This window comes from Gopherus flavomarginatus, chromosome 4 (genome assembly GCF_025201925.1).
Source record: "Gopherus flavomarginatus isolate rGopFla2 chromosome 4, rGopFla2.mat.asm, whole genome shotgun sequence".
Classification (NCBI taxonomy): domain Eukaryota; kingdom Metazoa; phylum Chordata; order Testudines; family Testudinidae; genus Gopherus; species Gopherus flavomarginatus.
Genome location: NC_066620.1, coordinates 46,810,302 through 46,882,390, shown reverse-complemented (window position 1 = coordinate 46,882,390; position 72,089 = coordinate 46,810,302). Strand labels below are relative to the sequence as shown.

Here is a 72,089-nt window from a genome sequence, read left to right as displayed (position 1 = left end):
AGATTGATTACTAACCTTTAACTTGCCTTGTTGACTGTATATTACCTAATCTCACCAACCTCTGCCTCCTTTGTCATGCCTTCTTTTGTCCCCACATTCCACTCCGCTACTCTTCCTCCCACTACAGTCAGATCCCCTCTACCATTCTCATGCACCCAACACAACAATCTTCTTCCACCCCCAGCTCTGCCTTCGCCATCCACTATTAACCTCCTCTTCAACTCTCTTGACAATAAGGAGAGAGAAAAAAAACTTTAATTTTGCACTAAGCCATATTAATTTGTTAAACAATATGTGGAAATATCAAGATGCATGCAAAAGATAACAAAGGATTATCATTTGTAATCCTTGGTCTCCCTTCCCCCAAACCTCCTCCAATGTCATTACTTATGCTGTTTCTCAATGTAGACTGTAAGCCTGTTAAGCAGTATCCTGTAATTCTGCATTTGTATGTAAAGATCCAGGTACTCCTGAGGCCCTGTATAAATCTGATCACCCTGGACTTTATAGCTGTCACTATATAGCATACCTCAATTACTCAGAACTTCACTGCAAGAGTACAAATAGAAGTTCGATCCTCCTGCTCCAATATCGTAGGCCCTTATTATATGGGCTAAAAGGGAATCGCAATAAGTTGTTAAAAATATAGGACCTATGACACATACTTGAGCAGTTCTGTTGTTACCTAGTAGAGAGCAATGGTACATATACACACTAGCCAGCCCATTACAAAAACATGTCATATTAGACTCTGCATATGATCCATAAGCGCCTGCCATGCCCCCCATCCCACAATGTGCTTGCCTTCACTGCAAAATTTTAACTCGAGTATTGCCCCATCCAGACATACAGACCCTTAGTATGAGGGCTGTAGTGCTTTTAATACTTATGGGCCAACCTGCCCAGTGACACAGACCAAATCTCAAGCCAGCACAACACATCAGCTCCTAACAACCATTCTGTAATGTGGATGCAGGCTAACACCTTTTTCATCTGCTTTAGTCACTTCTCTGACCAGGAGGTGTGGTTCCCTCATCTTCACTATAAATTACACATCCTCGTAAAACAGGTCTTGGATCTTGTATACATATAAGCTGGAAGCGTGTGTGTTGATTGGGGGGAACAGAGTGCAGGCGATATCTCCATATAACAAAAGATCATACCAATGCAATTCATATGTGCAACAGGGAAGACTTGTGTTTCTTTCATGTGGCAAGAAGTGAGTTCTTCCACTGGTAAGGAACAGAGTTAAGGTTGAGTTGGAGCTTTAACTGAAAGTGTCCAGACTGTCAGATGTTTGTCGTTGTAACTGCAGTGTTCTAATGTCCTGGCATGCACAAATTGGTTTCTTTTATCACTGTCTCCTCCTTTGTTTCCCAACAATGTTTTTAGTCTGAGAGTGGTGACCATACTCCCCATTTGGAGACAGCTGATTAGACAGCTCCAGTGTGCGATGACACTTGGGCTCCTTTGACATGAAAAGTTTTTAATATCTAGGAGAGAGATGGGAGAGTTGGCATCAAACTGCTCCAGACACAGCAGGAGTGTGGCTAGTTTCTGGTGGGGGGTGTAGTAACAACAACAAAACAACTCCACCCATCTCCGCAGGGGGCAGTGCCCTCTGCCCACGCAGCAGCGACCTTCCCCCACCTGACCATGCCCCCAGGGGCCGGCGCCCCCCGTACCTCCTGCCCGCTGTATCTGGCCAGCTCGGACTCGCTGAAGAGCCGTACGGGGGTGGGGGCCGGGGCCGGCTTGAAGCGCAGCTGCTGCTGCTCCGCCAGAGCGGCCACGGCGGCCAGGCAGCCCAGCGCCAGAGCAAGCAGCCGCGCGGGCCCACCGGCCATGGTGCAGCGCAGGCAGCTCGGGGCGGGGCCAGGGCCTGCGAGGCGGGATCCTCCCAGGCTGTGGGCGGCATCAGCCCCTTTGGGGAAAGACCCTCCGTCCGGCCCGCCCCTTCAGCTGCGCTTGGCCCTGCCCAGCTCCGCCTGCTCGCCCCACGGCTCTGCAGCTTTGCTGCCCAGTCCCCCGCACCGCAACACCCCCGGCTCCCTGCCAACCAGCCACCTCCTCCCGTCCCATCCCCCGCACCGCAACACCCCCGGCTCCCTGCAAACCAGCCACCTCCCGTCCCCCGCACCGCAACACCCCCGGCTCCCTGCAAACCAGCCACCTCCCGTCCCCCGCACCGCAACACCCCCGGCTCCCTGCAAACCAGCCACTTCTCCCATCCCCCGCACCGCAACACCCCCGGCTCCCTGCAAACCAGCCACTTCTCCCATCCCCCGCACCGCAACACCCCCGGCTCCCTGCAAACCAGCCACCTCCCGTCTCCCGCACCGCAACACCCCCGGCTCCCTGCAAACCAGCCACCTCCTCCCGTCCCATCCCCCGCACGGCAACACCCCCGGCTCCCTGCAAACCAGCCACCTCCCGTCCCCCGCACCGCAACACCCGCAGCTCCCTGCCAACCAGCCACCTCCTCCCGTCCCATCCCCCGCACCGCAACACCCCCGGCTCCCTGCAAACCAGCCACCTCCCGTCCCCCGCACCGCAACACCCCCGGCTCCCTGCAAACCAGCCACCTCCCGTCTCCCGCACCGCAACACCCCCGCCTCCCTGCAAACCAGCCACCTCCCGTCTCCCGCACCGCAACACCCCCGGCTCCCTGCCAACCAGCCACTTCCCGTCTCCCGCACCGCAACACCCCCGGCTCCCTGCCAACCAGCCACCTCCCGTCTCCCGCACCGCAACACCCCGGCTCCCTGCCAACCAGCCACCTCCTCCCGTCCCATCCCCCGCACCGCAACACCCCCGGCTGCCTGCCAACCAGCCACTTCCCGTCTCCCGCACCGCAACACCCCCGGCTCCCTGCCAACCAGCCACCTCCTCCCGTCCCATCCCCCGCACCGCAACACCCCCGCCTCCCTGCAAACCAGCCACCTCCTCCCGTCCCATCCCCCGCACCGCAACACCCCCGCCTCCCTGCAAACCAGCCACCTCCTCCCGTCCCATCCCCCGCACCGCAACACCCCCGGCTCCCGCCAAACCAGCCACCCCCTCCCATCCCCTGCACTGCAACACCCCTTTCACCTGCCCCAGCTCCCCCCAATCACCCCTCACCTCCCCTACACCAGCCCTGCAGCTCCCCCAACCACCTCATCCCCCTCTGCCCCACACCACCCCATCCCCTCAAATCCCCTGCCCCACACCACCCCCACCTCTCCCCAATCCTTTGCCTCCTGCAGCCCCAAACCACCTCATCCCCTCACCTCCACTGCCCCACACCCCCCCAACTCCCTCCAAACCAACCCCTCCACCCCTTCATCTCCCCTACCCCTACCCCTTTCACCTGCCCCAGCTCCCCCCAAACCACCCCCACCCCTCATCTCACCCTGCCCCACACCTTCCCCTACTACACAGCACCCCCAAGTCCTCCCACACCAGCCCTGTAGTTCCCCTAACTCCCTCACCTACCCCTATTCCACACCATCTGGGCAGCTCCCCCCAACTCAAAACCCCACACCTCCCCTTTACCCACACCAGCCTTGCAGTATCCTTCAAGTCCCAATCCCTACATCCCCCCACACCCACCTTGCATCTCCCCAACTTCAAATCCCTTACCTATACCTACCCCACAATAACCCTGCTTCTCCCTTCAAACCACTCTCCTAACTCCAATTCTTCGCCTTCATTCCAATTCCTACCTCTCATCAGCCCTGCATCTTGCCTCAGGCCACTCTCCTAACTCCTGTTCACTCCCAGCCCCTACCTCTGCCCAGTCTTGAATCTTCTCCTAATTCCAACCCTTCATATTCCCTCCAAACTGCTGTCCCTCATTGCCACCAACCACCACCCCCTCGGCAGTCCTGCTTCTCCCCAACTCCAGCCCATCACCTTCTCAACTCCAGCCATCCAATCCTATACCTTTCCCACTAACCACACACCCCCATCCTGACACCTTCATCCCTGATTTAGAGCTCAATCCATTGCCTGGACCCTAAACCAACCCTATCTTCCTCCTAAAGCACAATCTAATCTCAGCTCCACTGTTTTCCTTAACCTAATTTCAGCCTCTGACTTTTCTTCTAACCTCCCCCTACCATCTCTCCAACACAAAACCCCCTAACACAACTAATCCTCCCTCTCCTGGTGAGGCCTAATCTTAGCTGTTTGTCATTTCTTTTACACCTTACCCTAGTGTCATAAACAGATAGCTAAGGGTTAATGTCTCTTTCACCTGAAGCACCTGACCAGAGGACCAATCAGGAAACCGGATTTTTTCAACTTTGGGTGGAGGGAATTGAGTGTCTTTGTCTTTGTTGTCTGCCTGCCTGCTTTCTCTGAGCTTTGGAGAAGTAGTTTCTACCTTCTAGTCTTCTGTTTCTAAGTGTAAGGACAAAGAGATCAGATAGTAAGTTCTATGGTTTCTTTTCTTTGGTATTTGCATGAATATAAGTGCTGGAGTGCTTTGATTTGTATTCTTTTTGAATAAGGCTGTTTATTCAATATTCTTTTAAGCAATTGACCCTGTGTTGTATCATCTTAATACAGAGAGAACATTTGTACTTATTTTTCTTTCTTTTTATATAAAGCTTTCTTTTAAGACCTGTTGGAGTTTTTCTTTACTTCAGGGAAATTGAGTCTGTACTCACCAGGGAATTGGTGGGAGGAAGAAATCAAGGGGAGATTTGTGTGTTGGATCGCTAGCCTGATTTTGCATTCCCTCTGGGGGAATAGGAAAGTACTTTTTGTTTCCAGGATTGGGAACGGAGAGGGGGAGTCCCTCTGTGTAGTTTCACAGAGCTTGTGTCGGTGTATCTCTCCAGGAGCACCTGGAGGGGGGAAGGGAAAAAGGATTATTTCCCTTGGTTGTGAGACTCAAGGGATTTGGGTCTTGGGGTCCCCAGGGAAGGTTTTTCAGAGGGACCAGAGTGCCCCAAAACACTCTAATTTTTTGGGTGGTGGCAGCAGGTACCAGGTCCAAGCTGGTAACTAAGCTTGGAGGTTTTCATGCTAACCCCCATATTTTGGACGCTAAGGTCCAAATCTGGGACTAAGGTTATTACATGAGTGGCAGCTGGTGGGAGATAGACAGAATCCAGAAGCCAGTAGAAATATTATATTTTTCTTTTCTCTGCTAAGGGCTTTTTAGCAGAGAGAAACAGTTGGTTTTAAAAGGGAACCAGAGAGAATTTTTTTTTTCTGCTCTCTCTGGCAGTTTGTGGCTTGCATGTTAAGGGTCTTTTGTCATGCAATAGCCCTCCCATTAGGAGGCAAGTACCAGCACTTATAGGCATGCAAATAAAGTGGTTTTTCTGGTTTCCCTTCATTGAACATTAGCTAGAGAGAGAAAAGGAAAAAAGCACTGTTGCTAGGCAGACTCCAGGAGGGAACAGAGCCTGCAGTTCAGAAGATAAACACCGGAGGGCACCCCAACACAAGAAAACAGGAACCATGATTTCTAAGGCAAAAATTGAGGCCGAAGAACAAATCAAAGAAGCTGAACACAGGCGACAACTGGAAATAAAACAAAAAGAGATGGAGATGAAAGAAAGAGAAGAACAGATCAAAGAGGCAGCCTACCAAAGAGAACAGGCAGCCTACCAAAGAGAACAGGCAGCCAAAGAGGCAGCCAAGGAGGCAGCACACAAAAGAAAACTAGAAGAAGAAGAGGTGGCCTACCGAAGGAAACAAGCAGAAGAAGAGGCGGCCCACCGCCGAGACATGGAAAAACACCAAAAAGAAATGGAAAAACAACAAAAAGAAATGGAAAAACAACAAAAAGAGAATGAAGAGAAGGAAAAACAGAGAAAACATGAACTGGAGATGGCAAAAGCTGGGCTGCCTGTGCCAGCCAACCCTAACAACCCGGCGCCAAATATTGCTCCACAGCACAGAAAATTTCCCACCTACAAGGCAGGTGATGACACCGAGGCCTTCTTGGAAAATTTTGAAAGAGCCTGTCTTGGGTACAAGATTCCCGAAGACCAGTACATGGTAGAATTGAGGTCACAGCTCAGTGGACCTTTAGCAGAGGTGGCAGCTGAAATGCCTAAGCAGCAAATGAATGACTATAAACTTTTTCAAACCAAGGCCAGATACAGGATGGGGATAACCCCAGATCATGCCCGTCGGCGCTTCAGAACCCAAAAGTGGAAACCAGAGGTGTCATTTCCCAAACACGCCTACTACATTGCAAAAAACTATGAGGCCTGGCTAACAGGAAACAACATTGAAACCTTGGAAGAACTGAACCTCCTCATACAAATGGAGCAGTTCTTGGATGGTGTTCCTGAAGACATCACACGGTACATACAAGATGGAAACCCCAAAAATATCGCTGAGGCGGGGGAGATTGGAGCCAAATGGATGGAACTGGCAGAAAGCAAGAAAGCTACTGTCAAGGGGAACGATTACCCCAGGGGGCACACAGACCATAAACCCTACAACCGAGGACAGCCAAAGACCCCACATACCACCCAAGTAAAGCCACAGATACCCTACCCTTCAACCTCACCAGTCTCCAGTAACTCACCTCGGCCCAGTGACCCATCAGATGGAAGATGCTTTAAGTGTAATGAACTGGGACATATCAAGGCCAACTGTCCCAAGAACACCATGCGAGTGCAATTCATTACACCACCATCACACCAAAGATCCCCAGGCCCGGATGCCTCTCAAATACCCTTGGAGCGAAGGGAAAATTTGAGAGTGGGCGGAAAGAAGGTTACTGCGTGGAGAGACACGGGGGCACAAGTGTCAGCTATCCACCAATCCTTCGTTGACCCCAAATTCATCAACCCAAAGGCCAAAGTGACAATTTACCCCTTCATGTCACAAGCTGTAGACTTGCCTACAGCTCAACTGCCTGTCCAGTACAAAGGCTGGTCAGGAATGTGGACTTTTGCAGTCTATGACAATTATCCTATCCCCATGCTACTGGGGAAGACTTGGCCAACCAGGTGAGGCGGGCCAAGAGAGTGGGAATGGTTACACGTAGCCAAACCAGGCAAGCTTCCAGACCCATTCCTGTTCCTGAGCCGTCCACAGAGGCCCCGTCTGTGTTACCAGAGACCCAGACAGAGGTAGTGGACCCGGATTCCATGCCTACCACTGAAACAGCCGCAGCATCTCCAGTCCCAGGCCCGGAACTGGAACAACAACCAGCACCAGCAAGTGCAACTACATCTTCAAACTCAACGCCAGAGGGCGCCAGCGAGCCAAAACTGGCAGAAGCAACAGACAGCCATACCCAAAAGGCTCAGCCAGAGCCTGAAATACCCTCAGGTGCACCAGCGGAAAGCGGTTCACCAGCAACGGAAACAACCCCATCACCTACATCGCTTCCAGAGGGACCAAGCCCAAGTCCACAGTCTGAGGAAGAACTGGTGACCCCAGCCTCAAGGAAACAGTTCCAGACTGAGCAGGAAGCAGATGACAGCCTTCAGAAAGCTTGGGCGGCGGCACGGAGCACCCCACCGCCTCTCAGCTCTTCTAATCGATCCCGGTTTGTTATAGACCAAGGACTTTTGTACAAGGAAATTCTTTCTGGTGGACACCGGGAAGAATGGCAGCCGCAAAAACAGTTGGTGGTTCCAACTAAGTACCGGGGGAAGCTCTTAAGCTTAGCCCATGATCATCCCAGTGGCCATGCTGGGGTGAACAGAACCAAGGACCGGTTGGGGAAGTCCTTCCACTGGGAGGGGATGGGCAAGGACGTTGCCAAGTATGTCCGGTCTTGTGAGGTATGCCAAAGAGTGGGTAAGCCTCAAGACCAGGTCAAGGCCCCTCTCCAGCCACTCCCCATAATTGAGGTCCCATTTCAGCGAGTAGCTGTGGATATTCTGGGCCCTTTCCCAAAAAAGACGCCCAGAGGAAAGCAGTACGTACTAACTTTAGTGGACTTTGCTACCCGATGGCCAGAAGCAGTAGCTCTAGGCAACACCAGGGCTAACACTGTGTGCCTGGCCCTAACAGACATCTTTGCCAGGGTAGGTTGGCCCTTTGACATCCTTACAGATTCAGGGTCTAATTTCCTGGCAGGGACCATGGAAAAACTGTGGAAAACTCATGGGGTGAATCACTTGGTTGCCACCCCGTACCACCATCAAACCAATGGCCTGGTTGAAAGGTTCAATGGAACTTTGGGGGCCATGATACGAAAATTCATCAACGAATTCTCCAATAATTGGGACCTAGTGTTGCAGCAGTTGCTGTTTGCCTACAGGGCTGTACCACATCCCAGTTTAGGGTTTTCACCATTTGAACTTGTGTATGGTCACGAGGTTAAGGGGCCATTACAGTTGGTGAAGCAGCAATGGGAGGGGTTTACGCCTTCTCCAGGAACTAACATTCTGGACTTTGTAAGCAACCTACAAAGCACCCTCCGACACTCTTTAGCCCTTGCTAGAGAGAACCTAAAGGATGCTCAAGAAGAGCAAAAGGCCTGGTATGACAGACATGCCAGAGAACGTTCCTTCAAGGTAGGAGACCAGGTTATGGTCTTGAAGGCGCAACAGGCCCATAAAATGGAAGCATCATGGGAAGGGCCATTCACGGTCCAAGAGCGCCTGGGAGCTGTAAACTACCTCATAGCATTTCCCAATTCCTCACTAAAGCCTAAAGTGTACCATGTTAATTCTCTCTAGCCTTTCTATTCCAGAGACTTACAGGTTTGTCAGTTTACAGTCCAGGGAGAGGATGCTGAGTGGCCTGACGGTGTCTACTACGACGGGAAAAAAGACGGTGGCGTGGAAGAGGTGAACCTCTCAACCACCCTGGAACGTCTGCAGCGGCAACAAATCAAGGAGCTGTGCACTAGCTTCGCCCCATTGTTCTCAACCACCCCAGGACGGACTGAACGGGCATACCACTCCATTAATACAGGTAATGCTCACCCAATCAGAACCCCACCCTACCGAGTGTCTCCTCATGCCCAAGCTGCTATAGAACAGGAGATCCAGAACATGCTACAGATGGGTATAATCCGCTCATCTACCAGTGCATGGGCATCTCCAGTGGTTCTGGTACCCAAACCAGATGGAGAAATACGCTTTTGCGTGGACTACCGTAAGCTAAATGCTGTAACTCGTCCGGACAACTATCCAATGCCACGTACCGATGAGCTATTGGAAAAGTTGGGACGTGCCCAGTTCATCTCTACAATAGACTTAACCAAGGGGTACTGGCAAGTACCGCTAGATGAACCTGCCAAGGAGAGGTCAGCATTCGTCACCCATGCGGGGGTGTATGAATTCAATGTCCTTCCTTTCGGCCTTCGAAATGCACCCGCCACCTTCCAGAGGCTGGTAGATGGTCTACTAGCTGGACTGGGAAAATTTGCAGTTGCCTACCTCGATGATGTGGCCATTTTTTCAGACTCCTGGCCCGAACACCTACTACACCTGGAAAAGGTCTTTGAGCACATCAGGCAGGCAGGACTAACTGTTAAGGCCAAAAAGTGTCAAATAGGCCAAAACAGAGTGACTTACCTGGGGCACCAGGTGGGTCGAGGAACCATAAACCCCCTACAGGCCAAGGTGGATGCTATCCAAAAGTGGCCTGTCCCACGGTCCAAGAAGCAGGTCCAATCTTTCTTAGGCTTGGCCGAATACTACAGGCGATTTGTACCCCACTACAGCCAAATCGCTGCCCCACTGACCGACCTGACCAAAAAGACCCAGCCAAATGCAGTTAAGTGGACTGATAAGTGTCAAAAGGCCTTTACCCAACTTAAGGCAACGCTCATGTCTGACCCTGTGCTCAGGGCCCCGGATTTTGACAAGCCATTCCTAGTAACCACCGATGCATCTGAGCGTGGTATAGGAGCAGTGCTCATGCAGAAAGCAACAGATCACAACTTCCATCCTGTCGTGTTTCTCAGCAAGAAACTGTCTGAGAGGGAAAGTCACTGGTCAGTCAGTGAAAAGGAATGCTATGCCATTGTGTACGCCCTGGAAAAGCTACGCCCATATGTTTGGGGACGGCGGTTCCAACTACAAACTGACCATGCTGCACTAAAGTGGCTTCATACTGCCAAGGGGAACAACAAGAAACTTCTTCGTTGGAGTTTAGCTCTCCAAGATTTTGATTTTAAAATTCAACACATCACAGGAGCTTATAACAAAGTAGCTGATGCACTCTCCCGTGAGAGTTTCCCAAAATTCAGTAGTTAAAAAGTGTTCTTAAAATGTAAAAGTCTGTTAGTTATATACTTAGTAGTATATATAAAGGTGCATGTGTTGTATTAATCTGTTTATTTTCAAGTTCTAGAAGGAAATCGCCGCCAGTGAGCTTCCCCACTGTCTGCAATTTGGGGGGCATGTCATAAACAGATAGCTAAGGGTTAATGTCTCTTTCACCTGAAGCACCTGACCAGAGGACCAATCAGGAAACCGGATTTTTTCAACTTTGGGTGGAGGGAATTGAGTGTCTTTGTCTTTGTTGTCTGCCTGCCTGCTTTCTCTGAGCTTTGGAGAAGTAGTTTCTACCTTCTAGTCTTCTGTTTCTAAGTGTAAGGACAAAGAGATCAGATAGTAAGTTCTATGGTTTCTTTTCTTTGGTATTTGCATGAATATAAGTGCTGGAGTGCTTTGATTTGTATTCTTTTTGAATAAGGCTGTTTATTCAATATTCTTTTAAGCAATTGACCCTGTGTTGTATCATCTTAATACAGAGAGAACATTTGTACTTATTTTTCTTTCTTTTTATATAAAGCTTTCTTTTAAGATCTGTTGGAGTTTTTCTTTACTTCAGGGAAATTGAGTCTGTACTCACCAGGGAATTGGTGGGAGGAAGAAATCAAGGGGAGATTTGTGTGTTGGATCGCTAGCCTGATTTTGCATTCCCTCTGGGGGAATAGGAAAGTACTTTTTGTTTCCAGGATTGGGAACGGAGAGGGGGAGTCCCTCTGTGTAGTTTCACAGAGCTTGTGTCGGTGTATCTCTCCAGGAGCACCTGGAGGGGGGAAGGGAAAAAGGATTATTTCCCTTGGTTGTGAGACTCAAGGGATTTGGGTCTTGGGGTCCCCAGGGAAGGTTTTTCAGAGGGACCAGAGTGCCCCAAAACACTCTAATTTTTTGGGTGGTGGCAGCAGGTACCAGGTCCAAGCTGGTAACTAAGCTTGGAGGTTTTCATGCTAACCCCCATATTTTGGACGCTAAGGTCCAAATCTGGGACTAAGGTTATTACACCTAGTTCAACTCCCTCTTTTTCCCTATGAGGTATATGAATTAGATAAGGATGTGGACAAATTGGAAAGAATTCAGAGAAGAGCAACAAAAATGAGTAAAGGTTTAGAAAACCTGATCTCTGAGGAAAGGTTAAAAAAACTGGGCATGTTTAGTCTTGGGAAAAGAAGGCTGAGGGGCAACCTGGTAAGTCTTCCAATGTGTTTTTATAAAGGGCTTTTATAAAGAGGAGGGTGATCAATTGTCCTCCAGGTCCACTGAAGATAGTACAAGAAGTAATGGGCTTAATCTGCAGCAAGGGAGATTGTGGTTAGGTATGAGGAAAAGCTTTCTAACTTTAAGTGTAGTTAAGCTCTGGAATTGGCTTCCAAGGGAGGTCATTGGAGTCCCCATCATTAGAAGTGTTTAAAAAGAAGTTGGACAAACACCTGTCAGGGATGGTCTGGGTTTATTTGGTTCTGCCACAGTGCAGGGGGCTGGACTTGATGATCTCTGCAGCCCTACATTTCTGTGATTCTGTGAGTACTGCAGGTATTTATACGTAGCAGTCTGACAGCGTGTTTGATATTCCTGTTTAAACTAGCTGATGTTTTTTTTTTTTTGCAAAATTACAGGGGAAGAGTTTAAGCAAATGCATATATGCATAAAAAATGAAACAAGGATCTGTAAAATGCCTGTTATTACTCAGAGGAAGAATAATTAGTGGTTCACAACTGTAATTGGTAGAGTGGTATTCCTTGAGGTACAAGCAGCCAGAATTGTAACCTACAATAGCTAATAAAAGATTCTTTCGTTTCATCCTCTGAAGTTTCTCTGCTTGCTGTCTCAGATGATTATGCAGAAAACTGGGGAAAATAAGGAAGGTTCAATCTTTGCAACTTAAAAATCCTAACATTTTCAAGCTAAGGAGCAAGTGGAAAAATATGAATGGAGATAGAGTCCAATTCTCAAATAATATGATTTCTCCCTGCTAGAAAGTAGATTGTAGGGAAACATCTTGCACTGAAAAGGGGATTGACAAAAATAGATGATCTAATGTCTGTGATTCTGTGTAGAATGAAAATCAGGTTAAACTGTTCTTTTCAATTCAGGTTCTGGTATCCCCCTCATCAACGTAGAATCTGAGTGCCTTCAGTAGTAGCAGTGTGTCTAACATCAGTTATGTGGGCTGTTTTTATGGAACACAATCTGATCTATCATAAGGTATTCTTGTAATTACTGATCCTACTAGAGTCATACTGTGAAACGCAGAGTTTTCAATAAATATATGTGCAAAAACCTAAAAGGCATTTTCAATACCATTTTATGTGTACTTGAAAGTTTTTTAAATATGGTCCAAAGCTTGCTAAAACCAAGTGTGTTTCATATTGGATTTTTATACAATTTTCCCTTATCCTGTGAAAACTGTATGTTTCTTGTTTAAACCATGTTCATTATTAAAATTTTTGAATAGTCTTGGGCTGAGAACTTTGGTACCACGCTAGAAAACCCTTTATAATTGGTAATTCCCTGTTAACAGGAAATTTGATCATATTTGATACTGGGGAAATGAATGGAGAGAGAATTATTTTTCCTCGTGAATTTTTCAAGAATCTCATAATATATTGGAATTTATTAGTAGACCATTGAAAACGTAACATAAATTTTCTGAGAAATTAGCTCTCTGGAAAGGTTAATATAAAATTGATTCTGAATATCAACATCTGAGAAGAGTGGGCCTGACCCTGAAGTTATATCTTCACTGCAGGGTTTACTTGGGTCTAGACCATTTATTTCTATCCTTTGTTTCCTATCTTTTAACCAGTTACTAATCTATGAGAGGACCTTCTCTCTTATCCCATGACTTCTTATTTTGATTAAGACCCTTTGGTGAGGGACCTTGTCAATGGCTTTCTGAAAGTCCAGCTACCCAATATCAACTGGATCACACATGTCCACGTTTGTTCACCTTTCCCCCAAAGAATTCCAATAGATTGGTGAGGCCTGATTTCACTTTACAAAAGCTGTGTTGACTCTTTCCCCAACATAACATGTTCTACTATGTGTCTTTTAATTCTATTCTTGACTACAGTTTCAACCAATTTGCCCATACCGTAGTTAGGCTTACTGGCTTGTAATGACCAGGATTATCTATGTAGCCTTCTTAAAAAATAGGCATTTCATTAGCTACTCTGCAGTCATTGGGTATGCAGGCTGATTTAAGAGAGAGGTTACATACTACAGTTCTGCACTTTAATATTTGAGTTCCTTCAGAACCCTTGGGTGAATACCATCTGATCCTGGTGACTTATTACTATTTAATTCAGGGGTTCTCAAACTGGGGATCAGGATCCCTGAGGGGGTCACCAGGTTATTACATGGGAGGTTATAAGCTTTCAACCTCCACCCCAAACCCCACTTTTCTTTCAGCATTTATAATGGTGTTAGATATATAAAAAAGTGTTTTTAATTTACAAGGTGGGGGTCACACTCAGAGACTTGCTATGTGAAAAGGGTCACCAGTACAAAATTTTGAGAACCATTGGTTTAATTTATCCATTTAGACTCAGAAACTGTAAGGTCGGAAGGGACCATCGTGATCCTCTCATCTAACCTCCGTGCGCATTGGAAGCCACAGAACCTCATCCACCCCCTCCTGTAATAGACCCCTTAACCTCTGGCTGAGTTATTGAAGTCTCCTCAAATCTTGATTTAAAGACTTCAAGTTACAGAGAATCCACAATTGACACTAGTTTAAACCAGCAAATAATCCATGTCCCATGCTGCAGAGGAATGCGAAAAAACCCAAGGCCCATCTGACCTGGGGGGAAAATCCTTCCTGACCTCAAATATGGCAATCAGTTAGACCCTAAGCATGTGGGCAAAACCACCCAGCCACAGGGCAGCCCAGAGGATTCAGGGGGCCTGGGGCAAAGTGGCGGAGCTGCAGCGCTTGTACTCACCTGGCGGCAGTCCAGGTCTTCGGCGGCATTTCGGCGGCGGGGGGCGCTTCAGTCGCTCTGCGTCTTCGGCAGACTGAAGCTTCCCCCCCCCCCGGCTGCTGAAATGCTGCTGAAGATCCGGAGCGACTGAAGGGCCCCTCCCGCTGCCGAAGACCCGGACCACCGCTGGTCTAGGGCTTGCGGGGCCCCTGGGGCAAATTGCCCCTTTGCCCCCCCCCCCGGGTGGCCCTGCCCAGCCAGACACCTGGGAAAGAATTCTTGGTAATAACTCAGAGCCCTCCTCATCTAGTGTCCAATCACCGGCCACTGGAGATATTTGCTGCTAGCAGTCACAGCTTGGCTACATGCTATTGTAGGCAGTCTTATCATACCATCCCCTCTATAAACTTATCAAGCTAATTCTTGAAGCCACTTGGGTTTTTTGTCCCCACTGCTCCCCTTGGAAGGCTGTTCCAGAACTTCACTCCTCTGATGGTTAGAAACCTTAGTCAAGCCTAAACTTGTTGATGGCCAGTTTATATCTATTTGTTCTTGTGTCCGCATTGGTGCTTAACTTAAATAACTCCTCTCCTTCCCTGGTATTTATCCCTCTGAGATATCTATAGAGAGCAATCATATCTCCCCTGAGACTTCTTTTAGTCAGGCTAAACTTGTCAAGCTCTTTGAGTATCCTCTCATAAAGTAGGTGTCCCATTCTTCAGATCACCCTAGTAGCCCTTCTCTGCACCTGTTCCAGTTTGCATTAATCTTTTTCCCGTGTGGGACTATATCAATGCCTTCCTGAAATGTAGGTAGACTAAATCTGCTGCATTCCCTTTGTTTAAAAAAATCTTTTATCTTCTCAAAAAAAGAGATCAGGTTGGTCTGACATGATCTAGCTTTTGTAAACCCATGTTGCATTTTATCATAATTACCATTCACTTCTACGTCCTTAACTATTTTCTCTTTCAAAATTTGTTCCAAGACCTTGGATACAATTGAGGTCAAACTAAAAAGCCTGTAGTTTCCAAGATCACATTTTTTCCCTTTCTTAAAAATAGGAACTATATCAGGAATTCTCCAGTTATTGGATATGACCTCCAAGTCTACAGATTAATTAAAAATCCTTGCTATTGGGCTTGCAGTTTCATATGCTGAAATCTCCCATTATTATTGTATTTTCTGTCTTTGCAGCTTCCCTAATCTGCCTGAGCATTTCACAGTAACTGTCACAATCCTGGTCAGGTAGTTGGTAGCCTATTCCTACTGCTATACTCTTATTGTTCAAGTATGGAATTTCTATCCATAGAATTTGGATACAGTTTGGTTCATTTAAGATTTTTACTTTATTTGACTCTATGCTTTCTTTCACATATAGTGCCACTCCCCCACCAGTGCAACATATCTTGTCATTCCTATATATTTTGTATCCTGGTATTACTGTGTCCCAGTACTTATCCACCTTCCTCCAAGTTTCCATGATGCCTGTAATGTCAATATCCTCATTTAATGCCAGGCACTCTAGTTCGCCCATCTTAGTATTTAGACTTCTAGCATTTGTATATAAGCACTTGTACATTTTGTCAATATTCAGCTGCTTCTCTTCATGTGTTATATTTAAGTGGGACTTTTTTACATTTGACTGCTCCTCGCTAGCTCCTACCTGTACTTTACCACTTCTTTCCTTCCTCTTTACTGGACTATAGAGTTCATCCTTTTAATAAATTCATCCCTAAAGGGATGTCTCTGTCCAAACCTTGTGCTGCTCCACACCTGTAGCCTTTACCTGAGCCCTTAGTTTAAAAAAACCTTTACAATCTTTTTAACTTTAAATGTCAGCAGCCTGGTTCCATTTTGATCTGGGTGGGGCCCATTCTTTCTGTATAGGCTCCTCCTGTTCCCAAAGGTTCCCCAGTTCTTATTATACTTAAAACCCTCCCCCTCACACCATTGTCTTATCCACACATTGATGCCCTGCAGTTCTGCCTGTCTTACTGGCCCTGTGTGAGAAATCAGAAATATTTCAAAGAAAGTTACCATGGAGATCCTGGACTTTAATTTCTTACCTAGCAGCCTAAATATGGTGTCCAGGACCTCTCCTACCTTTTCCTATGGCATTGGTACCCACTGGCCCCTCCCTAGTACTGCACATAAATCTGTCATAAGTCTGTCAGGCAGTTTACCATGTGGTCATCAGAAACCCAACTAACCATATTTTTACTAATTGAATGGTATTTTAGGTGGCCATAACTTCTGCCCACAGGTTGGGGAACTGGAGACATTAATGGTAGATTACTATACAGTTTTCTTTAAGGAAAAGTCTTCTTATGACCACATCCTAATTTTTTACCCAAACTTTTCTACATCAATCAGGTTATAATTCTTCATGCTTTAGAATCTAAGAATCTATAAGGCAATTAAGGACCAAGTTTAGATCCCATACAGGGAAAACTTCTTTAACTGTGGTTATATATTAATCAAAACCTTTAATAAACCTTGTCTTTGTGAGGTGGGCAAATACTGAAAATTCCTCCACAGGTGAATCATAGAATCATAGGAACATAGAACTTGAGAGGTCATCTAGTCCAGTCCCCTGCGCTCAAGGCAGGAAGAAGTATTATCTAGACCATCCCTGACAGGTGTTTGTCCAACTTGCTCTTAAAAAGCCCCAGTGATGGAGATTCCACCACATCCCTAGGCAATTTATTCCAGTGCTTAACTACTGTGACAGGAAGTTTTTCCTAATGTCCATCCTAAACCGCCCTTGCTGCAATTTAAGCCCATTGCTGCTTGTTCTATCCTCAGAGGTTAAGAAGAACATTTTTTCTCTTTCCTCCTTGTAACAACCTTTTATGTACTTGAAACTGTTCTCATGTCCCCGCTCAGTCTTCTCTTCTTCAGTTTAAACAAACCCAATTTTTTCAGTCTTCCCTCAATGGAAGGGTGTGATAGCAGCTAAATGAACTTTAACCAAACTCCTAGAAAGACCTGACATTTTAACTCCAACAGGTAATCAAGAACAGCACAGAGAGAATGAACTGGTGAAAACATTGGTCACATCAGTGGTGAAATCTCTTCCTTTTTGAAGATAAACAGTTCTAATAGAAACCTTTCTGCTATTTAATAGGACCTGTTGTTCTTCTGATAAGCAGGAAACCTCTATTCTGAGAATCATTGAGAGACCAGGCTCTGCGTCGAAAAATTCCCAGATTGGTGGGGGGAAATCCACCTGGAGTTCTGAGATAACAGGTGAAGAATGGATCAGCAGCGAGGCGAATCAGGTAAGGATATCATACTTGTCTTGGCTAAATTGGAGCAACTAGAATGACCTTTGCTCTACGTGGAAACACATCAAAAAGACTGTTTCTCCAAGAGGTGAGAAATGTGCCCCCTAGAGACTGGTGACCCAGCCCCCGTCTCGACTAGCACTAGAATTTCTAGCACTTACTGTTAGTGGGAATTACAGAGATATCCACTTCTGAAAAACTTCAAATTAGAAACATGTGTTTGAGAATCGAGGTCCCATTTGTAATCTTGGGACAAGCGCCTACTCAGATTATTGGTGATGGTGTGTGGAATGCCTGGAAGGTAAAAGTCTGAAATAAGGATGTGTTTGGCTGTACAGTTTCACTGCTTTAGCACAGAAGGATAGGGATCACTCTTTCCTGCTCCCCAGATGATTTATGTAAAACATGGAGGATATATTGTCTGTCATGACTTTTATGGATTGGCTCCTGATGAAGGGGAGAAAGTATATGTAAGGATTCCTGACTGCTCTGGATTCCAGTAGGTTGATGTGAAGATGAGACTCTTGGGTAGATCATTTACCCTGAATGATGTGTGCCCCTAGATGTGCTCCGTACCCCACGAGGATGCATCTGAACTTATGGTGAGTGTTGGAGGAGGCTGGTTGAAAGGAACTTCTGCACACACTTTAGGTGGGTCTTTCCACCAATTGAGTGAGTCCAGAACCCATTAAGGGATATTTTATTTAGACTGTGTTTGTTTGGAGTGTAAACTTTTTTGACCCATCCCTGGAAGCATTACAGGTATAACCTGCCCATGTTGGGTTATAAATTGCCATATGTCTTAATAGTTGGAGACAATTTCTTGTCAACATCTGTGGGGTTATTTAAATCTTCGAAATTAGGTTTTTAATGTCTGTGGGAAGGTAAGCCCTAGCTGTTAGGGTGTTCAAAGAAGGCCTTATAAAGAATATCTATTGTACTGTGCTCAAAGTGGACTTAATGTTGACTTGGAGGCCTAGCCTGTGGAACAGGGATATGGCTGTCTGTACTGCAGAGAATGTCATTGTATGACTGGCCCTTGAGCAGCTCGTCATCAAAATAGGGGAAGTCTATTATCCCCGGCCACCGTAGGTAAGCAGCTATCCCTGCTATGATCTTTAGGAATACCCTTGAGACAGAGGAGAGGTCAAAGGGAAACACTCAATCCTGGAAGTGACCCTGACTGCTTGTAAAACAAAGAACCTTTTGTGAGAGGGGATAATTGTGACATGAAAATATATGTCCTGTAGGTTGAGGGCCATGAACCAATTCCTGGAATCTAACTATGGAATAATATCTGTGAGTCACCATCCTCAATTTCTGTGATTCCACAAAGGTGTTTATCAGTGTGAGATCTAATATTGGTCTCTCCATCCTCTGTTTTTTTAGGGTACCAGGAAATACTTGGAGTAGAATCCCTTCCCTCTCTGCTGGAATGCAACTGTTTCTATGGATCCTATGCATAGAAGAGAGATGACTTCTTGTCTCAGTAACTGTTCATGAGATGAACAGGCTCGGTAAAGAGGGTGGGGTGGGGGATGGAGGTGAAATAGATTGAGAAACCTGATTTTATGGCCTCCAACACCCATCTGTCAGATGTAATCTGTCCCCAAGCAGGTTGAAAATGGGAGAATCATCTCCAAAGGGAGGGAGGTGAGTGCAACTGAACATTCATGAGGTGGGGATGTTCCAAGCCCTCAACCAAACCATCCAAATTGATGGTTGGATGAAGAGGACAGTTGTGTGGTGTTAGCAGTCACCATAGGTAGTCTCTTCTTTTGATACCTAGGCCTGCCTTTGGGTGGTTCAGAACTGATGGTAATAGAGAGTCCATGGGTCTTAAGAAGGGCATTGAGGGGGTCCATAAGGTAGAAGTTGAAGCATCCACTGCTGGTCATACCAGTGAGGCAGGGCTCATGATAGTTTCTCCCTTGGAATTTCCCTTTTAGGGTAGGTAACAGGGAAGAAGTCTCTTCTATGGAAGGTAGGAGATCCCTGAACAGAGATCCAGGAGTCAGAGGACTCCTGCTCAGAATAGTCCAAAGGTGGGGTGAACACTGAAGGTGAAGATAGTTGTCCACCTGGTGTGATATGTACTGGAGAGCTGGTCACTGGGGTTGGGTCCAAGAGATACAGGGAAGTAAAGGATGCTTTGTACACCCACATATCCTTGCTTTCTGCTGGGAAATGCACGGAGCAATGTGATGCTGTAGTGTTGTAGTGTGCATCTGAATTTATCTATTTGCTATAATTATGAGAATTTGGTTTAAACTTCCTGCCTACTCTTTGTTTTCCAAGTACTAAGACCCCAATGAATTGTACAACGAAGTACTTTATTTAAAACAAATGCAAGTGTTCCAACTGCCAATACTAGAGAGTGTAATTGTTAATAAAAGTGAAAAGTGCAATGTACAATGAAAACCAACAGTGACGCCAATCTGTGCAATGCCACTGGAATTGGAATTGCCACCACCAGTGTAGCTGTTCTCTACTGTGGCTGGACGGGGACAGAGTGAACAGGGTACATCTAATCATACACACTTCCATTCCAGGAGTTCATCAGCTGAATCTTTGCCTACCCTGCCCCCCGCAATTGTACAGTGGCTACATTGGCTGCAAGATGTGGAGTGTGGAGGAGGCTTCTCTGGGGATGGTGTTGATGCAGGTATTAGGGTCTGTTGCTTGCTGACCATCACAGTGAACAGTCATTCAAACATTTACCTCTGCTGCTCCCAGTCTTGGTCAATGAGTTCTCTGTGCTGCTGTCAGCTCCTGCTCCATTCTCACGCTGTCATGCTCAAAGTACTCTGCCACCAGCCTCTCCTCCCTCTCCCAGTTCGTTACCTCCCTTTTCCTCTTCTGCTTCATCATTTGCTGCTGGAATTTCAGCTGTTGGTTCAACCTGTGGTCAGAATCCCTCTGCATGTCCTGCAGCAGGTCATCCCTACCCTTTGTCTTTTCTCCCTTTGGTTCATTGTCCTTGCTCAAAGAGGCTAGGTGGCTGCCTTGGTCCGGCAGAGATAGAAGGCCCTGCCAAGGCAATGAAAGAGGATATTACATTTTTGTCCAGGAAAAGAAAAAAAAGTTCCTTCCCTTTTCATGTTCCACATCAAAATAAGGCCACAAGTTAATACTTTTATCTACCTGGTAGCATGCCTTTATTCCATCTGCCCACATTTGCCTGTTCAGAAGCAGCTGCATTTCAGGTCACCAGCCCATGAAGTAAATCTTTATATTTATTTTATTTAAAAAATCAATACATGTTTTTGGCCTAGAGAGGAGGGTCTTGGGACCCACAGGCCAAGGACCTTTTACCAGTAGTGGTCTTAATACTATTTCAGGCAGTGATATGTAGGAGACAGACCTCAATATTAAGTCAAAAATAGTTATCAGTAAAACTATTATAATTTATTCTTATAATATTAAGTCATTACAAACTTGCTTGCACCTTTATGAATTTTAAATATACTCAATATTTATACAGGATTCTTAGAAAAATAATAACACAGTCTTATGCTATCAGTTGCTTATTTAATTGTATGAAATGTTCAAGTTAAAGAAATCTGCCTTCTGTCAACTACTGACAAATTACCGAAGTGTCGAAGGAAGATAACCACCCCACCACCATAATATCTCTGTGTTTACTCGGAAATGCAGCTTTTATAAGTTCTATTGTGCCTTAACTTTCTATATTGTTATGTTTTGAAAGATGTACGTAAACTTCGGTTGTTAAGTTTTATATTTTCTATAGAATGTTTTAGTGAAGTTTTTAATTGCAAGTTGTAAATGTACTGCAAATGGCAGATTTTAAATCTAAGGGTCATTTTGGACAAAGGACCAAAGCACATCTGGTATGAGATGCAAGTCTACTATAGAGATGAGTTTTATCTCAAGCAAAGAACGTTGTAGGAAAGTTTAGGGGTGTATTGTGTTATCAAGAGCCATAAAAGTAGGCCTTTTACAACCCCACTCTCTTTGCAAGAAAAAAATGTTGGTTTCAAACACACAGAAAGTATGCTTGAAAAGATCCTGTTAAAATTAACCCCTTTTATAAACTCTCTAAAGACTTAATTCTTCAAATATTATGGAAAACATTTATGGATGGGGAATGTTTTGTAGCAGATCTTTGTAACTTCTAAATTCATGTTCCACTTGAAGTTGAAAAACCTATGCCTGTCACTTAAATGCTTAAGAATTCATCAGCTTCTTTTGAGATGTATATTTGCAAGTGCTTTGTCTCTAACTGCAAACCTTCTAATGTAATAACTTCCTTATATCATTGTATGTGAACAGTGGCATGGTTTATGTGCAATATAGTAAGGTCATTTGATGCTACAACTGGTTACTCATGTAAAAGCCATTTTAGTATAGAATATTGATATTAATTAGGGAATTTAACTGATTATCTGGCTTAAACTACTTCTTTACCAAACTGAGAGAGACAAGTCACGTATCCAAAGATTGTTGAGAAGGAACAATAACTTCTTTAATGACTATTCAAGTTTAAAAACTTTATTTAAGGAGTAATAAAGTTTAAAAAATACTTTTGAAAACTGAAAACAAATATACGACATACAGGTATTTGCACCCGTTTGAAGCAGAATTTCAACTCCAATAAGCTAGCAAGGAACTAAAGGGATATATCAGAAAATGGACCAAATAAAAGAAAACTCAAACTTCAAAGATGTTCTGATAATCTCCCACAACAAAGGCAGTATAACTATCAAGCTGAGGAAAAATTACAACCCTGCTGCATCTGTTGTAGTAGATCATCTATGCATGAGCTGAAACTGCTGACAATCTCAGAAAAGTGCTGAGCCAGTGGAAGAATGACAGCTGCTAATTTTTTAAGTCAGCCAAGCTCTGAAATAGGCATGCTTTCCTCCTCCAGTAAAGCTATGAAAGGAAAGGAATATAAAACTTACTGAATTAAGCAAACCACCAGCACAGGCTGCTCTCATTCCTCAGCTTTGCAGGACTCCTCACAACTCCTCCTGTTCATCTCTGCGAGCAAACAAGGAACAGCAATTAGCCAAAGAGCAAAAAGGAGCACAGAAGAGCAGCAAGAAGCAGCAGCAACTTCGAGTTCAGCACTGTTCCTTCAGCATCCAGGGCTAGATTAAGTTAGCAAAACACCCCAAGGAATCAGATATACATTTTCTTGTCGTGATTTTAATGGCATATTGAAATGCTATTGTAAATTAAGGTATTAACAGCCTCTGTTGTTAAATACCAAATTGTTTACATAATGTGTTTCTGGAGAGGAGACATAAGCTAATTTAGTAAACAGGCAGAAACTATGGGATTTAATTTGGATTTAAGATACTTGTCTCAAGACAACTCCCTGAATGACTTTTTTTAGCTGAGTTAAATATTTTATTTGGTTTCATAGGACTTAGTTAAGATTGCTCACCATTAATCAGTAATAAGCTATTTAAGTTATCAATAATATTGATATTAGGGATCTGGGAGCATTCATGCAATCTAGCTGGGTGTGGGGTTCCACATGCGGTTGTGCTGAGAGATAACAGCGCCTGGAGGGGCTTGCTGCTTGTCACTATCAAAGCATTGTGAGAGACAGCCCAGGCTGGAGAGTTAAAGGGGCACAGCGGTTCCACAGTCCATGCTGAACCCCGGGGATCCCATGACAAATACATCAAAAAGAATTCACCAACCCTTAAATTAAATTATTTTGCTCATCTATAAACTGCTTTAGTTGTCTATGACAGAACCATTTTTGCTTGCTTGTGGGTTTTCTTTCTTTAATCATAATTGTTACCTATGACTGTATTATTATTATTTTGCTTAGTTAATCATGGTATCCCTAAAGCATGGTGTAACCCACTCACCACCAGGGTGTGGTGTTCTGTCCCATCTAGTGATGCTGAGATCACTTAGAGCGATAAAATGAATCTACTCTACAGCCTTAGCTAACAGCCTGTTGGCTTTTAGCTCATAAGGTAGAGGCTTATGCACCAAGATCCCTGGTTTGATCCTGCCTGCTGATGACCAGGGTCTGTTAGCATTACAATGGGAGAGAATCCCATGTGACTAAAATAGTGGGAGTCACATCTCTGAAGTCACGTTGAGAGACGATTACTAAGATTTGGCCTACCGTTTCTCTAAACTATAAATTTTCATTGATTTTTTTAGATAAAATCACTTGGTGCTCTACGACTTGAAACATTCCTTCTTCTTTGAGTACTTGCTCATATCGATTCCAATTAGGTGTGCGCATGCCACGTGCACGTTCGTCGGAAGATTTTTACCCTAGCAACACTCGGTGGGTCAGCTGGGTCGCCTAGAGTGGCGCCGCCATGGTGCCGGATATATACTCCTGCTGACCCAATGGCCCTTCAGTTCCTTCTTACTGCCCATGTCGGTCATTGGAACAGTGGAGCATGGCTTAGCTGATCTCCACTTCCCTAGCTACTCGTAGTTCTCTCTCCTTATTCTTGTGTATATGGTTCAAATTTCTATAGTTGCAGTTAATTCTTATTCATTTTTATAACATTGTTAGTGTATATAGTTAAGAGGGGTTCGGGGATTAGCCCCTTCCCTGCACCCGGTGCCCGGGGCCATGCCCGGTTCACTGGGTTTCAAACCGTGCTCGGCCTGTCACAAGCCGATGCCAACTGGTGATCCCCATGACTCCTGCCTTAAGTGCCTTGGGGAATCCCACCTCGCCGATAGGTGCCGGATCTGCAAGGCCTTCAAGCCGAGGATGAAAAAGGAGCGAGACTTTCATCTCAAACAGCTCCTGATGGAGGCAGCTCTCACTCCTCTGCCCTCGGCACCGAGCGCTGGACAATCCACTGGCAGAAGCGCTTCTTCGGCACCGGATTGCACCGGTGCTGCTAAGGCCTCTCGGCACCGACCATCGCCGGCACCGGTGTCTGCTCGGCACCGTTCTCTCTCCTCACAGGTGAACAGACATAAGACTCCCGCTGCTTCCGTGCCACCTGCACCACAGCCAGAGCACCCGGCTAGATCGGACCACCTGGCACCTACACCTGCCGCGGCATCAACAACATTAGCACCGTCTATTCCAGTCCCGCAAGGGCCGTCGAGTCCGGTACCTGAAAGCTCCCTGGCGAGAGCCGTGGTTGAGCTCACTATTCCCTCCACGCCGGAGACATTTTCCACGGCGAGGGAGCTGATCGCGATGACAGAGTCTGCCCTGCCTCAACCCCCGGCACCGCCGGTGCGGGTCATACAATCTGTAGGCAAGCCGGCCTTGATGAGACCACCCTCTGTCGGCACTGCAGAGCAGCACCACTGACGATCACGATCCTGCCGGCGTTCTCGGTCCCATCGCTGATCCTGGTCCTGACGCTGATCGCAGTCCCTGCACCGATCCCCTTCTCGGTACCGGTCACACTCACGGCACCAATCAGTGTCCCGTTCGCCAACCGGGTACTCTCGGCACCAATCCAGCTCCTGGCACCGCTCCAAGCACCGTGACTCTCACAGCCACTCCAGACGCCGAGCTTCGAGATCCTGGTCGACCTCCCGGCACCGCGCCGGTTGTAGGTCCCGATCTCGTTCCCGGTACCGGTATGGCTCCCGGTACCGATCCCCGGTGCCACACAGAGCGAGATCAGTCATAGAGGGAGACTCTTCCCAGGGGTTTTCAGCCCCTCCTTGGCCATCCTGAAACGCACTGTTGTCCTCTCATGTGGACAGTTCCTATGCACAGGACCGTGACTCCGATGTGCCCACCAGAATCTTCCAGAAGACCAAGGCCCCAGATCAAGGCCCCCATCAGTGGTCATTCTGGACACCTTGGGCGTATCACCAGGCCCAAGGTGTACCTCCAGTCCCATCTCGCTCTGCTCCATCGGAGCATTGGGTGCCGGAGGCGACTATCAGCCGCCCCCCTCCTATCAGTATGGAGGAAGCCCCTGTTCAGCCACCAGAGTCCCAGATCCCACTCGAGCCGGAGGTTGTCCAAGAGCAAGAGTCCACACAGGACCCACTTGTCCCTGGCCTCTCCTCTTCCTCCTCTCCTGATGAGGCGGTGGCGGGGACATCCTCTACAGGCCCTCTTCCAATTGACCTGAGGGCCCATCAGGACCTCCTGAGACGTGTGGCACTCAATATGAATCTCCAGGTAGAGGAGGTACCAGAGATAGAGGACCCAGTGGTGGATATTCTGTCGGCTGACGCCCTCACAAGAGTGGCCTTACCATTCATCCGTACGATCCAGGCCAATGCTGATACTATCTGGCAGTCTCCAGCCTCTATTCCACCCACTGCCAGGGGAGTTGAGCACAAGTACATGATGCCCTCTAAGGGGTACGAATACCTGTACGTCCATCCTCCTCCCTGCTCCCTTATCGTACAGTCTGTCAATGAGAGGGAACGCCATGGCCGGCAAGCTCCGGCTCCAAAATGGAAGGAGGCTTAGGCGCATGGACTTACTGGGCCGTAAGGTATACTCTGCAGGGGCCCTCCAACTCCGGCTGGCAAACCAGCAAGCCCTCCTTAGCCGCTGCAACTACAACCTCTGGGCATCGGTGGGCAAGTTTATGGAGTTAGTCCGTCAAAACTACCATCAAGAGTTTGCTGCCCTCTTGGAGAAGGGGAAGAATGTGACGAGGACTTCCCTCCAGGCCTCGCTGGATGCAGCAGACTCTGCAGCCAGGACTCTGGCCTCGGGAGTTGCCATGAGATGCATTTCATGGCTTCAAGTGTCAGGCTTCCCGCCAGAACTACAGCATACCATACAGGACTTGCCCTTTGATGGTCGAGGCCTATATTCTGAAAAGACTGACCCTAGGCTGCAAAGCCTGAAGGACAACAGGGTCGTTATGCGCTTTCTCAGCATGCACACGCCAGTGACTCAGCGCCGGCCTTTACACCCCTAGCCTCACCGCCCTTACCCTCCTCCTAGACAGAGGCAGGACTTTGGCAGAAGGCGTGGTCGAGCCAGTCATAGACGGCAGTCAGGACCTCAAGGGGGCCAAAATCAGGGTCCCTCCAAGCCACCTACGAGGCCAAAGCCAAACTTTTGAAGGTGCGCCCGAGGACGGCATACCAGTTATTTTCCAGCATCCTTTCCCTCCCCTTTACAACTGCCTCTCCTTTTTCCTCCCTGCGTGGTCCCAGCTAACTTCGGATCATTGGGTCCTACGCACGGTGGAACTTGGGTACCACCTCCAGTTTATTTCGCCCCTCCTTTCACCCCCCATCCTCATCCCTCTTCAGGGACCCCTCTCACGAGCAATTCCTCTTACAAGAGGTATGGACACTCCTTGTCATGGGACGAAAGGGGCAAGGGGTTCTACTCCTGCTATTTCCTAATCCCCAAGGCGAAGGGAGGTCTCAGACCTATCCTAGACCTGCGAGAACTCAACAAGTTCATGATAAAGTTGAAGTTCCGCATGGTATCCCTAGGGACCATTATCCTGTCCTTGGATCCTGGACATTGGTATGCCAACCTCGATATGAAGGACGCTTATTTTCACATCGCCATTTATCCTCCACATAGACGGTACCTCTGGTTTGTAGCGAACTGTCAACATTTCCAGTTTACGGTCCTTCCGTTTGGCCTTTCTGCAGCCCCAAGAGTATTCACAAAGTGCATGGCTGTAGTCGCCACCTCCCTCCGCCACCGTTGGATACACGTTTTTCTGTATCTCGACAATTGGCTCATTCGAGGGACCTCCGAGGCACAAGTCACCCATCATGTGGACATCATCAAGGACCTATTCATGAATCTAGGCCTATTCATGATCAATACAGAGAAATCCACTCTGGTTCCCACACAGAGGATAGACTTCATTGGGGCCATCCTGGACTCCAATCTCGCCAGAGCCTGCTTACCACAGCCTTGGTTTCAGGCGATGGTAAAAATTATCCGAGGCCTACAGAACTTCCCGACAACTTCGACTCACACTTGTCTCGGTCTCCTTGGTCACATGACTGCCTGCACGTTCGTGACCAAACACGCCAGGCTACGCCTCCATCCCCTCCAATTTTGGCTCACCTTGGTATACCACCCGGGCAGAGACATGATAGACATGATCGTCACGATTCCTCCGAGCATCCTAGGCTCCCTCGACTAGTGGTTGACGCCCTCCCTGGTGTGTGCAGGGATGCCGTTCCATCCACCTCAGCCTTCTATATCCCTGACGACGGGCGTGTCATCTCTCGACTGGGGTGCTCACCTCGGCCATCTTCGCACTCAAGGCCTTTGGTCATCTCAGGAGCTGGCCTTGCGCATCAATGTCCGAGAGCTGAGAGCAGTCCGCCTTGCGTGCCACGTGTTTCAACAGCATTTGCAAGGCCGTTGTGTCTCAATGTTCACAGACAACACAATGATCATGTATTACATAAACAAGCAGGGAGGGACACAGTCCTCCCCCCTTTGTCAGGAAGCCATCGAGCTCTGGGACTTCTGTATAGCCCACTCGATAGACCTGGTAGCGTCTTTTCTCCCAGGGGTTCAGAACACTCTGGCGGATCGACTCAGCAGATCCTTTCTGTCTCATGAGTGGTCGATTCGTCCGGACGTTATTCATTCCTTTTTCCGGAAGTGGGGCTTTCCCCGTATAGACCTCTTTGCTTCCCACGAGAACAGGAAATGCCAGATATTCTGCTCCTTCTAAGGCCTCTCCCTGGGCTCGATCTCAGATGCTTTCCTGATGCCATGGACGAGCCAACTGCTTTACACCTTTCCACCGTTCCTGCTGGTTCACAGGGTCCTGATAAAGCTCCGCAGGGACAGAGCTCGTTCATCGTGATCACTCCAGCGTGGTCCAGGCAGCAGTGGTACACCATGCTGCTCGACCTGTCGATAGCCAACCCAATTACCCTGCCTCTTCACCCAGACCTCATAACTCGGGACCACGCCAGACTTCACCACCCAGACCTGCAGTCCCTTCACCTCACAGCATGGCTGCTGCGTGGTTAAGCCAGTCCGAGTTACGTTGCTCTGCCTCAGTACAACAAGTACTCCTGGGTAGCAGGAAACCTTCCACTCTGGCGAAGGGAAGTGTTTCTCCTGCTGGTGCGAAATGCATAATGTTACTCCCACCAAGGTCTCGATCCCCACCATCTTGGACTACCTCTGGTCTCTCAAACAACAGGGCCTAGTGGTATCATCACTGAGGGTGCACTTGGCGGCCATCTCTACCTTCCACCCAGGGGAAAGTGGCCACTCCGTGTTCTCACACCCTATGGTTTCTAGGTTCCTCAAGGGCTTGGACCGCCTATACCCCCAAGTACGCCATCCCGCCCCCAACCTGGGACCTCAACCTGGTTCTAACCAGACTTATGTCTGCCCCTTTTGAGCTGTTAGCAACCTGCTCGCTACTATACCTGTCCTGGAAGACAGCTTTCCTCGTAGCCATTACATCGGCCAGACGAGTCTCCGAGATTAGGGCTCTCACCATGGACCTACCGTATACTGTGTTTCACAAGGACAAGGTGCAGTTGTGAGCACACTTGGCTTTCCTCCCTAAAGTGGTATCGGCCTTTCATATCAACCAGGATATCTTCCTTCCGGTCTTCTTCCCAAAGTCACACTCATCACGATGGGAACAACAACTGCACTCCCTAGATGTCCGTAGAGCACTTACATTTTATATCGAGCGGACAAAACCCTTTCGTAAAATGCTCCAACTCTTCATCACGGTGGCAGACCAAATGAAGGTCCTACCTGTCTCCTCCTAGAGGATCTCATCTTGGGTGATGGCGTGCATCCATACTTGTTATGACTTGGTTCATGTTCCCTTGAGCCACCTCACCGCACATTCTACCAGGGCTCAGGCTTCATCTGCTGCCTTCCTGGCTCATGTATCAATCCAGGAGATATGTCACGCAGCTACCTGGTCCTCGATCCACGCCTTTGCCTCACATTACGCTCTGGTTCAACAGTCCAGAGATGACACGGCATTTGGATCAGCAGTTCTACATTCTGCGACATCTCACTCCGACCCCACTGCCTAAATAAGGCTTGGGAGTCACCTAGTTGGAATCGATATGAGCAAGCACTCGAAGAAGAAAAGACAGTTACTCACCTTTGTAACTGTTGTTCTTCGAGATGTGTTGCTCATATCCATTCCAAACCCACCTCCTTCCCCTCTGTCAGAGTAACCGGCAAGAAGGAACTGAAGGGCCATTGGGTCAGCAGGGATATATATCCGGCACCACAGTAGGGGGCGAGCCAGACGACCCACTGAGTGTTGCTAGGGTAAAAATCTTCCGACGAACATGCACGCGGCGCGCTCACACCTAATTGGAATGGATATGAGCAACACATCTCGAAGAACAACAGATACAAAGGTGAGTAACCGTCTTTTTCTACCCCACAGGCAGCATTAGAAGATGTTAATCTGCTGAAGACTCCTGGTTAGAAGAAGGAACAATTTTTCCAGGCCTCTGGTAGAAGATGACCATCTATCTATGCTAAGGCGATATTTTATCGCCTAGTGACTGATCAGCATATCAGTGACTGGAGAGGCCTATGCAGTCTTGTTGTAGCTGTGTTGGTCCCAGGATATTATAGAGACAAGTTAGATGAGGTAATATCTTTTATTGGACCAACTTCTGTTGGTGAGAGAGACAAACTTTTGAGCTTACGCTACTATGCTATTGGGGTGGAAGGAAGCGCATGGGGAAAGCTTTGCACTGCCCAGAAATATCATAGATTGTCTTGAGTTTCTCGAAAGAGATCTTGAAATGATTAGATGTCAGCAATTCCTCCCAACATATTCTTGTGAGCTTTTAAAGTGCTTTGGGATGTCTCTGAATGAAAAATATTATGTAAAGGCTAGATTTTATATTCACTGCCTAAAATAAGTTTGACTGGCCATGCCTCATGCCCTTGCAGAATGGGAAGTGCACTTATACTTAAACCTCTGGAAATAAGGAAGTGCACACAGCTCAGCCTTGCAACTTACATTTTGGCTGCCTGGAACTGAGGATGTGCTGTATATTTCAGCCTGGACTGTCCTATAATCAGGCATAAGGAATGACTGAGTAAATGTGCCATTTCATATGATACGTTGTGCCCCACAGATTGTATTCTCGTTTGTCTGCATGCATTCCCAACTGCACTTCACTGTGTAGGGGACAACTGTACGGACTGATACAAGATTATTTGCAGCAGGTTGCCACAGCTCACATGGCAATATGAGAAGTGTATCTGCGCCCAAAGGAATCACAACACAGACCCCTCATTTTTGTGCTGTTACATTGGTCGTGCAAGCAGAGGAGCACAATAATCTATCATGACTACAGGGCAGAAGTTATTGCAAAGGGGCTGTTCCAGAAGGAATCCTTAGGACAAAGGTCAGGGGGTAGTAACATCTGGCAACTATGGGGTAGTTTGGGCAGAGCAGGTACAGTGATTGAGTACAGGTGAGGTGTAGCCAGCTGGCGTTCACTAAGCCTGCCCTCTAAATGAGATGTTTGCCTTACTGAGGATATGGTCGGACAATTTCTCCTCCTGTACCAATATGCTGCATGCCCATGGTGCTCTTTATAGTCTGAAAGGATGGAGTGCTACTTTGTCAGTGAGGAATGGTGTTGATAAGTTTTGTAGTCAATTGCTTGACCACACTGGTTCTTTATGAAAAATATTCCAGAGGCCAAATAAACCAACATCAGATTTATTGGTCTAAGACAATAATAATATAGTGAAGGAAAAAGGTTCTATATCAGCATTTCTCAAACTGGGGTCTGCGAGAGAACGGCAGGAGATCCGCAGGCTCTGCTGCTCAACTCCTCCCCCTCCCTCCCAGGCAGGCTCCCAACCTGCCCTGGTTCTACATAGCTCCCAGAAGTGGCCACCAGGTCCCTGCAGCCCTTAGGTACAGGGATGGCCAGGGAGGCTTCGCGCACTGCCCCCACCCAAGTGCTGGCTCTGCAGCTTCCATTGGCTAGGAACCATGACCAATGGGAGCTGTGGGGGCGCCATGCAGAGCTTTACTGGCCGCACCTCTGTCCAGGGGCTGCAGGGACCTGGTCGCCGCTTCCCGGGAGCTGCAGTAAGTGCTGCCAGGACCCTTCACCCCTGAGGCCCCCACACCTCAACCCCCTGCCCCAACCCCAAGTCCCCTCCTGCACCCAAACTCACGCAGCCCCTCAACCCCCATCCCAGAGCCCTTTCCTGCACCACAAACCCCTCATCCCTGGCCCCAGCCCAGATCCCATACCCCCAGGTGGAGTCCTCACCTCCCCCCACATCCCAACCACCTGCCCCAGCCTGGTGAAAGTGAATGAGGGTGGGGGAGATCGAGCGACAGAGGGAGGGGGGATGAAGTGAGCGGGGGCTCGGAGAAGAGGTAGGGCAGGGCGGGGCGGGGCCTCGGTGAAGGAGCAGGGGGTCCACGAAAAATTTTAAATCAAAATGGGGGGCCTCAGGTTGCTGAAGTTTGAGAACCGCTGTTCTATATGATACCAGTCTCTGGGAGGCTATCTCATATAGTGATGTTATATTCACCTTATGTGGAAGATGTGGTCCCAACGGTATACGTATACCACTTAAAGCCCTCTCTTTATATCCTCCTTGTTTGCCAGTAAAATGTACTATATACATCATCTGAAACTAGATTTAACTAGCTAGCTTTTTACCTTGCTTTTCTAGTACCGTGGTGTCCCCATTAGCTTTGTTCCGAACGTATGCAATTCCAGGTACTAAGGGGCATGAAAACACTTCCGAGGTCTGTCCCAGGGTAGATAGGGTTGTGAGGGTAACTCCCTTTCTGTTGCTATGATAACGTTAACATATATCCTGATCCTGACAGCTTTCCTATCTACTTAAGCCTAAGCTTACTTTAACTAATGCAAGGTGTTCTGGGATACTTAGCATAAGTAAACACATTATAAAGGTACAGGCCAATTTAGGCTATATAACTGCTATATTTATGCTTAATGTGTAGGGTGCAGATAAAACATACTATCAGTATAACATATATTCTAGCCAGCATATATTGGTCAACAGCAGGTTGACTCAAAGAGGGCAGAACTAAGGTTGCGAGGGGGGAGGTATGTACTGATTTTCAGAGGTTCAAGTTTGTTTTACCATAACTGTTTATTCCCTGGTTTTTAGATTTAAATATAGGCACCTTTGTTCTAGAAGGGTATTGGTAGGCTTGGAAGAATTAGATTTTTAGCAGTGAGTGTTAATAAACATCAGCTTCACTGGACGCACACACAACCCAACAAAAATATTTCCATCAGTAGGAATCAAAATTTATAGATAGCCAAATTAAGAAAAATGCTACTTTAGAATTTGCTTTAAGGATATTTACTTGGTATATTTTGATGTGATGTTGACAACTTGTGTTTTAATGGTTATAAACCTTTCACTTTTTGCATCTTAACCGACTCCCCAAACACACAATAATTTTCCACAACTGTGAAAACTTAAATAGAAAAAAATAAACATCAGTATTATTTGCTGAAATTACACAATTGAATTCTGTCAAGCCCAGGTATGAGGCACTGGCAGGCAGCCTGAACTCTGCATTAATAAGTTTTGGGGCCATGAATTTCCCATATTTGTTGAGGAAAGTGTGTCTGTGCGCGTGTGTGTGTGTGTGCCCTGGTCCTGGCCTCTCCATGCACCCAGCAGGGCTGGAGGCCCAAGAAGGGGAAGGAAGAGAGGCTCTTCACAGCTTGTTGGTTCCATCTACCCACTGGAGGCAGCAGGAGAGAATGAAGGGCTGCTCCAGACTTTTGCACTCCACTTTGGGGCTAATATAGAGGAAAAGACTCAACACAACCTCTGCAGTGCGGAATGAATGCAGAGGTGTGAGGTGGCTATTCATCTCAGGATGAATATCATTTTGAACATGTTTATTCCAGTTTATGCACTGGTTGATTTTTAAAAAAAAAAATTTAGGTGGCCATTCAGGGGATATCATTTGAGGATTAGTATGGCCACTAGCGAAATGCAACATAGATGGAGCTACAATTAGGTGGGTGCATAACTGGTTGGAAAACGGTTCCCAGAGAGTAGTTATCAGTTCTTCACAGTCATGCTGGAAGGGCATATTGAGTGGGGTCCCACAGGGATCAGTTCTGGGTCTGGTTCTGTTCAATATCTTCATCAGTGATTTAGATAATGGCATAGAGAGCACACTTATAACATTTGCAGAGTATACCAAGCTGGCAGGGGTTACAAATGCTTTGGAGAATAGGATTAAAATTCAAAATGATCTGAACAAACTAGATAAATGGTCTGAAGTAAATAGGATGACATTTAATAAGGACAAATGCAAAGTACTCCACTTAGGAAGGAACAATCAGTTGCACACATACAAAATGGGAAATGACTGCCTAGGAAGGAGTACTGTGGAAAGGGATCTGGGAGTCATAGTGGACCACAAGTTAAATATGAGTCAAGAGTGTAACTGTTGCAAAAAAAGCAAACCTCATTCTGGGATGAATTAGCAGAAGTGTTGTAAGTAAGACACAAGAAGTAATTCTTCCACTCTACTCCATGCTGATTGGCTTCAACTAAAGTATTGTGTACAGTTCTGGGTGCCACATTTCAGGAAAGATGTGGACAAATTGGAGAAAGTCCAGAGAAGAGCAGCAAAAATAATTAAAAATCTAGAAAACATGACCTATGAGGGAAGATTGAAAAAACTGGGTTTGTTTCGTCTGGAAAAAAGAAGACTGAGAGGGAACATGATAACAGTTTTCAAGTACATAAAAGGTTGTTATAAGAAGGAGGGAGAAAAATTGTCCTATCCTCAGAGGTTAAGAAGAACAAGAAGCAATGGGCTTAAATTGCAATAATGGAGGCTTAGGTTGGACATTAGGAAAGACTTCCTAACTGTCAGAGTGGTTAAACACTGGAATAAGTTGCCTAGGGAGGTGGTGGGATCTCCATCAATGGAGATTTTTAAGTGCAGGTTAGACAAACACCTGTCAGGGATGGTCTAGATAATACTTAGTCCTGCAATGAGTGCAGGGGACTGGACTAGATGACTCTCAAGGTCCCTTCCAGTCCTATAATTCTATGTGACTAATTTTTATCATGTCTGACATTTCATTTGGACCCTTCTTTCACAGCAATTACAATGCTTGAACAGTAAATTTGATAGGTATGAACTTTAGTTTGTGTAGATGGTTGAAATCTGTTTATTTTTCATAGGATACTGTCATCGGTCAGAACAGTACCTCAGCATCATATTAGTGATTGTTAACTTTATGCATGTCCTTGGAATAAGGCTCTTTTTTTGGTGGGCCGGGGGGTGTTTCCTAATGATCAGAAACCCCTTCACCAGGCTGAATTGATGAGTGTGACAGCTATTTTCTTGTCTTTTATCACACTCAATCATATGATTGTGGAAAGGGGTATGGATTATGAGATATGATTACATTACCCTAATCTATTGCCTACTAGGGTCTTTCATTTTCCCTGTTTGTTTAATGCTTTTTCACAATACTTCCAGGACTGGCACCAGGGTTTCTCGCACCCTAGGCACACAGCCATTTCGCCGCCCCCCGCGCTGATCCCGCGGCTCTGGTGGAGCTGCCACAGGCATTCCTGTGGAGGGTCCATTGGTCCGTGGCTCTGGTGGAGCTGCCGCAGGCATGCCTGTGGGAGGTCCACCGGAGCCGCGGGAGCAGCAGACCATCCGCAGGCACGACTGCGGCAGCTCCACCGGAGCCGTGGACCAACGGACCCTCCGCAGGCATGCCTGCGGCAGGTCAACCGGAGCCGCCTGCCGCCCCTCCGGCAAAATGCTGCCCCCTCAATAATCCTGGCACCCTAGGCGATTGCCTAGGCTGCCTAAATGGTAGCGCCAGCCCTGAATACTTCTAAAGTAAAATCTGAGTATGGATATGGATTTCAGAGCAATTTGAAATATTGGCTCATACCAAAAATTTTGCTCTGAGAGCAAAAATTCCAGATGAATCTCCTGCACAACAAAACTAATGTGCATAGCATACAGTCTTAGAAAGCTGCCACAGGTAGGACTCAAATTCTAAGTTCATGGGTGCTGCTTAGGTACAATGACCACAGCATGTCCTCTGGAGCCACCCCCTTACTCTGTTTACCTATGTGCAAACAATCTGGCTTTCACCAGAATCCTAATCCTGCTGTGAAATGCTCAAATGACTTTCTCTGGCTCATCAGCTTGGCTTGAGCTATGTTTATAGATCCAACTTTAACCCCAAATAACTTTTAAAATAGTGATTCCCGTGGGAGGAGTGGGTTTTGGACACTGGCTGAGATCAATCAGTAGCAGGTGATATCAGTATGAGGAGGATCAGAACTCTAGTTTGAGCCCTAAGTGTGCACAGAAAAACATAAGAACTCTTAAAATGTTGATCTCACTCTTTTTTAAGAGCATAGCTGTATCTCAAGTACCCCTTGCTCAAACAACCTCATATTTAGATCACTATCTCTACCCCAGATCCCCATTAGGCACAGGAATTTTCAAGACAATGCACTTAAGCATTTTGGATTTTAGAAAAAGCTGTTAAGCAGTAAGCTATCCTATAGTGATGCTGCTGTAATGTTAGGTTGGTTAGTTAGTTAGTAAGTACCCCTTACAGTTCTGGCATTAAGGGCAGTGACGAAGCTCCTCCACTCCTGTCTGTTTCTAGCAAGTCTTTCAATGGTTACCCAGCTGTGCCCCAGGTTTTTCAGCTCAGCTTCTACAGTTCTTCGCCAAGTTGTTTTTAGGTGACCTCATTTTTGCTTACCTTCAGGTGTCCATTTTATTGCTATTCTGCTGATGGAATCAGTTTGGATCTAATGTTAGGAGTAGTTTGTATATATTATTGAATTTGAAATGTAACAGTCAGTTGCATGGTAGGAGAAGCAGCGATAATGATATTTAGAATGTATTATATATTATTTGCATATGAATAGCTTGCCAGTCTGCATTTATGTAGCACCCTCCATCTCCAAAGCATGTCACATATATTGGCTCTGATCCTCGAGTCAGATCTGTGTGAGTGGATCTCTGCAGAGCCCCACTGTAGTCTCTGGACTCCATCTGGGCCTGACTGCGGAATCAGGGTCCATTAACTAGATATAACACCCTAGCGAGGTAAGTAGGGAATTAGAAATAATGTGTGTATCTTGGACAGAGATTGTAAAATTGCTTTTCCAACAGTTTCTGAAAAGCAGCACATCCTGTGTTTTAAAATATTTAATTAACATACATGCTTCCTAGCTAACCTGTGCATTTTTACCAGACTGAGGCAATTACTATAACCTTAAATATTACAAATATTTTTAAATCAGTCTGACAACCTCTAAAATGTAGCATTTACAAAAGATGTATAACCCTCTTTAGACTGTTGGAGTTGTATTGCTCTCTGTGATGACTTTATTCCCATCTTCAGCCCCAAAGCAGGATTCACCAGCACTCAGTAAAGAAGTTTAGAAAGCAAAATCACTTTTGACAGCTCTTGTGATTTTATTGCAAATCTTGCAGTATTTGGTGTATTTATTAAAGCCCCAACTCCAGAGGTGGATTTACAGTAAAATCCAGGGGGCCCCAGGGCCAGGCAGCTTTCAGGGCAGAAGTTTGGTCCTGCTGGCTCCTGGGGCTTCTACTGCAGGCTCCGCCCCACTGGCAGCCAAGCCCCACCCATCCCCTGCCTCTTCCCCTCCTTCTCCCCCGAGCCTGCTGCATTCCTGCCCCTCCCATGCGGGGCTCCCCTGCCACCAAACAGATGTTTGCCAGTACTCAGGTTGCTCTGGGGAGGAGGCAGGGAAGAGGCAGGGGTGTAGCTTTGGGGAAGGAAGTGGAATCCGGGCAGTGCAGAGCAAAGGGGGGGCCTGCACTCCCCCTACACATACCCTCCCCAGCCCCTGGCCCAGACTACCCCTCACATGCCCCCTGCATCCCCACACATACCCAGCCCCCTGATGCCCTGACTCCTGCACCCCCCACATCCACATCCTGAGCACCAAATGGGAGCTCCTGCACCTCCCCCCCACATTCCCACCTGCACCCCTTGCCCCAAATAGGAGCTGCCCCAAGTAAGCACTCCACATCCAAACCTCCTAACCCAACCCGGAGCCCCCTCCCTGACTCTTGCACTCCACCTCACACTCCTGCACCCCTCACACATCACCCCCACACTGCCCTCCCTGACTCCTGCACTCCCATCCCCACCTGCATCCCTCACACCAAATGAGAGCACCCCAACCTCCTGCCTCAACCCTGAGCCCCTTCCCTGACTCCTGCACCCCCCCACACTCCCAGCCCTGACTCCTGCACAGGGCCGGCTTTAGGAAGTGCGGGGCCCAATTCGAACATTTTCGGTGGGGCCCTGGCAGGGATGACTAAAAAAAAAAAAAAAGTGTAAAAAAAAAAAAAGCCTTTTATTTCTTCCATGTATTATTTACTTTCCATAACTATATAAATAATACAATTATATATTATGTACATTGCATCATATATGCTGTTGATTACTTATTAATGACCGCCATTTCACATGTGTGGGTCCCTGCCACTCCCTGCGGGTGTGCACATGTGTGGGTCCCAGCTGCTCCCTGGCCCCCTCATTGAAGGAGGTGTGCAGGGTTACTGCCCTGGGAACTGCAGGGCAGCTGTGGACATGAGGCTGGTTGGAGGCAGGGCAGGCGCTGACTGGAGGTAGGGTCTAGCTGCAGGCAGGGCAAGGGGTGCAGGGCTGGCTGGAGACAGGGGGGTGTGGGGTGGGCTGGCTTCAGGCAGGGCCGCAAGGGGATGCAGCAGGAGTTGAGAGGGCTGGAGACAGAGGAGTGCGGAACTGGCTGGCTTCAGGCAGGGGGGTGCAGCAGGGATTGGCTGGAGACAGGGCAGGGGGTGCGGGGCTGGGTGTGGGCAGGGTGGGCAGGGTGTGCAGGGCTGGTGCGGGCAGGGCTGTGTGTGGGGCTGGCTGGCTTTGAGCAGGGCCACAGAGGTGTGTGGCAGGGGTTGGCTGGAGACAGGGCAGGGGGTTTGGCAGGGGCTGGCTGTGGGCACGGGGTGCAGAGCTGACTGCAGGCAGGGGGGGCAGGGCAGGTGCGGGCAGGGCAGGGCAGGGGGTGCAGCAGAGGCAGCTGGAGCCCCCACCCTTTAAATAGCCCCCAAGGCTCCCGCTATCCCAGGGCTCTGGGGGTTATTTAAAGGGCCTGGGGCTCCCCTGCTTCTACCCCCCCCCAGACCTTTTAAATAGCCGCGGGAGCCCTGGAGAATACATGGGGGTGAGGGGGCTCTGGTGGCTATTTAAAGGATGGGGTGGCAGAGGCAGCTGAAGCCCCGGCCCTTTAAATAGCCCCTGGAGCCCCCGCTATCCCAGGGCTTTGGAGGGCTATTTAAAGGGCCCAGAGCTCCAGCTGGGAGAGCAGGGCTGCAGGGTAGGTCTTGCGCTCTGGCTGGGGCTCCAGCCGGGGCCGGGGGGTGACTTGCCCCGCTCTGGCCGGGGCTCCGGCAGGGACCGCGGGGTTGCAGCGCGGCTTGCCCCACTCCGGCCGGGACCGCGGGGTTGCAGCGCTGCTTGTCCCGCTCCGGCCGGGAGAGCGGGATTGCAGCGCGGCTTGTCCCGCTCCGGCCGGGAGAGCGGGATTGCAGCGCGGCTTGCCCTGCTCCGGCCAGGGCTCCGGCAGGGACCGCGAGGTTGCAGCAGGGCTTGCCCCGCTCCGGTCGGGGCTCCGGCAGGGGCCGCGGGGCTGCGGGGCTTGCTGCGCTCTGGCTGGGGCTCCAGCTGGGAGAGCCCGGCTGTGGGGTAGCCGCGGCGGCCATGGAAGACCCCGGAGCAGACCGCAGCCGGGGTAAGTAAAAAAAATTTAAAAGGCGCTTAAGGCGCGGGGCCCTCTTAGGCGCGGGGCCCAATTCCAGGGAATCGGCTGAATTGGCTTAAAGCCAGCCCTGCTCCTGCACCCCCAAACATCCCCCCCACTGCCCTCCCTGACTCCTGCAACCCCCCACACACACCCTCTGAACTCTCCACACCCCCGGCCCGCTGCCCTCCCTGATGCCTGCACCCTCCACACCACCAGCCCCCTACCCACCCTGACTCCTGCACCCCCCCTCCCCACCTGCACCCCTCATACCAAATGGGAGCATCCCAACCTCCTGCCTCAACCCTGAGTCCCCTCCCTGACTCCTGCACTCCCTCCCACACACTCCCAGCCCTGACTCCCGCACCCCTCACACATCCCCCCTCGCACTGCCCTCCCTGATTCCTGCAACCCCCCCACACCCTCTGTCCTCCCCACACCCCTGGCCCCCTGATGCCTGCACCCCGCACACCACCAGCTCCCTGCCCACCCTGACTCCTGCAACTCCCCCCATATCCCTACCTGCACCCCTCATACCAAATGGGAGCTGTCCCAGGTAAGCACTCCACACCCCAACCTCCTGCCTCAACCCTGAGCACCCTCCTGCATCCTAACTCCTGGCCAGACCCTGCACCCCAATGTTTTCTTACATTTTTTTTTTATAAAGTGCTTATCCAAAGCACTTTACAATAGTTAGCTAACAGTACAAACAATATTTGGAAGGATCATTAAGTGGTCTGCTGAGACCCTCAGTGACTTTCAAGTGGTCTGTGGAAAAATAAGTTAGAGTACACAAACAATCAAGGCACCTCACTTTATTTTCATTTACTTCCTGTTACTTATAGGAGGAGGATGAAGAAAAAAATGAATGAAAAACGGGGGCGGGGGGCAGATAAGAGAGAATGTTCTTTTTCTTGGCTGGATCCCAAGCAGGGCCCCCAAAAATGAAGCTGAGCACAGGGCACCGGTAACTCTAAATCTGCCACTGCCCAGCTCCCAGAATCCTGTGATCAGTGATAATCTCACCTTTCACTTTTCTTAGACAAAGAGAGACACTTGAAACGCTCAACCCCAAATGTTCAAAAACCAGAGGGCAAATCAAAAGAAACCGTCATTCGTATATTAGCTGCTGATCCGGGGGCGGCGGGCAGACATCATTTCTGAATTCCTGGGCCTGGCACTTGTAGAGTCTCCCCTCGCTCACCCCTCTGCTCCGCCCCTCCTAGCGCTCACGCACGGAGCGCCTCGGAGTGCGGGCTCTAGTGGAGACAGTCTCTCGGGCGCCGCGGTGCTCACCGCAGACACGCACCGGAAATGCTCTTTTCCTGCTGCACCCCGGACCGGCCGTAGGCAGCTTTAAATCGTCCGCGGCTGCAGCGCAAAGGCTGGCTGGGGGTTCCTCAGGTCGGACGGAGCAGGGGGCCCTGCCCGGTCGGTTTCAAACTACATTTCCCAGCATCCTGCGCTCCGCATGCCCGTGCTGCGAGCGAGCCGCCTGAGAGAAGGGGGGTTGGAGCGGCAGAGAGAGCGGGGGAGGCGCGCGCGCGGTGGCGCCGGCAGCCCGCCGTGTGGACGCTCCGTGCGGGCTCGGTCTGGTACTGCAGAGCCTCCGGCCCCTTGCTGCTGTGCGCCCGCGCTCCCCGCTCAGGCTCAGCCCCCGAGGCTGCTGCGGTGCCGGTTCCAGCTCCCGCTCCCGTCGCGGATGCCATGCTAAGGCAAGAGCTCGCCGCATCTTACCAGGAGGTACTGGCGGGCGCGAAGGGGGAAAAGTTAATTTGCTCGCGTGAGTGCACGTGCAAGCCGCACCTCGAACCAGTGCGGTCTTTTGTTTGCCCAGCAAACTCCGTAGCGCACTGAGCAGCCGGGCACCGGAAAACCCGTTGCGGCGGTGGCTGAAAAACGGCAAGACAGCAACGAGGTGCCGGATAGCTTCATAGCAGCGTTTTAGGTGCAGCCGTTTCTAGCTACGTGCGACACCAGGGATGTGCACGTTAATGGTAAACCCCAAATCGCCAATGAAATAACACTGCAGCTGATTGCCATGTATCTGTGCTCAAGCTGAACGCCGCTATAACTTGAGCGGATGTGTGTTAGTCCCCTTTCAGTCAATTTAAAAGCAATTGCAATATATTCGTCTTGGCTCCAGTCACGGCCTTTATTAAACATTCATCTTCTGGTTCTCCAGTTCTTCAGTGCTTTGATAAGTCATCTAAGGCATAGAAAGTCAACTGGGTCACATTTTAATTTTAGAGCTATAGCAAAACTGGCTGGTGATTGGCTTTATGTTGCCCTCTGCAAACTGGAAATTGTCCATTCCTTCCAACCTGCAGTCACCCAAGGAGATCGCCTCATGAATAATTTTGCTGCCCAAGGCATCCACCAGCTTTCTCTGTATGAAGGAACCCTGATCCCTAGAGTCCTTGTATTTAAATACATAGGAAACAAACATGATGCTTTTTGGTACAGGCAAATATATATTTGTATTTAAAAACAAGGAAATGTCAGTTAAAATACAGTCGATTGTAATATTGTAGAAAGTGTAGGTACATACAGTTGACAGGTGCCTTTATCACTTTTATAGGAAGGCCCTGTCAGACATGAAAAGTGATACTGAAGGCCCAGTTGTAATCCTGTGCCTAGTCTGCCTATCAAACTCATATATTAGCATCATATTATACTTGCTTGTACTTGTATCTTTCTTGGTAGATGCATAGAAATTGTCTTGGTCAAGTTAATCAGCAGTAAAAACCTGCAGCGGGTCTCCTTTGCCTTCACCACACAGCTGTTTATCTCATTTTAGAAAGTTGCAGGCTGCATTTGTCCTTGGGCTTGCACTGTAGGAATCTCTAGTTTAGCCTATCAACATTTATCAGTTCTTCTCCCATTTCTCATGTTAGACTAGAAGACATTTAAAGATTTAAATAACCTCATGCACAAACAAGTGAAACAGAACATTTCTCCCTTTATTTATAGCCCCCAGGAGGGTTTTCCCTGCATGAAATTCACTTCACTCACATGAAGGTAGGAAGTGGGTGAAGAGCATGTGGTGCTGCTATTTCTGTAACCACCCCTGAAGCGTGGGTTCTGTATCCCCCGAGATATGCACCTATCTCCCAAGTCAGTGTTGACACCCATTAGGTGGTTGCTACCAGCCCTCCTCTGCTCAGTGCAGAGCGCCCCCTTACATTGATGTTTCACACTAGAATGAATTTCATCCACCGTGGCTTCTCATTTTATCTGTGTCTTTTCCTTTTATCCTTATTTTTCTTTTCAGCTGAGGGGTATAGAACATCTAAATGTGAGCTTTCCTTTGCTCATTTTACTCCAGCAAGGTTCCACACTTAAACAGTGATTTCCTTCCACGACGCCAATGACCTGAGTTATATTAGCTTAGACAGAGATCCTAGAATTGTCACCTTTAGTTTTATCCTGGGCTGCCAGTTTCCTCATGTAATTCTACTTCCCCCCTCTGTACCAACAACAGTTAGGAGTGCTGCATTCCTTGGAGAGTGCTTATCTCTCCCTTGAGACTGCCACAGAACTTTGACATGCTTTTAAGTGGTGTGCATGTGCAGAGCCCATTCTCTCCCACTTCTCCCAGCTGCTGGAGACTGGGAATGAAATGTCAGTGCTGAGATCAGTTCCAGTGCTGGGTCTTGCATGGTGCTGGAACCCTGTGTCCTGAATTACCCCCACTTAATGTCCTTGCCTGTCACCAAAGTATGGGGTGGAATATTGTATCTTGCGCAGCTATCACCATATTTGGCTGGTCCATGGTACATATGCAGTATACGTAAGATGTTGGTCTGAGAAGGTGACTGCCACTCGTGCATCTGTGAATAGTTACAACACAATTTTCATTCATTTGGGCATATACTGGTACATTTGAAGAAACTAGAATAAACTTGCATGGTAATACTGCTCCTGCTAGCCTGTTATTGGTGGACTATAGCTTAGTGTGTATGCAGATGGGACGGGCTATGAAATAGGTCTTGTCAGGTTGCGTACACTCATTCTGGATTGAATGCTGTGCTCCCAAGATATAATGGCTTTCCCCATGCTCGAGTTAGGCTTTTGAAGTCCAGTGCTATATGTGATTCTTAGTGGTTTGGAGTGAACTTTGTATGCACGTTTGTGATCAAATGGAGTTTTCTGGACTTCCAGTGAAGTCAATTGTCCTTACAGGCATCAGACCACCTAGTTACTAAGGGTGCGATCCACGAAGGGACTTAGGCACCTAAACCCCTTTGTGGATCTGGGTCCAGGGGTTACTGCTTCATACACTTTGGACTGACAGCCCTTTGACGGTCTTAAGTGTAAGAGGCTTGTAAAAATAGAACTGTCTCACCAATGCAGAACTCACAATGTTGTATTTTGCTTCTGAAGTGCATTGAAATGCTCTATATTTTGATTTTTCATCTTTCTCCCATTCCTGCATATTAAAGATGGGTCATTGTAGATTTACCCTGAGAGTGTAATAAATGTTGTATCATAATATGTTTTCTACTTTGATATTACACTGAAATTTCTTGCAGTCATTTTTTCCATAGGTGAATTTAATTTGACATGGAAGTTCTCTCTCACTGCAATTTGCTGTGAATTGGAAACAATTGCGGAGTGTTCAGCTTCCCAAGTTCCACTCTACTCAAAATCTCTCATTACACTTGGTTTTCTGTGTTTAGACCTGGTGTGACCAAGTTGCAGGTTTAAAGAGAGAATGAACCATCTGTTGTGTTAATTATATTCTGTGCTTTTGTAGGACCTTTCATCTCAGGATTTCAGTGCATTTTACATGGATTAAATCTTCAAACACCTGTGTAGAGTAGAGACTAGTATTCTCATTTTACAGACAGCTGAACTGAGGCTTTGAGAGGTTAAGTAATTAGTCCATAGTTACACAGTCTGGCAGTGGCAGAGCCCAGAATACCAAATGCCTTTAACCCCTTAACTAGACAATATAGGTAGATGAAGTTTCTGTGTATTAGGAGGAAGTGTGTTTAATGGTGAGAGAAGATTAGAAGTCAGGAGTTGAGGAAACTATTTCTGGTTCTGTCACTGACTGGGTCTGTGACTTTTGATGAGTCCCTTAGGTCTTTTCTACATGAGGAAGTTGCACAAGTATAACTTGAGTCAACTTTTAAACTGATAAAAGGCTTGTCTACAGCAACAATCAGTTCATGGCAAGCAGTGGTGTGACTACTCTGCAACAGTCTGTGAGGGGACCCAGCTGAAATGTATTAACAGTTAATGCCTTTTGATTAGCCCCATATCAAAAAGGACTAAATCAAAGGTCATTAATGAATTATTAATGGGAGTCAGTAGGGTCCGCACACACAGTTAGTCCACAGCAATCTTGTGCCAGGTAGAGTCACACCCGACCTTGCGGCAAACGAAATGTTCCTATAGTGTACTCTTTAATTAAACTGGTGCTAAAGGCTCTGCAGTCACTCTTATTTCAGCATAAGAGTGTCTTATTTTGGTTTAGCTAAACCTGTTCCTAATCTATTCAAGCTAACCTGCAATAATCCACCCTTAAACTGAAATAAGAGTCCGCACTGCTTTGTGTGGAGATGGTTTTATGTCTGCTGGGGAGTGCTCTCCCATCAGCATAGCGCGGCTACACGAGCGATGTTACAGCGGTTCTGCTGTAAGCTCGCTAGTGTAGACATGCCCTTAGTGTGTTGAAATTCACACCTTAAGTTATACAGGGGCAACAAAACATCTGTTGACAAAACCATTCTCTCTCTCTCTGCTGGTCTGAGTCTCTGCTGCCTCACACCCTGAGAAGTCAGTCACACTTGTGCAAAGTGTGTGTGAAACAGCGGTAACATTTTGCGCTCACTTTGTGCAGGTGTGAGTGACTACACAAAGTTGCAGGAAGAAAGTGGAGAATCAAGCTCTTTACCTAAGAAGGTTTTGCGTCTGTAAAATGAATAATATTTGAGATATGGAATAAAAATTGCTATAAAGTGAAAATGATCAATTAGTATATTTTATTACAATGTTTAAAATAAAATTTATATATATATATATATATATATATATATATATATATATATATATATATATATATATATATATATATATATATTTTAAAATGAGAGAGGCAAAAGTTGGTACAAAGGAAGGATCCTTAGCCCTTCAACTTCCATGGGGGACACCTGGGGAAAAGATGATGGAAGGACTTTTTTTCTTAAATAAAAGGAAAACCAAGGTTTCATTGTTTGCATTCCATGTGTTCCCCAGTTCTTTGTCCAGATGCTTTATGGTATATATTGATGCCTATCTCATGTGACAAGCTTACGACATTGACCAAAATGTCCTGGCAGTTTGGGCTCTGAGTCGGAACAACACATTGTGTGATCGCTATTAGTTCTTTGCAAAGCCGCTGCACTGAGCTGAAAAATAAAGAGCAGCGACTTGTGGACTTTTTAACTGTTCATTTGTAATGATGCATCTGCTGAGGTGGTTTGGGCTGCACTCTGGAGTAACTTGCACTAATATCTGTTAAAAACAATAACATTTCTTGCATTCCCCTCTGATTGCAATGTGCTAATGCTTTGTCCTGTGGCATAGATTGTGATTTGTAATAATACATATGCTGAAACATGGACCTTCTCCACTCAAGAATATGTTGAGATCATGAGATGCTATCTTAATTTTGAGGGTTCAAGTGGGCTGAAGATGCCGTTGAAAAGTGCAGTTTTTTTAAACAGGGGTGGTGGTGGTATGCTGGACTGGGATTCGAAAAATCAGGCTTCAGTTTCAGGCTCTCACACTTCCGTTGTTGCCTTGGGCAAGTAATTTAATCTCTCAGAAATTGAGATCATATTTCCTTTCTCCCATCCTCAGGTCTGGTCTCTTTATGTTGTAAGCTCTTTTCCTATGTATTTGTGCAGCACTTAGCACAATGGTGCTCCGATCTCAGTTGGATCCCACTGCACTGTTATAATGCAAACAAATAATCATGTCAAAGTACATTTGAAAATGGAATGTATTTCCTCAGCTGAGTGAGGAAGTGGAGCACATAGCTGAGCATCCAGAGCCAGTGGAGGAGGAGGAAATGGATGACGATCAGGAGGATACCAGCTCCACTATTTTACCAGGTGAGAGCTGCCGATCCAAAAGTCCTCTATCAAGTGCCTAATAAAAACTGCTTGTTCTGAATGGTCTTTTGGGGAGCAGTTGAAATCATAAATGGCTCATTGTCAGGAATGACGTACTGTGCCAAAGGGAAGCTGAAGAGTTCCTTACCCATGAGACCACATCACTGTGTCTCCTCTGCTACAGATATTAACCTGGAGTTAGAACCAAGCCAAAGAAAATCCAGCAAAATCCATTTGAAAGGAAATGCTTCTCTGCCTCAGAAGGGTGAAGTGCCGAGCTGACCCTGCTAGGATTTGAATGTGCAATTCCAGGGAGTTAGTGTATTGCAACTTTGCAGCATAGGCATTGTCTACCTAAGCAAGTTGCACTGGTTAAACAGAAGGTGTGGTTTAAACCAATTTAGGCCCTGTCTATGCTACAGAGTTTTGTCGACAAAAGTTATGCCGCTTTAATTAAACTGCTCTTGCATGTCCACACTATGCTTCTTGTGTTGGTAGAGCGCATCCACAATAGCAGCTCTTGCATCTGCACAGAGAGCAGTGCACAGTGGGTAGCTATCCCACTGTGCACCTGGCTGCAGTGTGCTTTGGGAAGGGTTTGCAGTGCCTCATGGGGCAGGTGCAGCGTCACATCACATCTCAATCCCATGGTTCCAGGGGCATCCTATACATTTCCAGCTGCCTTTCAACTGAAGTGTAGGGGAGTTTAATTGGTGCAATTTTCTTATGTAGATAAGGCCCTACTTCTTTAGGCTGTCCTCTCCTGACAGTAACTTTGTGGGAATGGCCTGGGTGACAGTAGAATCACATTATTTGACTAGGCACATGTTCATTGGGACCTTTTAAAGGGTCAGTATTTGCTATGGTAAGGAACAAACACCTCAGCATGTTGTTATATTTGAAGGATAGGACATACTGTGGCATGATAAAGGCTGATTTTTTGTATATGGCCCCCTTGTGTAAAAGACCATTGTCAAAATATAGCCATCACTTCTTGCATGTGCCATTTATAGCACCCATTTGTATGTGCAACCATATAGCGCACGTAGTTACACCTCCTTGTGTGTAAGTCAAGTATTGGTTCTTAAAAGTTGTGCAGGCAAGTCATGGGCGGGGGTGTGTACACATACCAAGGGAAGCTGATTAAAGGACTTTGGACAGTATTACCCATCCTGTTGATAACGATAGTGAAAGTGTTTGAGAGAGAGTTTTTTTCTAGAGTTAACTGGAATCCTTCTCATGTGCAACTTTATATAATATGCATATGGAGTTAGGTGTTAGACTTTAGTCTTTAAAACTGTGAGGATAACATATATTTGACTGACTTCTAGCCTGGTGCATGCATAGGGTTGCCAACTTTCTACTCACATAAAACCGAACACCCTTGCCCCGCCCCATCTCTGAGGTCCTGCCCCTGCTCATTTTGCACACCCCACCCCCCATCGCTCACTCTCACCACACTCACTCGCTCATTTTCACTGGGCTGGCTCAGGGGATAGGGATGTGAGAGGAGGTGAGAGCTCCAGCTGGGAGTGCGAGGTCTAGGGTGGAGCCAGGGATGAGGGATTTGGGGTGCAGGAGGGGGCTGCAGGGTGGGGCTGAGGTTCGGAGTGCAGGAGGAGTTTGGGGTGCGGGGGGTGGTGTGAGGCCTCAAGCTGGGAGTGCAGACTGTGGGGTGGGTATGAGGGGTTTGGGGTGTAGGAGGGTACTCCAGGGGGTGGTGGAGCCGAGGGGGTCAGAGTATGGCAGGGGGCTCTGGCCTGAGGCAAGAGGTTGGGGAATGGGAGGGGGGTGAGGGCTCTAGGCTGGGGGGGCATAAATGAGGGTTCAGGATATGGGACGAGGCTCTGGGCTGGACCAAGGGTTTCGGAGGGCAGAAGGGGGATTGGGGCAGGGGTGTAGGCTCCAAGCGGTGCTTACTTCAAGCAGCTCCGAGAAGAAGCAGCATGTCCCTCCCCCCCCCCGCCCCCCGGCAGCTCTGTGCACTGCCCCATCTGCATGTGCCACCCCTGTGGCTCCCATTGGCCACAGTTGCCAGCCAATGGGAGCTGTGGAACCAGTGCTTGGGGCAGGGGCAACATGCGGAACCCCCTTTCTGCCCCTACATGTGGGAGCCGGAGGGGGGACATGTCACTGCTTCCAGGAGCCGCATGGAGCCATGGCAGGCAGGGCGCCTGCCTTAGCCCCGCTGCGCTGCTGACTGGACTTTTAACAGCCCGGTCAGCAGTGCTGACCAGAGCCGCCAGGGTCCCTTTTTGACTGGGTGTTCTGGTCGAAAACTGGACACCTAGTAACCCGTGCATGCACACTGCAGTTAGCTAGCTACATAAGAGCACTACAGTGCTCAAAGCCTCTGTGTTGATGCATAGATTAAATTAGGTCAGGATCAGTTGGTTCAAACTTGGGAGAGAGGAGTCTTTTATGGTGTGGAAAAAAAGGCTCCATCAGGGGACTTTTCACTGTGAACTCTGAATTTTTCAGCTGAACTGGCCTCTTTTAAATGTGTTTTTCTTCTGCCTATTGTGTCCCTAAGCACAATCCCTAATGCAGGGGGTAAAACAAAGGCAGAACCCTCTCCTTACTGATTACGCCTCATCATGTTAATGGGAAGTAACAGCTGACTGTTTGCTTGTCAAAAAACTTTATTTATTTGTTCTTGTATTTTAAACCAAACTAAACCTCTTGTTCCCTCTCATTTCAAATGGTTCATCTTGAAATTAATGCTCTGCATGATTCAGTGTGGAAGACTGTAAGTAAATATACTTACAAATTTGAATCCCATATTTTGTTCAGTCCTAGATAGTGAATCGGGTACCAGTAGCCCTTCTGTGCGTTTCAGCAAGACCTGCCTAAAGAATGTCTTTTCAGTAATCCTCCTCTTCATTTATCTGCTGCTCATGGCTGTAGCGGTGTTCCTTGTCTACCAAACTATCACTGACTTCAGGGAAAAGCTCAAACACCCGGTGATGTCTGTCTCTTACAAAGAAGTGCCCTTGTACGATGCACCTGGTAAGTCTCTGGAAACAAATCATCATAGTAGTGAAGTCCAATTATATCTCAAGATGTCGTTCAAATCTTTGCATGTGTTACTGACAGCATTTTGCATGTAACAAGTGCTGGTGCCATTTACTCTCCGTGTGGGTCCAAGTGATGCAAAAAATGCTTTGGGCTTTGCTGCTTTTTTTGTTTAACTCATGGTGGTGGTGATGTCAATGCATGGAACCTTTTCTCAGCTATTATGAGACAGATTTGCTGAATCTGAACATATATCATGTTAATACTAGCTTTAGAGGCTCATTCAGCTCTTCAGGAGCTCATATGAGGCTTTTTTGCAGTCCATAGACTTGAATGGACTCATCTTGATCTCTTGGGAGTGAGAAGAGCATTGACCACAGGAGTGCTCCTTAAGCTATTTAACCTAGCCAGAGCAGCACGGCTGACTGCTAGGATCCCTGCCCCTCCAAGTATCAAGGAAATAATGGTGGTCAAAAGAAGGCAGAGCTTTTACATTAAAAGGATTTTATAGGCAGCCACAAAATCATCATGTGATAGTCTGCTTTTGCACCGGCCTTGCATCAGTAGGCAGTGACAATGAAATAGCTCCACCGTATCAATATCACAACACAACATCAGAGCATCATATGGCAGTTATTTGGTGACTATTACTTCTATTAAAATGTTTTGGAGTAGTGTTGTGGGTGGGTGTATATATTAAAAATGTAACCACTTAATAGTCACTGTAGAGCATACAGTTCAAATCAGCATTAGCAGCGGCTTACTCAAAGGGACACAGTCAACTTAAAAATCACACTTCTGTCTGAAAATGTTACCACCTACTCTTGTTAGGAGTAATCCCTCCCATCACTATTGTTGAAATATTAGAGAGAAAATATTTGGGGGTTTTGCAGCTATACTGTGTGCATTTAACAGCATTCTGTGTATAGTTAATTTAATTATTTCCTCTGTAGTCAGTTAGGCCTCAGTTCTGCAGTCAGACCTTTGTGAAGAGCTGCATTCACAAGCTGAGGTGTCTACTGACATGGATCTGATTGTAAGGTCAGGGCCTTTGTCTGTTTTCCCCTATGGTTTGTGTGAATCTATCACACAGGGACAGGGGAGAAAGACATTTTAAAAAAATCTGATTGTAAAACCACAAAAATTGGCAGGGAGCCCAGAGGCAATTGTAGGACCTGAAATTACTTTTAACTTTTTAAAAAACTAACCAGATTTTTCTTCCAAGCATGGAACACTGGAGATCTGCAAAATATATTTTAGATGCTCTCCACTACCCTTTTTGACTTCTGTATGCCCTCACATAAAGTTATTTCAGTAATTGGTGTAGGTTTATAAATCATATAGTCATTTATCACATGTAGCATTTTATTTATTTATAGTAGTTGATCTATATTATCTTCAAGCAAATCTGTGTTTCCTAGACTAAATGTGGCCTAAGAGCTTTGCTGGTTTTCATGAGGGGAAAGTCGGAAAGAAACACATGAAGTTTTTATACCCATCATTGGACTTGAGCATTGTTGTACTTTATGCTAAATATATTAGTTGCAGCATGGGTGAAAAAAATAGCCTGCCAACCTGATAACAAAAGTGATGAGAGAGGATAATTTGTTGACACGTTTGATACCTTTTGATTTAGCTTGATATAGTATTTAGTAATTATAATGTCTATTTGATGCCATAGGAAGGAACATCTTCTTGCTTTTATTTTGTCAGCCAGTGACTTTAGAGAGTCCATGGACAGTACATTACGTCTGTTGTATATTCCCAATATGCGTTTATACAATATGGTTTAAGGTCTTGATCCAGTAAAACAGTTAATACTTTAAGTATTTGAGGACTCCCATTGACTTCCGTAGGCCTATTCACATGTTTAAGTGCTTTTCTGGATTGGGGTTTTAGGGCCTGATCCAGCACCTTCTGATGTTAATGGAAAGATTCCTGTTGACTTCGGTGAGCTTTGGATCTGGCCCTGAAAGAGAAACAGGCAAGGGTTTTGTTTTGTTTTGTTTTTGTTATCCTGCTGCTCAAAGCTTAATCCTGCAAAGTGCTGAGCACTCTAGCCCTGGTCCAGCAGAGCATTTAAGCACATGTTAATTTGGAATGCTTTGTTGGATCTGGGAGCTCAGCACCTTGCAGGATTAAATCTTAGAATGACAATCCACTTACTTGGGCAAGAAATCAACTCTCATTTACATTTCTTCCAACTTTTTTCCCCTGAAACAGGTATTGCACTTTACCCAGGCAAGGCTCAGCTGCTTAGCTGCAAGCATCATTACTATGATCACATTCCGCCTCTGATAAACCCAGGTCAGCCAGGAGAAATTGAGTGCACCACTCAGAGAATCAACTACACAGATCCTTTTACTAATCAAACCATGGTAATAATTAAAAAGACAAAGGAACAGAGTTCAGCAGATGGGGTTGTTTTGTGCACTTCAGCATTCCAAAGTAGCAGTATATGTTATGCAGGAACTGCTGTGAAATACTTGCTTTCTTTTTTCTTAACATTTGTCGAACAATCAGTTCTTATTTTTAGAAATGTGACAGAGATCAGTTGGTTATTTTATTGTGGATGCTCAGATAGCTGAGTGATATGTGTGTCATAAGAATCTGAATAGAATGGAACAGAATAGATATTTTAGACAGTGCAACTTTAGGTTCATTTCCTATAAAAATCAAAACTGACATGCAACTTTAGATTGTGAGATGTTCAATTTGTTGAATCCTGCTTTGGCTGAAGGCAGAAGTTTTTCCATGGACTTTCAGTTGGAGCAGGACAGGTCCTTAGATTCCTTTTTTACATATTCCACGTGTGGATGTACATACATATATTATAATATCATTTTTACCAAACTTGCTGGAATCTTCATGTGAATTCGGCGCCCAACTAAACTGATTAGAATTAGGAAGATGCACTGAATAACAAGTGAATCCATAGTGGCGATGCTCACATAAAAAGGAATTGAGTTGTAGTCCACCTTTATTTGCTGCATTTGCAAGAGCAATTTTTGATCGTATTTAGATACTTTTTATTTAAAACCAGACTGAAATATGCCAGTTTGTTGAGTTTAAAATGATTGTTCATGTTTAATTTATTCTTTTTAAAGCTGTCTGTGTAAACAACCCTTCATGCCAACCATTTTTCCTCTTCTTTGTTTTTCCCATGGTCTGTCCACTTCTTTCTGGGGAGGTGCCCCCCACCCCTCTTCTTTGTGTTGATATTTATTTCAGAGCAAAGGCTGTTAGTTTCAGTTGTAATGTGTTCTCTCTCTCTCTGCCTTTGTCAGTCTGCTAAAATCCTGCATTTTGTGCTGCATGTATTAGATACCTTTAAGAATCTTGGTGCTCTTGTATGCTCTGATCTTGTGCTTGACTCCAAACTATCAGACCTCTCTGCCTGTGCGGAGAGTCCCACTGGAGTCAATGGGACTTCTCCTGCGGGCAACAACTTGCAGGATCAGGGATGTGTGTTTAACATGGTGTCTGGTATGCAACTTCATGTACAATATTACATTTTCTGTGTTTAAAGTGGGGTTCTGCTCCCTGACATCACTTTTCAAAGCCTGTCAGTCAAGGTTTGTCTGTCCTCAGTGTTGGATCTTACAGTTAGGTTCATTTGAGATGTTTGGGCTAGATGAGTGACATTCTGTTTTACAGGGAATCCCCACCTTCTCCTCAAGTAGGCTCTCAAGTCATCCAGGGGCTGCTGGAAGAGGCTTTTGGGATCCAATCTTGCATTCCTTGTGCACGTGCAACTCCCAGTGACTTCAAGGCAGGTTGGAGTCAATAGGAGGTGTGATTTGTATGATTGGGTCCTGACAAGGTACTGGCCTTTATAACATACATCAGCAGCCTTTAGCAGTGGCACAGAACAGTATCATACTTACATAGCACCTTTCATCCAAATCTCAGACCATTTTACAAGTGTTATTTAGTTAGCACTTCTTTTACTGATGGAGAAACTGGAGTATAGAGGCTAAATGTTGCCCCAGGTGACAAACCAGAGTTCCTGGACTCACAATCCACTAGATTGTACCCTCTCACCTTACAATAATCTTACTGCAATGTCATGGACTTTTACTAGAGTATTTTATGGAACACTTCTCTTCCAGTGGGCCTCCACCTAGGATATGTCCACATTTTTTAGCCTTGGATGGGAATGTGCCGGGGAGTCTGGCCCCTCCTGTCACTCGTGCTGCTGGGGCCGCGCTGTATTTTTAGGGTATTATTTTGGGAGAGCTGACATGGGTATGGCTCCTTGAACTGGGACTCATACCAGTGTTCCCCCTAATTTTTTCCACTCATGTGTGGAATGGATTTTGGTATGTGCACCAATATGGAGGTGATATGTGACACCTCCATATTGGTGCACATAACAAAATTCATGTGGTGGGGCTGAGAGGTTCAGAGTGTGGGAGGGGGTTTAGGGCTGGGGCAGAGGGTTGCGGTGCAGGGGGTATGGGCTCTGGAGTGGGGCTGGGGATGAGGGGTTTGGAGTGCAGGCTGCCCCGGGACTGCAGTGGGGAGAGATGACTCCCCCAGCCCTCTCTCGCCGCAGCAGCTGGGGCCGGGGGAGAGGCGCCTCTCCCTGGCGACGGCAACTCCGGCGGGCCTGGTCTAGGCCAAGGGAGGGTCTCCTCTCCCCAGCAGCTCTGGTGGGCCTAGGGAAGGGCTTCTTTCCCTGGCACCTCCGGCGGGGCTGGGCCAGGCTAGATTGAGGGAGGGGTTCCTTTCTCTCCGCAGCGGCAAGTCCGAGGCAGAGCAGGTCCATGTTGGGGCCAGCGGGGAGGGGCGCCTCTCCCCGCTGTGGCAAGTCCATGCTGGGAGAGATGCATCCCTGGGTGGGGCTTAATAGGCAGCTGCGTGGCTGCACAGTTTAGAGGGAACTTGTACTTACCCCTCCCTGCCCTGCTCCCCCCCGATTGAAATGTAGACATACTTCGAGACTAGCCAGGATCACTCTTCAGGTTCCAAGAGCTGAAAAATCAGAGTTACGGATTTTAAGGTCAGAAGGGATTATAATAATCTAATCTGGCCTCAGACGTAACATAGGCCATAGAACCTCACCCAGTAACTTCCGCATCAAGCGTAATGACTGTAGTGAAACTAGAATTGTAAAAAGACATCCAGTCTTGATTTAAAGCCTTCAAATCTCAGGCAATGTCTACACTGCAAAGTGACGACATGATCGTGGTCTGGGTAGGCATTCCTGAGTTAGCTCTAATCGAGTTAGTTCAGGTAGCAAAAAGAGCGAACACTCGGTGGCCCAGGCTCTAGAGTACGAGCCCTCCAGGGACCCAGGGTACTTATTTGGGTTGCTAGCCCATGCTACCACACTGCTGCATTACCCGTGCTAGCTAAGTGTAAAGCTAACACAAATATGCCTCCCTGTGCTATGATCACACCTTTACTTTGCTGTGTGGATAGACCCTTAATCAGCAAGCAGGAATTTAAGTTTGGTCTGGCATTCTGACTGGACGTCTGCATTGCTGTGTACTTACCCTAGGCATGAAAATCCCCATGTATGCTAGGTTTCTGCCGTACTTTAGTGACAGATGGCAAGTTCAGTGACAGGAAATGAGGCTTCCTTTACTTTTTTCATAATTCTATCAATAACTCTCTCTCTCTCTCTCTCTCTTTGTGCTTATAGAAACATGCTTTGATTGTCCAAGGACCTCGAGATGTGAAGAAAAGGGAACTTGTGTTTCTGCAGTTCCATTTAAATGAAACAAACCAGGATTTCAGTGCAATAAACTATCTTCTGTTCTCTTCTTTCCAGGAGTTCCTCAACAGGTATGCACAGGAATAAAGGGTGTGGCCTAGCAAATATACTGTGAGATGCATATTGTTACTAGTAGAATGAAAGTAGGGCTTCTTGTTTTCCATTTCTGTTTTTACTGATTTTAGGTGTGTGTTTGGGCTATCTTGGGGCACTCTCATGCCTTGGAAAAACTGGTTTCTAGTCATGAATGTTGGTGACTGGAGAATTGTGAGCTGTGGAAATGGTTTTCATTGGCAAAAATCATCTCTGATCAGTGCTGCCACCACTCATCATGTGCCTTTTGGCCATTCAGTGTCTTTGCTGCTGCTATGGATGACCTGGAAGTGAATCTCAGCGGGCAGAATAAACAGGAAATACATTTTAAAGAGTGATTATTTTTCTGTTTTTATTTCTGTTAGGGGTTTTTTAAATCAATGATTAAAAAGAATCAGTGATGTTTTATCTGAAAGCTTAAACATAGTTACTCCAGACCCTCGTGTAAGGCTCTACAAAACGATTCACCTGTTCGGGTGGGAGTTTCAAGAGCACTCAGCATCCGACAAACTCTGTTTCCATTGAAGTGAATGATAAAACTCCCACAGTATCTCTGTACTGCAGCTGGGAGCAAGCCGGGCTTGTGTTTGTGGGGCTCACGCTGGTGCACTAAAAATAGCAGTGTGGACATTGCTTTGATGATGTGTCTTGGGCTCAGAAGACCCCCCCCCCAGCTTGAGAGCCTAAGCTTCAGCCTGAGCTGCAACATCTACTTAGCTATTTTTAGTGCACCAGCGTGAGACCTGCGAAGCTCGCTCCCAGTTGCAATGTAGCCATATCCCCATTGACTGCAGTGGGAGCAGAATTAATCCAGCACTGAGCATTTTGAAAACCTCACCTTTTTATTGAGCCTCCCTTACCTGTGGGGTGGGGTAGGGGGCTATTTTTATTCAGCCTTTGCATTTAATTACAATTACTTGGTTCTGCTGCTCACTCTCTGGCACTGATCCAAAGCCCACTGAAGTCAATGGGAGTCTGCCTTTCTAGTGATTTCAGTAGGCTTTAAATCAGGTCCTACATTGGGAAAACAGTAATATTCACACAGGTGGTAAGAGAGCAGAGCCAGGAAAAACACACACCACAGCATAGTTCATATGGATTATGGAGACAGCCAGTCCTCTGAGGTGGGGAGGGGGAAATAATATTTTTAGTATTATCATCCTCAACATTTGTATTTCTGTAGAATCTAGAGGCCTCAGCCAGGTTGGGGCCTGATTGGACAGCAGCCAGCACAAACATAGAACAGATGCCTTAAATTCTGAAAAATTTTCCACAAAGCATTTGTCCTTCAATGGTTAAGGGAAAACACTTTCATAATAAGTACTGATCTTCTGTAATCTTACTTAGTGCTAGAACATCTCAGAAAGTATCAATATCCAGGTATTTCAAATGTACTGTTGCTATTTCAGTAGAAGAAAACACTGTTTTGTAAAATATATGATTCATACTAAGCTACAATCTGCTTTCTTTTTCTAGTTTTTATGTAATATATGTTGCTGAGGGTTAGCTGTGTTAGTCTGTATCCACAAAAACAACGAGGAATCCAGTATTACCTTAAAGATGCATCTGAAGAAGTGGGTTTTTTACCCATGAAAGCTTATGCCCAAATAAGTCTGTTAGTCTTTAAGGTGACACCGGGCTCCTCGTTGTTTCTACCATATAGAGTCAGCCAGCCAGTCAGTCTCTTGCTGACAGCGTACAAAGTCTGAATACTGGCACGTCCAGATGCCTGCCCCTTTTGTGCCATATTCAAGGTCTGCAAGGGTTGGTATGTGTCCAAGTGAGTAGGTCAGAACTGCTTAAAAATGAACATCACAAAGAGTCCCAGTGCACTGCAGGATTTAAGTACTGTTTACATAATGACACAGTATGTCAGACAGCTTGTAGGCACAGTAGCTGGGAATTGTGTTTGATGGAACTCGATTCTACACCCTGGCCCCCAGGCTTGCCATTATTAGGCAAATCAGAGATGACATAATTGCTTAACCAATGGGAAAGGGGCAAGTTGCACCACACCTAAAGAAGCTGCCTGCTGACCCATCTGGCCCTCAGCACTGGAAGGCACGAGAGCTGCAAAGGTAGAGAAATCAAATGGTTTAAATTGGATCCCCATGTAATCGGGTTGATGCAGTGACAGAGCTAATAGTGGGTGAAGGCCCCCTCTGCAGCCTTTGGGTGTATGGGGGGCCTTTTCACATGGGGCAAGCCTGCACTGTGCTCCCCTGGCAGCGGTGGCTCCTGTTCTGTGGGGCTGGTTCCAGCTCCCTGCTTCAATGGTTGCAACATGGTGCACGGGGTTGTGTGGCCACTCACTCAAATTTGGTCCGGTCATCCCTCCATCATGATGGGGAGTGGCTGGGCCTGGATGGCACCGTGATCCTGTGCACCATCATGCCATGGATGGAGTGGAGAGCCAGGCCCAGCTCCACACGACAGGAGCTGTCACTGCCGAGTGACTGTGGACTGGGCTTGCTTCACTCTCCATCCTACCACCAACGACCCATTGTGCCTCCCCTGCCCCTGGTTGCAGAATGTGACTCCGAAGAGACTTATGTGTCCGTTTGCAGCAGTAAGGCAAGTGGGATTTGGCATAGACTTTAAACAAACTAACACAGTCCTGTAGTAAACTTGGCAGTGTATGATGGGTTCGGTTAGGGTGAACAGAGCCTTAACACAGTGAGTGTTCTAACTGAGAGTCAGGATTTAAATTAATTTGGGTAATGATCTGCTTTGTAACTTTCAATATAAATTAAGCTTAGCATGAATCATTTACATTATAATTTGCTTTTCTTTTTATTCTAGTTTTTTATGTACTAGATATTGCTGCCTTGGTAACCTACAATTAGCTACAGTATTGAGAGCCTTAGAAATGAAGTGGATTGAATAACTGAAGAGTCCAAGCTTGACCATGAAATAAATCTAAAAACCTTATAGATTCATGTATGCACTTGCTCTGACTTGGTCAGATTCCCAGTAGATGTCTATTTAAGCACAGATTTTGTTTAAATCATTTCCATACAATTCACTCTCCTCCATCCAACTACTGAGCTTGCACTCTGATGCAGGAATCAGCACTGAGATATTTATAAAACATCTTTTCTTTATTTGTGTCACTTTATACTGTCTCTTAAAACTCCAGTTATTGGGTTTTGCTCAGTGTTAATAATATTCACTCACTGTAATGATAGATGATGCTAGTTCTGATAATGCATTCTTTCTCATCAGTGATATGCACAACTGTTCACATTAACAGGAATTAGTTTAAGACACTGTGCAATATGATGGCTGATGTGTTGTATCCTATAGAATTCCTGCATTCCTATGCCAGGGCTGCATTTAGCTTTTGTGTTGCTTTGGAGAATAACTGACTGGCTGCTGTGAAATGTTCTTGGGAGCTCTTGTCATCTATGGAAGTGATCCAAAGCCCATTGAAGACAGTGGAAAGACTCCTATTGACTTTGGTGGGCTTGGATGATTGCCTTTGGGCAGAAATTCCATGCAGTATCAGTCTTTATTATATATTGTGTGTCTGTGCTTAATATTCCACAGCGAACAACATCAGTGAAGGCTGCCGCGGGCCTCTGTTGTGTCTGGAGATTTGTATCCCAAGTCTTGTGGTTAACCAAATGTAGAGACCTGTGCTGGGCCTGACTGTTTCTAGCTGAATTTAACCAGATGTCAGAATCACAGATTTACTCACTGCTTGTTGTGCTCTTTATGCTTTTGTAGAATGTAGGCTGTTTCTGGAGCCGGAGTAGTTGTTGGTTCTGCCGTGTGTGTGTGTGTGTGCACGCGTGTGCGGTTTTTAAGGTTGCTGCTGTACATGCCAATATTAATTGCAGTGAGGAAAATTAAGGAAATGTTTATTTATAAAAAGTGAAGCTAGGGAAGAGTGCTTGTTTCCTTTATTATTAGTTTAACATCTGGGTTAGAAGGAAGGAAAACAAAATTTCACCGAAAATCTAGAAAGTAGGTATGATGTTAGCAAATCTAAAACAAAATGATTTCCTTCTCTGTAGTGTTGCAAGATGAACAGCAGAATTAAATCATAACTGCCCACTTGGGAATGGAGCCTGTGATATCCAATGATCTAATTAGAATTCACCGCTAGTGCCTGGATTGCCACGCACAGACTTGTACAGATTAGTGAATTACAACAGAAAAGGAACAGAACTTCTAAAAATATGGCTTTCCCATGTAATGGACTCGATTGTACCTTGTGGCTTGCTGACTTTAAAAGAGACTCTTACACTAAAGCAATAATGAAAGGAATCAACAGAAATTTGGTTCAATATATTGGCATTTTTGGGCCAGGATCTCGTACCAGGATTTGCTAGTCCAGACCCTGGTGCTCTGCTGAATCCCTTTGATTTCAGTGGGACTCAGTGGGGCTTCAGGTTAGACGATCCTAATGCAAGATCAATGCCTTAGTCACAAAATATTTTAGGCAGTATCCCATGTGTCTAGTATTTGGGGTCAAAGGTTAGTCAGCATCCATCTAGATAAACCCATAATAAGCAGGTATATTATCATGGGAGGTGTTGTCTGGCACTCCAGCCATAACACTGGCGATCGAGAGAGCAATTTTCTGTGCCTCTGGCCCTGGGCAAGCCACAACCTTTTTGTGCTGCAGTTTCCTCATCTGTAAAATTGTAACAATGATTTACTTTACACGGGAGAGGTTCAGTTAATATTTTTAAAGTGCTTTGAGAGCCTCAGCTGCAGAGTGCGCTAGGAATTGTATTGTATTACTGAGCACTTGCAGCAAGTTCAAGGTTTCAAAGCTGTAATATGTAGAAAAGTTTAATTGGCAAAAACTGAAGCCAGTGCTTAAAGTGTGGGAAATAACACTTCTCACCAGTGGGGTGGTGGTGCTGAGGGGCACACATTTTTTGTATTGTCTGATTGATTGGCTGCTTTCCCCATTTACCTGTCTCCTGGGGAAGAGCATCCAGTCAGGGTTGCTGCAAGAGGCAGACAGAGCTCTCTCCCACTTCTCTCCAGAGCGGACACCATTCGCACAGGAGCAGGAGCAGAACCAGAAAGAGCTCAGCTCAAAGCAGCTTAGCTCCCTCTTTCCCCCTCCTATGAGCAACAGGGGTGGGTTGGTTCCTCTGCCCTTCCCCCAGCAGCACTTAGCCAAGGGATGGAGAAGAGCCCCAGAACTGCTTCTCCAGCCTGGAAGGGGGGAAAAAGGACCCAACTGCAGGGCTTCCCCCCACCCCCACCCCCACCGCCTGGGAGAGTGTGATAAAGAAATCCAGAAGCCGTTGGAGAAGCAGAGGTGCTGGCAGAATTAATTTGGGGGGTGGGATGGGCAGCTGTGGAGATGTCAGACATGCCCCCCCCCACATAATTTTCTATCTACTTCAACCACTGACTGAAGCAATGACAGAGTGGACTTTTCAGCAAATGTACTGTAGGAGAGTCAAAAGGAAATTAGTCAGTTTTAAATTATGTATTTAAAAAAACAACAAAATTTTACCTACCTACCTAAATACAGGTTAAAAGTGAATTGAAAACGCTAATTTTCTCTTCATTGTTATGTAATTGGGAGCAATGCCCCCCCCCCCCCAAAAAAAACTTGGTCTGGTTTTTTTAGTCAGTTTCATTTTCTGATTCTAATGCTCTAGTACAGTGCTACAGTGGTCTAGATTGGAGACACAGGCAGGAGCATAGATAAATGCTTTCTCATTGCTACTCCCAAATTCATTGATTGATCATTTAGGCCCAAAATGTAGCACTTGTGGGCTTTTAAAATGTTCAATTCAATGTCCCTTCATTATGAAAAGTTAGGGCTGTAGCATGCAGATTGGTTTCATAACTTACTGCCTAGATTTTCCATTTCCTTGTATGATTTGGCTTGGAAAGTTCTTCCAGGACATTGTAGGTTAGTCATTCCTCAGGCTTGTGATGGGCCTGTTTGGTTGGTAAATTTCTAATTATACATTTTCCGCTGCAAAGTGATAAAGCGTTGGACTGTTCTGGATTTGTCCCCATGAGCTATGACTGTACTGCTCATTACCGTCTCTTACAGCTAATGGAAAATGAGCCATTGTGAGACCCAGTCTCCCTTGAATCATGTTGTGTTTCACTTGCTTTTGCTTTTTGTTTGATGTTTTGCCCATTTCCTTTTTGTGTGGGTTTCTCGTATCCAAAGCTTAGTCCTTTTCTTTGAGTGCCTTAACAAACAGCTGATCTAAATGTTCCTAGAGCCACTAAATGCCCTGGGATTTGATCTGCCAAGGTGGGGTAGAAGATAATCTAATGCTTTTCCTTGGAGCACTGTTTTCTTTGCCTCTAGTTCTGCTTCTTTCATGTGTCTAGTGAAATTTGAACATGGGTTTCTCTTGAACATTTGAGCTTATAACATATTGCCTCATCTCCCTGGCAGGGGTGTCGCTTTTGGATGGGGCATCCAGGGCTGGCTTTAGGCACCGCGGGGCCCAATTCGAAAGAGCTGCTGCCGAAGTTTTGCCGCTGTCTTTGGCGGCAGCTCAGTCGCTGCCGTGGAGGAAGGACCCTCTGTCGAAATGCCGCTGAAGAGAGCGGCAACGATTGAGCCGCTGCCACCAACAGTGCCAGGACTTCTTCAGCAGCTCAACTGGCTGCCAGTGCCTTCGGCGGCATTTCAGCGAAGGGACATTCCTCCGCGGCAGCGATTGAGCTGCCACTGAAGACAGTGGCAGGACTTCAGCGGCAGCTCCTTTAGGACGTTGCGGGGCCTGATTCTGGGGAATTGGCTGAATCACCCTAAAGCCGGCCCTGGGGGCACCCCCTTCCATGCATATTCATGTTAAGCCAAAGAAGGGCTGATCAGACACCACAGCTCTTTACCTTTTTGACCAGAGGTTGGGTAGAAAACAGATGCTACATGCAGAAGAATTAGGCCTTCTTCCCATTCACTCTCAAACAGGTACCAGCCGTTTTAAAAAAAGTCAGGCCCCTAGTACTAAAAAGTAACCTATTTTGCTACTACGAGTCACTGCAGTTAGGTGGTAGTGCCTTCATTTGGGAACAATCAGGTTATGAAAACAACTGCTATAACTGCAAAATGGGAGTTTCATTTTAAAATCAGGCCTTCAGTATATATTCCAGGAACAAACAGAATGTGAGTTTCACAAGTTAAGGTAACTAAGTGACAACACCATACTTACCCTATCACATCACCAACAAAAGCCAAGAACTTAAAAGCAAGGAAATGAGACGTTAAAGACAACAATGTACAGACATAAAACACATTCTTATCAAGTACACAGAATGCACTGCAAGCATATGAGAGGAACCTCTCTGCACGTACAGAACCTAGCCTGAGTAGGGGGGCTCTGAGTCTGACTGAGGTGTCTAGGGGCTGCTGTAATAGAGACTAATAATTGAGTGGAGACTTGATTGCTGGGCATCCTGGAGGTATTTTACCAAGAAGGACTGACAAGCAACGTCATTCAGAGAGGAAGGCTGGTCTACTGGTTAGGGCCATAGCTGGGACGTGGGGGACCTCGCTTCAAGTCCTAGCTTCACCTAGAATTTCTTCTGTGACTTTGGGACATCATGTAATCTGTGCCTCAGTTGCTAGTCTGTAAATTGGGGATAATAGCACTTCCCTACGTCACAGGGGTATTGTGAGGGGAAAATACGTTGCAGATTGGATCAAAATAGGTGTGTAATACAGATAAAAAAATTAAAATCCTAGGACAAGTTATGTTTTAGGAGTGCTGTATCTGGAGTCCAAACAAGCAAATCCCAGTTAAAAGTAACTCCGAGGCATTTTAAAATACCTTCTGTTTTGCAATTTGAGCATCCTGAAGTAGTAAAATATTTTGGTGCAAATTAGTTCAGAGAAGTAACACTATTCCTTGCCCCCCAGTCCAGATAAAACAGAATTCATGGAAGACTGCGAAAGCTCATACTCCAGCTGGAAGTTCTCTGGTGGTTTTCGAACCTGGGTCAAAATGTCCTTGGTGAAAACAAAAGAGGAAGATGGGCGTGAGACTGTGGAGTTCAAACAGGAGGTAGGTAGTCCTCTGTAAGGGTTTTCTGAATGTGGCAGACCTTAGCTGATTGTCATTCTGTAGTTGCTGCGAGAACCATTCAATACATATGGTGCAGCAATCGTAACCTTGTCTAATAGAGCAGCTCCTCAGAGCAAAAGGCAGCATGTCTTTGAAGAAGCTTGCTGTGATACATAGTGACATATGACTGATTTTCATGTTTCATTGGTCCCTTATTCCAGCTCACCAGCAAGCAGTTTCAAAGTTGCTTTCCCGCGTTTCATAAAAGAATAACACAGCAAAGAGTTTATATTGTCCGTATGGCTTTACTGATGTGGCCTGTAAAAACCTGATTGGACAGAGAAGCCAGGAGGCTGATTGTCCTTGTTTGTTACACTGGTGAGACTAGACCTAGAATATCAGAGGTAAGGAGCTGGAGCGATTGACTTATTAGAAAATACTAATAAACATTAGTTTAAGGCTGGGACTTTCAAAAGGAGCCTAAGCTACAATGAGCACCTACAGATATTTTCAAGAGTGAGAGGAATTGTCTAGGTTTGTCCTAGGGATGGAAATCAGAGTAAAGGGAAAGGAAAATTGAGGCTGAATTTTAAGGAACAGTTCTTAAAAGATCATCAAATAAACTGTAGAATAGATGAAGGAAATTAAGGACGCTTGGGTCTTTTTAGAAGTAGAATGGACAGTGCACTTCAGAAAACATGGAAGTGAACACCAGTTCAATGGTGGAAGATGACTACCCATGTAGTTATTTTCATCTCTACCTATGGAATGGTTTTACCCTGAATTTCTCCAAGCACTAAGATGCTGAAGGGGCAGAGTAATGAAGAGATGGTCCATGCTAGATAATTAGGTAGGTTTAACGACATCCCTCAGGGGTGTGAAAAACTCACACTTGTTAAACTGACCTAAGTCCCCTGGAGACAGCGCTAGGTCCATGGAGGATTGTTCTGCTGACGTAGTTACCACATCTTGGGGAGGTGGATTACCTATGCTGATAAGAGAACCTCTCCCATCTGTGTAGGTAGTTCCAATGCAAAATCAATAGAACTGCAACTGCCTTGTATTAAACAATTGATTTGGGGAAAGGCAGCTGTGACTAGTACGTGAAACATTTCTTTGCTAAGAGCAGCAGAATATATCCATCTGTTTTTAGAAAAGCAGGTGTTTGTTAGCCTGTCGCACAGTGGGAAAGAGAAATGCTCATTATAACATGCTGTTTTGCTCTTTGAAGGGCATGTCTTCCAGTTCTCACCTGTAGCTTCCTAGGTGCAGAAGCAGCATGGGGGCAATTGCAAAGCAGTGATGTCAGGAGATGCCCCGTAGGGTATTCCTAGGGGAGAGGAATTCTGAAATGATACAGTCAGAATATAGTAACAGTTAAAAAAAGTTGAGCAACAGGGGATAAAACTAGAAAAGTCATTTTAGAAAGCAACAAAATACACAGAAGCAAATCAGGGGTTCATAGGTATAGATGGCGTGGGTATTGATAACTAAACTGAGCTTCCAACAGAGATCCTTATATAGGAGGATGAGTTAAGTTTATTTTTCTTAAGAATCCGGCTATGAGGTAATGAGAAACAAGACTCTCTTCCTTTCCTTATTGAGATTTAAAACAGTTGAGATGGGTGCAAATTAGACCTTGCTACAATTTATATTGAGATTCTAGAGAAATCCTGCTATCGAATAAATCAAATGTGATCTATTCAGCCAGTAATGGTATTTGTCCTTGATTTGAAGGTGCTTCTGGATACAATAGTGCCTGAACTCAGGGTGGTTTGATTTAAATCAAGATCTGCCATGAAGCTGTTTTTGCCTGGTAAATCTCCAGAATCTGTTCTTGCAGGATCTTGAATTTCTGCAAGAGAACAAGAAAACCTTTTGGAGGTGGAGTCAACTTTTGACCTTTAATGATCATCCTCTGAGCTGGGATCAAGGCATTCTTTTCCTGTTGAACCCGTGTTCCTTGGAGGGATAGCAAACCCTTGAGGTGGTTTCCACTGATTCCTGGAATGAGCTTTTTATTAAAATGTCATCTAAATAAGGAGATTTATGCCACTATTCTGAGGGCTGCTATTACATTTATATATTCTTCTATATAGCTTCTTATACTGCCCTCATTACTGTAGTATGAGTGTCTAATAATGCATTGAGATGTGATTAACTTCTGTCCCCTGTGACTTGTACTGCTCATGCAGTGGAGAATGTAGCATTTCAGTTTGGTAATGTTATTTTTATATACATGCTGCTATGGTGTTAAAGAAGGCAAGGAGAGTGCTTGGACGGTGTGGTCTGTGATTGAGGAGTTAATTCCAGCTTCAGACTAGCCTCTGAGAGAGTTCTCTCTTGCATGGGCAAGATTTACCCTTGTGTTCAAAAATGTCATTGTGCTTGAGCAGTGGAGTTGTGGACCACACTCGGCATGGTGGAGCTTTAAGACAAACTTTTAGATATCCTTGAGCCAGGCTATGGATTGAGTTCTTGATTCAGTATTGTATGGGAAGATAGCGTAAGGAACAAAGGACAGGTCTGATGTGCTCATGGTAGCCATGTTGTGAGATGGAGTGATGTCTCCATGCCCAGGTATATTGCATTGCTGTAGTCCACGAAGGAGTGTATAGCTAAGGCTAGGTCAGCTGCCAGGATGGGGTGGAGTCTCTTAACCAGCTGCAGAGGATATAAAACATTACTTGTGGATGCTGGTCTGTGAGAGTTTAGCTTCAGCAAGGAACCCAAGAGCACGCTGAAACTACAGACTAAATTGACTAATTGTGGGCATGTACCTTCAATCAAAGAGAGCTGCAAACTCCTCCAAGAACTTTCCTCTGCCCAGTAGTTTAGCCTCTATCTTGCTCAGGTTCAACCAGATGTTCTCAATCTATCAATTGATCTGATCCAAGCATGGGGTGGCAATAGTATAGTCAGACATGGTGAAGGATATATAGAGATGTCTCATCTACATAGTGTTAGCACTTACAAGTTTTATTTTTTGAAGTCATCCTTTTAGACACTTGAGCTTATGAAGTGCACCAATTGGCAATGAAATCTCCAATAGGAAGACCTGTGTGTCTGTGAGAGTAAGCATCCCTCTAGTCCAAAGATGTCATGTAGTCTCTGACCACCTGTGTTAGCAGAACTCTAGCCACTACTATTCATACAAATACAGAGTAGTAGGATTTTTAAGCTCACAAGCATGTGCTTTGAAATGTTTCAAATTCTTGTTTATAAAGATGTTGGCATGTCCATAAGTTAAATAGCTGAGCCATAACTACCCTTGCCCTAGTTTGATGGTAAAAGAAAAATCACCTGCTTTCTGACTTTGTCCTTATTTGTAGGATTGGACAAAGAAGTACATTTAGCCTTTTAGGGAGTCAAATGTTTATTTAGAAAACTGCATGCCAGACCAATTTAGCCAGATAATAGGGCAAATAACAGTTAGTTCTCTCTAGCCTGTAGCAAAAATGTATGGTAAACCTCTCTATGGTCAACCCCCATACAGTTTAAACACCTACTTCTTATAACCTGTAAACCCAGACTATACACTGTGTAGTTTTTAGTAAGGCACAGACTATGCTTATTTGTCACATCTTTGATGTATTGCTGAAGAGAAAATTAAAATAGAGAGGTGTATTTAATAAAACAGCCTCTAGCCCGATATAACAGTAAAGCAGCGCTCCAGGGGGTGGGGCTGCACATCAAAGCAAGTTCAATATAACACGGTTTCACCTCTAATGGTAAGATTTTTTGGCTCCTGAGGACAGCGTTATATTGGGGTAGAGGTGTACCTTGCTGTGAGTAGCTTTGAATTTTAATAATGGAAAATTCCTATCACCTGAATTTGGCTCTAGTATAGTTTTCAAATTTCTAATACATGCTAGTGTACTGACTGTTAAAAAAAAAAAAATCCTAATAGTATATATGGTGGCGGGAAGGAATTTCCTCCAGGGCAGATTGGCAGAGGCCCTGGGGGTTTGTTGCCTTCCTCTGCAGCGTGGGGCACAGGTCACTTGCAAGAGCATTCTCTGCACCTTGAAGTTTTTAAACCATGATTTGAGGACTTCAATAACTCAGACATAGGTTTAGGGGTTTGTTACAGGAGTGGGTGGGTGAGATTTTGTGGCCTGCATTGTGCAGGAGGTCAGACTAGATGATCATAATGGTCCCTTCTGACCTTAAAGTCTGAGTCTATGTTCAAACCTGTCTGTCATGAATTAGTATATTATGCACATGTCCTAGCTCCAAAAGTCTTGACAAGTGCTTTCTACTTGTTACTTCAGACACAATGTTCAACTCTGATATTTAGCTCTGTTAGCTCTCAAGGTTTTTGTTTTTCCATATGCTAAGGTCAGCTCACAAAATAAGTGCAAATTACATTGTTATTGCCCCTGGTTGCAGGGAGAGTGCATAAATTGCATTAGCATCAAGGAGTTTTCTAAACATCAGTGTCTCATCAGTGAAATTCAGGTTCCCTCAAACCACCTCTTTCAGCAGGCCAGAGCAGCTATTCTGTGGTTTGGTATTGCATATCCTACACGTTATGTCAACAGAAGCTTGCAGGTTGCAACAGACCTGTTGCCATCAGTCACTACGTGCTTCAGGAAAAGCAAGTCACCTTGTCCACATTAGCTGTTGGGGGCCCATACTGGGAAGTGACAAAATTCTAATTGAGCTTTTTTTGGCCTGGCATTGAGCACTTGACTAAGCATGGCTCTTCCCCCATTAAAATTGTAGTCAATTCTGTAGGTGAGATTAAAGATAAATCTACCTCTATTTATTCATAGTCAATTTACATCCCACTTTTCAATGTACCAATATAGATCTAGTCCTTCAGTTAAACCAAAATTGCACACATTTTGGGGGAATCAGGACATGCAGATAAGTCTGGCTTGCCTTTAGCTTTGAAAATGACTAGGGGTAAAGTATGGTTGCGTTTAATGAGAATGTTTCTTGACCCTTTTGGAACAAACGTAGCCTTTCTTATTGGGGTACCTGGACACTCAAAGATTAAGTAGCCACATTTGTTTTAAGGTAAGTAGAAAAGAAGAGGTCGATTAGGTTAACAGCTATAGGAACTGTACCTTTCTACTCATACAATACCTAACAGATAAACCAGACCAATACACGCTTCAAGTCATTTAAAAGCCCCATTTTAAAAATCAACCTTGTCTGGCAACTCTTCCTCATTTAGTGTAATAACTTTCTCTTCCATCGAAAGTCGAACCTGCTAACTGCCTTTTTCCCCCCACCCCAGACTAGTGTGGTTAACTACATTGACCAGAGGCATAAGCCGGCAAGTGACCAGTTGTGTTTTTTGTGGTATTTGAATGGAAAGATCCTTTTATACAAAAAGTTCAAGCTGTAAGTACATTTTAGTCACTCCTCAGCCTCTTGCATGATTTAATTTAAAACGAAGTAGAAATTCAGCATACAGTGCTCAGAAAAGTTAGAGGAAGGCTGATGTCACTTACGAGAGATTGGGTTGCAATTCTCAAACTAATCCTAAATATTGCTGAGCTCAAGACCATCTTCTGCCTCTTTTTGACCTTGTAATTTGCATAATAATGACAGCACTTCCTACTATGGCTGTGCATGCTCACAGCTTAGGACAAAACTGAACTTTTGTTTGAAAATAGATCTCTCCTGCAATCAGTGTTTTCTTCCTGGCTAGAGGATAAAACACCAAATCAGAAGATGCTTTTGGAGACTAGGAGCTAATACTGTATAAAATGTATAAGGCAAAACACAATTCAATTTGAAATGGAATTTAACAAATATTGAACAGCTGTAACATATGTTGAGTGTAAGAGAAACTATAACTTTGTCTCAACTCCTTTGCAGATTGTCACTGCCAATCCTTGGAACATGATTGCTCTACTATGTGGTATTTTCTTGGCTCTGTTTAAAGCAGCAGACTTTGCCAAACTAAGTGTTAAGTGGATGATCAAAATCCGCAAGAGGCACCTGAAGAGAAGTCAAGCAATGAACCGCATAAGCTGAGGACTAAACCACCTTTAGAACATTTTTAGTACACTGAATAAAATTTCAAACAACAATGCATCAGTTACATAAACTAAAGAGAGTTGTGTGTTTAAGGAGAACTGCTTACCTTTGCTGGAGTGACAGCATAAAAGAACTGACACGAACCTTAAGAGGCTAACTCTGAAGAATAAGACTACTAAACACGTCTTTTTAAAAATGTAAGTTATGAACATCTTTACCAAACTTGTGTCAATTTATTGGGGGTGGAATGGAATTCATAAAGTAATATTCAAAATGTCAGCTTAGAACAGAATACAGACATGTTTGTATTTATTTGGCATCTAGACAGTAGTTTAAGCTTCTCTCCATGAGCTAAATGGACTGCCCCTGCTACCATAAGAGTGCCCCGAACCAGTAAAGTGACTTAACTATGCCTGGGAAGATCAGACAGGGGATGACTTCTATGAACAGGAAGGAGCAAAGCACTTACAAGATCAATGTAAAAATGGGTCAAAAGGTTTAATCTCTCAAATCTCTAGCCTGTTACCTAGAACACAGAATACCTGGGATTTTTATCAAACATTTCATATTTGGTTAAAATGCACTATGTATTAAAGCTACTTTAAAAGCAAGTTATGTATGTGTAAGCTATATGGAGTATGTCATGGATCACTGCCAGTTACTACTTCTTAAACAAAGCCTCTTGCCTTGACACTTCATCTGTAGAATGATTCTTCCATAAACCAGATTCACAAATACTTATGTACAACTTGTGTTGAAGTCAATGAGAGCAGAATTTGACCATTCTAGTAGCTGTAACACAAGCAAAAGCTGTGGAGTTCTGTCCCAAAGAAGTTTGGGGACAGCACAAAGGTTTGTAGAACTCAAGCTGGTGAATTTCTGAACCTCAATTACACGGAACCTAATTGCTGGGAATAATAATTTAGGAATGAAAAAAGGAAATTGAGCCTATAATGGCCTAGGACAGTATAATACTTAAAGTCCATTTACTGAGCGTTCTACTTTGAGAGGTATGTTTTCTGTTGTACTTAGGGTACGTCTACACTAATTGATCTATTGGGGATCGATTTACCGTGTCTAGTGTAGATGTGATAAAATTGATCCCCGATCACTCTGCCGTCAACTCGAACTCCACCGTGGCAAGAGGCGGAAGCGGAGTTGACAGGGGAGTGGCAGCGGTCGACTCGCCGCTGTCCTCACGGCCAGGTAAATCAACCTAAGATACGCCAAGTAGCTGAAGTTGCGTATCTTAGGTTGACCCACCCCCCCGCCTCCGTATAGACCTAGCCTTAGAGCTTAAAAAAAAAAAACACACTTTTTATACTGCTTAAGTCTATGCTGACCTCATATACACACTTTTTCTCCATAAAACCCAACCCCCATTTCTGTCTCCTAGAACCCATACTGAGTTCTTGCCGGTTTTACCTCTGGAATTTATTTTTGAGGGGATATAAAAGAATTTTCATAAAACCAAAACATGTATCTGACTCAAAAAATATACTAACAAGTCAGGAAGAATATCAAATGTTGGTTGTTTAGAATGATCAAATGCTGAAAAGGTAAAGCTTTTCTTGTTAGGACTTAGGACTGAATTCAGCTCCCACTTGTGCTCCATGCAATTCCATTACTCTAATGTTCCAGGAGGCAGAACAAACTGGGGGTCTTGCCCACTTCCCTGTGACTGACAGTTCTGGGGTACCTTCTAAGCAGCAAGAACAGATTTGCAATTGTAACACTACTTTTCCTCTAATTAGAAGGGAGTAAGGAGATCATCAACAGAGCCATGCAAATCTGCAGATATCCACAGACCATGTTTGCAGATGGGATGCAGATACAAATTTTGTTTCCGTGCAGGGCTCTGATTATCAGTACCAAGTGATCCAGCTGGTTAGTATATGCATTTAAGCTGGAAATCCTGGCCCCAGTGAAATCAGTTGTGTCAAGATTTCACCCCATTTCTTTTGGAACAGTTGCATAGGGATAAAAACAAATATTCAAGTAGTTCTGTTTTTGTGAAATAGAAGTGAACCAACAAAATCTCTGCAGGTGACATCTAGACATAACTAAACACTTGAATAGTCTTCTTTAAAAGAAATCAGTTTTGGAGGAAAAAATCCTCATTTCTGTATTGAAAAATAAGCTCTTTGTAATGCCTGGGAGATGCACAGGAAAGTAGAGCCCCTCCATGTGCTGGTGCTGATTTCAAGACTTCCCTCCAAATTCTACTAACACAGTGTATAGCTCTGTTAGCATTCATTTGTTGAAATGTTTGGGATGCACGTCTTCTACCATAGCCTAGTTTGCCAGAAGAGCTCTCTTTTGTTAGTGTTTGAACATATTCTTATGGCTTTAACTAGCTAGATTGATTGTGGTTTCCGGAGTCCTGAAGTATCTCAGACAAGAATTTCTTCTATGAGATCTCAAACGTAACATTTCACTGCAAAACACTGAGTAGCACAGAATCAGCTGCAATGAAAAAGGAACCAATGCTGATATGAAATTGCCATTGTTTAGATAGTAGGAGCATAAAATAGGGACCGATTATGCAAACCTTTTATGTAACAAATCTTATACTTGAAGCCAATCCCATTCCCCCTTTCAGATGACTAAGACTCTCCAATACATAATGAAAAGAAATTATGCACGATATTTGCTCTAAATATAAACTTTCTATAAAAATGTACTTGACATTTCTTGAAGGTCACTTTGTCCTCCAAAGACATATGTGAACAACTACAGGTATATTTGTGTCTCCTATTTTTGCAAGTCTACCATTACTCTTCGACTCAAGAATCAATAGAGCATTTGCTCTGTAAACTTGTCCATTTTGCTTTAAGATTTGTTGTGGTGTATACTGCTTAAGAGACTAAGACCTTGTCTACACTGCCACTTTACAGTGCTGCAACTGTCTCACTCAGGGGCGTGACAACCCTCCCTCTCCCCTGAGTGCTGCAAGTTTCAGCGCTGTAAAGTGACAGTGTAGACAGTGCACCAGTGCTGGGAGCTATGCC

At 45.8% G+C, this 72,089-nt stretch overlaps 2 protein-coding genes across 2 annotated transcripts in view; one reads left to right on the top strand and one right to left on the bottom strand.

Annotated features, from left to right (window-relative positions):
* Positions 1 to 1,847, bottom strand: part of NENF (neudesin neurotrophic factor) — an 8,834-nt gene extending 6,987 nt beyond the window's left edge. Inside the window, exon 1 of the mRNA XM_050948677.1 lies at positions 1,686 to 1,847. Within this exon, the coding sequence (XP_050804634.1) occupies positions 1,686 to 1,847 (162 nt within the window). The remainder of the gene's footprint in view (positions 1 to 1,685) is intronic.
* A 38,820-nt stretch (positions 1,848 to 40,667) lies between these two features.
* Positions 40,668 to 69,815, top strand: PACC1 (proton activated chloride channel 1). Its single transcript, XM_050951938.1, has 7 exons — positions 40,668 to 40,879; positions 46,143 to 46,242; positions 49,036 to 49,251; positions 51,481 to 51,635; positions 54,908 to 55,050; positions 62,937 to 63,081; positions 68,917 to 69,815. Exons 1-7 carry the CDS (start codon positions 40,844 to 40,846, stop codon positions 69,073 to 69,075), a joined length of 954 nt encoding a protein of 317 aa, XP_050807895.1. The 5' UTR covers positions 40,668 to 40,843; the 3' UTR covers positions 69,076 to 69,815.
* Positions 69,816 to 72,089: the final 2,274 nt, after the last annotated feature.

Excerpts from the sequence above, each read along its gene's own strand:
- PACC1 (XM_050951938.1), top strand. The coding sequence starts at position 40,844 with ATGCTAAGGCAAGAGCTCGCCGCATCTTACCAGGAG. Across the intron at positions 51,636-54,907 it reads CTTTTACTAATCAAACCATG|AAACATGCTTTGATTGTCCA; the intron begins GTAATAATTAAA and ends TTGTGCTTATAG. Across the intron at positions 55,051-62,936 it reads TTCCAGGAGTTCCTCAACAG|TCCAGATAAAACAGAATTCA; the intron begins GTATGCACAGGA and ends CTTGCCCCCCAG.